This window comes from Lontra canadensis, unplaced genomic scaffold (assembly GCF_010015895.1).
Source record: "Lontra canadensis isolate GAN:19392208 unplaced genomic scaffold, GSC_riverotter_1.0 scaffold194, whole genome shotgun sequence".
Taxonomy (NCBI): Eukaryota; Metazoa; Chordata; class Mammalia; order Carnivora; family Mustelidae; genus Lontra; species Lontra canadensis.
Window position 1 is genome coordinate 468,389 of NW_022631188.1, and position 71,868 is coordinate 540,256.

Below are 71,868 nucleotides of genomic sequence, written 5' to 3' on the forward strand. Positions count from 1 at the left end.
AAGTCTTCCCCTGACTCATCATACTCTCTAGACACCCCGACATTGCCACCTCAGACCCTTACCTCCGGCTCGCAGAGCACCTGCGTCTGCTCAGAAAGTGTGGAGGACACTGACCCTCTGGGAATGTCGTCCTGTCAGAGACTGACTTCTCATCTAGGAAGGCCACATTCCTACTCAGAAGACAATATTTGTGGCTTTGGGGTCAGAGACAAGAGAGGACTGATGGGCTGGTCAGACCTCTGGCTCTTCCCCGGGACCAAGAACTGAGCTCGCTCGTTAGCTCGGGCTGGGAAATTCCTGGGAAGAGAAGACACAGGATCAGAAAGACAGCCCCTGCTCCGGGGCACGGGTCCTCAACCTCAACCTCCGTACCGAATGTCTTCTCTATCAGAAGACAGGTCAAAGGCATCGGGTTAAATTGGGATAGATCGGTGGGTGGCTTGAACACGGTCTCTTAGGAATAATCTAAGGATGTGGAATAATGAGTCATTACATGTTCAGTCCTCAGAACAGGTGCAACCCGACAGCAAGGGCTATCTAAGTGTTTCCTCTAGCTTGACCGTCATGGGACATAGTTTATGTTACAGGGTTCAATAAAAATAAAATAATACAGGGGGTCAAGAGCTGCCCCTGCAGCCACCAACATGGAGACACTGAACCGTGTCCTGTTCTCAGAGCTCGAGTGTCCCAACCTAAAGCTGAAGGACCCATCCTGGGTGCACCTGTGGCGGTGACTGTGTCTGCACTGCTGATGTCAAATCTCCTCCTCGTCACCAGAAGAGTCACTGACGATGTTACTATTGGCACCTCCGAGTGCGGGCTCTATGGCCGAAGAACATGGGCATCAGGGACAGGAGCTCGCTTGGACGCTATCTTATGGAAGGACTCGCACCCAGCGTCCTGTTTACAACTTAGGGCTCACAATCCCGGGTGGGTCGAAGGCACCAAACGTTCCAAAACTCAGTAGATTTCTTCTTCTGTTTGTTGGATTTGCCTGTGTCCTACTGAGTTTTGTCATGGCGAGAGTATTCAGGAGAGTGGAACGGCCAGGCTATCTGAGGACTTAAAATGCCTTTTGAGAAGAAATCAGTGGATATTGAATTTGCTCCTCTTCATGAAGTTTTAAAGGCTGTACCAATCCTCTGATGTAAAATATGGAAAAGAATGAAAAGCAGCAGAAGATGAGTACTTCATCTAGTGAAAACACAGGAAGGCATTAAAGCTTGAAGAAGAACGTCTTCTTGGTATCAGAGAGGCAGGCTCATCACAGTATTTTCCCTGCTGGCCTATACTGATGTGCCAACAATGGTAAGTGGGATTTACCATTAACTTCTTGGTTTTTCATTTCTCAAAGAAACTACACTCCAGGGACACCTGGGTGGCGCAGTCGGTTAAGCCACCACTCTGCGTGGCTCTGGTCTGTAATCTGGGGGAACTGGGATCGAGTCCCGTGTGGTGACACAGCAGGGAGTCTGCTTCTCTCCCTCTGCCCATGACTCCGTCACCTCCTCTCTCTCTCTCTCTCTCTAAAATAAAGGAACACATATTTTTTTTTTAAAAGGGAAGACATGAAGAAAGTTTGGGGCACACCAATGAAAAATTAAAACCTTAAAAAAAATATACTCCATTTCTACAACTATAATATTTAATAAAGTGATCATTTTCTACAGCCCCTTTAACAATTCTTGCACATGACATTTCTGACTTTCAGGTATTAATACAGAAGTCAGGAAGCAAGACCCCATAAGCTGTGGACTCTGGACAGACGGTCCGCTGCGCCCGTGGTGACTCGCCCTTACACACAGTGTGTGACCACACGTTATCTCAGATATGTGTGCGAGACTGTCTCCTGCACAATAAGACATATTAAAGAAGCAGAAATTAAAATTTTTTCTAATTAAAACTAATACATAAACGCACATGTGTTACATAGTGCGAGTGTGCACTTCAAAACTACTCCAGCGAAAACCTTCATCGAACCGAGTGTGAAATGACCCACAGCACAAGTAAACAGAAGATCTGAGCCCGAGACCTTAGAAAATGTTCAAGTAATTTTCACGTCGTTTCCTGCATTCCCTTGGCCCGTTTTGCAGCTCATATTTTCAAAACAGTGCTGCTTCCGAAGGCAATACCCGCCCTCGGAAGGCTTCAGGGCACTACTGGATTTTGCCATTCTGAGGCTAGAAGCCGGCCGTGAAGGGTCAGGCGGCAGGTGGCCCGCGGGGGAGGAAGGCCCGCGGGGACCCCGGCTGGGGACTCACTGCGCCCGGCAGGTGGCATCCCTCCCCCGGGTGGGACCCTCCTGCCAGGGCACCCACAGGCCCGGCCGTTCTCAAGGAGCCGTTTGGACCCGTGTGACCTTGCTTCCTCCCATTTCCAGTCTGAGGGAGGAGAGGCACGGGGGTCGGAGCGCACCCGCGACCCTGCGCCTCCAGCGGCCCCGGCGGCGGGGGAGAGCGCGCGGGAGCAGCGGACGCAGGGGCTCGTGGAAGGCTGGGTCTGCTGCACCGACCAGCCGGCGCGGTGTCTGCCCGGGATCACGCACGCCTCCGCTGCCCACAGCCGCGCGGCTCCAGTGGCGCAATCGGTTAGCGCGCGGTACTTATAGGACAGTAGCTGCTGGGCGATGCCGAGGTTGTGAGTTCGAGCCTCACCTGGAGCAGCTTTTACCAGCAACCCCCACCACCCCACCACCGCGCCGGCCGAGTCGACACCGGCTGCCCGACGACTGTTCACCACCCCGAGTTCAGCGCGGAAAAGACCCTCGGACAGAGACTCGGGCCCAGAGTCACTAAAAATCATAAAAATGGCCGAAAAATACTCCTCCGCCTGATTTGTTCACTCCACGAAATCTGGGCAGTCTTGGTTTTTAAGTCTTTCCGTGGAAGGTCTCCTGTCCCCCACCTGCCTTCCCTGCCTCGGTTTCTCCGCGCCTCCGGGCCGCGCCGGCACCGGCACCCGCACCGCCCGGCTCCGCGAGGCCTGCAGTGACGGCGGAGACGCGGGTGTCAGACGCGCAAAACCGCTGACCGTTACCACCTCCGACTGGAGCCGGGAGACTTGCGTCTGAACAGCCCCTTGCGGGAGGCCTCCCGCAGACACCGAGGGAGACAGGAATTCGTCCGCGGGCGTGGCTCCGCACCCTCAGGCCTGCTCTAGATGCGGCTCCCCGCCCGGAGCTGCCCACCAGGCCCTGCAGCTTCGAAACAAGGCGCACGGACCGGCCAGGGGAACGCTTGGTAAAGAAGTGACAGGGAACACTTTACTCACCCAGATGTACAGTGGACGTATGCGTAGAGGTTATTCACGGAGTGAATTATCTCACTTACAAAGGAGATAATAAATGATCAGTTAATTAACGGCCACAAATTCCTCCCATCTCTCCGCATGTCCCCTTGCAAGGGGATTTTGCAGGATCTTCCATCAAGAGCTGGGGTCTACTTCTCCGCCTCTTGGACGTGACAAGATCTTGTGATTGTCAAAGTACAATGCGGTGGAGGTGATTTTGCAGGAGATCCAAGATGGGGCCTGGAGAGCCCTTCCAACTGCCCCTCTTGCTCTCTTGGGCCGCTGAGACCCACCACATGAAGAAACCCCGTCCAACCTCCTAGAGAATGGAGGAACAGAGGGAGAAAGAGATGCCGCCATCCTGGCCCCACCAGGCTTGTGGGCTGACACCCCAGACATGTCAGACTGACAGGTGACTGCAATCACGTGAATGACCACAGGCAAAACCAGCGAAAGAACTGCCCCACTGAGTGCAGCCCAAATTGTTAACCTGCAGAATCATAAACAAAAGAAACAGTGTTGAGCAGCTCAGTTGGGGTGAGGTTTGTTACAAAGATACACATGACTGCTAAACACATTTAGCATGGAATAAGAGGAGACAAGTTAGTAGAGTACTACTTTGGGGATCTTCTCATGGTCCTACGCATTGGGTCCTCTCTGTTCTTGCCACAGCATACAGCCTCCAAATCAAGGGGACCTTGGGCTATTTAAATTTATTCCAGGAGTAAACTGTCTCCTTGGGTCCTTGCACCAAGCCCAGAGCTGAAAGGCCCAGAATTTGCAAATCTCTATACTGGTAGAGGTGTGAATGAGTAGGCAGTGTCTAGATTCCTTGCCCGCTTTTCCAAACAGACCAGGCTGTGGGATCCTTACACCCCTCTAGCTGTATCTTGCCACTGCTGGCTGTCCGATTATCGAATGTCCTGGTTTGCCTTGTCGCCCATGACAAGGAGACCGGGGCTGAATCCACATGGAGAAATATTTGCATATTGAAGTAATTTAGAGATACCACATACTAACATCTGGTAACTTGTCGCCTAATATTTTTTCAAGGAAATCCTATAATGGAAATTCGCACTTGCGGTCATGGTGGCTGGAAGTTACATGTACAGTTCTTTTTTCAACTAGGTCTCCGGGACCTTCCTGTGGGGTTACCCACAAGATACTACATGTAGGCCAGACTTGTTTGCTTATACAAAAAAGCAATTATAGAAAGGAATATATGCATAATATAATATATTTGCCAATAACAACACAGAGAAAACAGAAAGTAAAACAGCAGATATAAATACCACTGTATCAAAAATAACCTAAGTTGTGAATGAATCAAACTGGCAATCAAATGGCAGAGACTGTCATTCTGGATTCAAACAAAAAGATACAACTGTATGTGGTCTATAGGAGATACACTTTAGATTCAAAGATAGGATAGTTGAAAATAAAAGAATCATAAAAAGATACATCATATGCACAGCAACCACGAGAATGCCGAAATGTCTATGTCCAACATTACACAAAATAGACTAAAACAAATACAAAGGTTCTAGAGATAAAGAAAAACATTTCACAATGATGAAAGGATCAATCCATCAGAAATATATAACAATTGTAAATACATATGCACCCAATGAAAGAGCACCAAAATTCACGAAGCAAAAACTTTAAGAAGTAAAGACTATTCAACAATAATGGTTGGAGATTTCAGAATCTTACTTTTTTTTTTTAAGATTTGGTTTACTTATTTGACAGAGAAAGACACAGTGAGAGAGGAAACACAAGCATGAGCAGGAGGAGTGGGAGAGGAAGCAACAGACTCTGCACTGAGCAGGGAGCTGGACACTGGTCTCGATCCCCCGACCCCAGGACCCTGGGATAACCTAAGCAGAAGGCAGACACTTAACTGAACCACCCAGGCACCCCAGAATCTTACTTTCAATAATAGATGGAATTAGACAAAAGATCAACAAAAAAATTAAAAATTTGAACCCTATTATAAACCAGACCTAACAGACATCTATAGAACATTCCACCAACAACAAATAAACATTCATCTCGAGTGCACATGGTACATTCTCAAGGATAAACCATATACTCAGCCACAAAACAAACCTTGATACATCTAAAAGGATCAAAATAATACAAAATATATTCACCAATCACAATGTATGAAATTAGAAATTAATAACCAAGAACTTGATAGAACTTACAATTATGTGAAAATCAAGCAATGTACTCTTAAATAACAAATGGGTTAATGAAAAAAAAAACAAAAGAACAGGAAATACTTTAAGATAAATGAAAACGAAAGCTTAACATACGAAATCTTACATGATGCAGCTAACACAGGGCTTAGAAAAACACACACAGCTATAAATTCTTATGTTAAAAAAGAAAACAGATCTCCAATTAATAATGTAACCTTAAGGCACCAGAAAAAAACAGCAAACTAAATCTAAGCAAGCAGAAGTAAGGAAATAAATATTAGAGTGGAAGTTAGTGAAACAGAGAACAGAAAACAATAGAGAAAATCAACGAAACCGAGAGCTGGCTTTTTGAAAAGATCAACAAGACTGACAAACCTTCAGCTGATTGACTAAGGATAAAAGAGGGTGGACTGAAACTCCTAGAACTAGAAGTGAAGGAAGGAAGCATCACTACTGACCTTATAGATATAAAAAGACTTATCAAGGGATACTGTGAATAACAGTACACCAAAACATTAGATTACTCAGATGAAGTGGACACAGTTTCGGAAAAGTACAAACTACTGAAACAACTCAAGAAGATTAGACAATATAAACAGATCTATAATACACAAAGAGATTGAATTAGTAACCAAAAGACTACCCACAGAGAAAAGACCATTCCCAGGCATCTTGACTGCTGAATTCTACCAAATGTTCAAAGAAGAATCTATATCAATTCTTTACAAACTCTTATTTTTTAAAGATTTTATTTATTTTTTACAAGGTTTTATTTATTTGCTAGAGAGAGAGCATAAGGAGGGGGAGTGACAGGCAGAGAGAGCCCAACATGGGGCTCAATCCCAGGACCCTGGGATCATGACATGAGCCAAAGGCAGATGCTTAACTGACCGAGCCACCCAGGCGCTCTCACAAATTCTTTTATCAGCACCACACTCTAACCAGCTGAGCTAACTGGCCCATACAAATTCTTTTAAAAAATAGAAGAGAAGGAAAGACTTCCTAACTGATTTTATGAGGCCATTATTACCCTGATGCCAAAACCAGACAAAGATATCACAAGAGAACTACAGACCAATGTTTCTTATGAACATGGACACAAATCCTCAGCAAAATACTAAAAAACTCCAGCAACACATAAAAGGAATTATATACCATGACCAAGTGGGATTTATCCCAGGAAAGCAAAGTGAGTTTAACATGTAAAAATCAACTATTGTAGTATACCACATCAATAGAATAAAAACCAAAAACCACGTGATCACTTCAATAGATGCAGAAAAACACTTGACAAAATTCAACACTCTTTCCTGATGAAAAATCTCAACAAACTGAGAACAGAAAGATACCTCTCCAGCCCGACAAAGGTCATCTGTGGGAAAAAACCCACAGTCAAACTATAAATGCCATTTTTCTTTCATTATGGTGTCGGTGGGTGAACTAACTTAAAAAGTTTTAATGCTGTCAAGTTAGTCAATTTTTTTCCTTACTGCTGTCATGTTGTTCATGTTTATGAAATTCTTCCTTATCCCAAGCTTACAAATACATTCTTCTTTATAATTTTCTAAAATTTGTATATATTTGTCTTTTACATGTAAGTCTTTAACTCAAACAGTTTTTTTTTTTTCTCTATGATGAAGTACTGGTCAATACACTTATGCTCATTTTTTTCTAGAACTAATTACCTAAAAATTTGTTCCCCCCCATCTGTAGTGCATCCTCTCTTCTCTGTCAGGCGTCCACACTAGCATAAACTCTCTGTTATGTTTGACGTCTCTGTTTACCTATCCTGGCCAATGCCATGCTTATTTTAATTACTGTTGAGACTTTGAGTCTTTTTTTAAAAAATTTTAAAAGATTTTTATTTATTTATTTGACAGAGAGAGATCACAAGTAGGCAGAGAGGCAGGCAGAGAGAAAGGGGGGAACAGGCTCCCTGCTGAGCAGACAGCCTGGGACCCGGGGATCATGACCCAAGCTGAAGGCAGAGGCTTTAACCCACTGAGCCACCCAGGCACCTTGAGTCTTATTTTTTTTTCTAAAGATTTGTTTATTTAAGAGAGAGAGTAAGCACATGAGTGAGTGTGGGATGAGGGGCCGAGGGACAGGGAGAGAGAGAATCTTAAGCAGACTCCATACTGGGCTCAGAGCCCAAGGCTGCGCTTATTTGACCTCTCAACCCTGAGATCATGACCCGAGCCAAAATCAAGAGTCAGATGCTTAATGGCTGAGCCACCCAGGCACCCCTCTTTTTCCACTTTAAATACTATTTTTCGGAGGTGCCTGGCTGTCTCAGTTGGTAGAACATGTGACTCTTGACCTTGGGGTTGTCAGTTTGAACCCCATTGTTGGGCATAAAGATTATTTTAAAAATTTTTTAAAAATTGTGTGATGATGAAATGAGTTAATATTTTTAAAGAATAAGTATTATTTTTCCTTTTTGGAAAAGACAGAAGCAAATGGGCGTTAAATGGCATTGCTTTCTTCTGCCAAAGGTAATACTGCACCATTTTCCTGCTGTGGTGGCTTTATCTCTTCCTCATCCCTTTCTGCTATAAGCTTTTTAAAAGCATGTGGGGCACCTGGGGGCCTCAGACAGTTAAGTGGCTGCCTTTGGCTCTGGTTGTGATCTCGGTGTCCTGGGATCAGGCCCTTTGTCAGCTTCCCTACTCCCTCCCCATGCTCATGCTCTGTCTCTCACTCTCAAATAGATAAGTAAAACCTTAAAAGAAGAACACCTCTGCACACCAAATAGCATGGAGAGTGTGGGGGACAGTCAGGGAAATCGTAGCTGCAAGACAGGAGTTCTGTTTATTGACACGACTGAAATTAAGCGTCTCAAGGCAGAGACCATTGAAGTTGTTAATTTTTGTCCCAAGTAACAGGAGGTGTGTATGGACTTTAAAATACATCAACATTTGTTTAATTAATAAGTGATTTATTCCTAGAAGAGGCTGAGGTCTACATGAGATTAGCCTTCACTCAGCAGCCATTTCATCATGAATTCATGTCGTGATGGGTTCTGAACACCTCATGACTTCCCAGCGCTTTGCTCCTGAATTCCCTGCATTTCCTTTCTTCCTGCCTTTCTCCTGAAGGTCGCCTGTACGTTCTGCCCTCACTCATTACTCTCTTCATGTCTTCCATAAGTCTTTATCATTGAATAGTGAAAATAAATTGTGTTTTGGAGCTCTTGGGATTATTAGGAAAACAAAGAGCGTATTGTTCATTTTCTCTCTGTGTTGACCTCCGTATTGACATCACCGGCACACTAACAGCCACCTGCTCGTTAGTGAGAACTTGATGTGATGTGTGCGAAGATGGCTGTCACATGGTAGGCAGCTTGTGAACGTCAGTATTCTTTTCTTCTCTTCCTGCTTGCTTCTCTCTTACCTTCCTCCCCCTCCCCACCACCTTCCTTTTCCTCTTATTCCCCGGCTTCTTTGCCTTTTCTGCTTCTCATCTTCCAGTCCTAGACTCCCAAAACACCTTCGGTCCCCATTGGCTCTGTCTTGCCCAGGATGTGAGCCAGAGAACTATGCGATCTCACATGTCACTATCAGCCTTGATGTCTTCCAGTGGCAGCCTTCTGGCCCCCGGAAGGTAAGGACCCCAGGGGTAGCAAAGCTCTTCTGGCCTCTAGTTTTCACTTTTAGCCTGGTTGCAGGATGGATGTGTCAGGCTTTCAGGAGGGAGTTCTGAAATAAGCCTGCCATGTTTTCTTTTGGGTCTAGATCATTTGTTCTTCTCATGCTGGAGGGGTGCTCCAAAGCTACTCCAGAGTTTATCAGAACCTCTTGAAGCTCAGACATCTGGGAAAGCAGAGTCTTAGTCTAAGGCTACTTGGATCTGATCTGTGAGATGGGACCATAAAGAAAAAGTTTCCTTACCACACAAGAGCCCGTTACTACAGGTGAGCAAAGGTTAACAGTCACAGATAGTTAGGAATTAGTAACACCATGTGAGGGGTGGGATGACGTCACAGACTGAGCCCTAACTAGGTAGGAATAACGGAATTGGATTCCTTCCGTCTCTATTAACCACATGATATGGTATATCACTCCCCCTCCGCGAGCTACAAATATGTAATGTAAATGACAAATACAATTTATTGTGCGCAGGCCAAATGTCATGCCTCGTACGCAGTGCTTTTTGGGTGTATTTTAATCATATTTTTTATTTTCTGTATTTCCTGATGCTTTGACATCTTGGGGCCTTGCCAACCCTAGAAAAAGACTGTCCCTGTCCCCGAGGGCTAATCAATTCCCAGAGGCAGTAAACAACCCCCTGTGACTATGCCTTTTCCATGCAAACCAGCCAGTCCAGAGTTCCTGCTCCAGATGGTTTCCCTATCAAGTTCCTGTGCTCTAGGCCACTATTCTCCTGCCCTAGTCTTCCCAGGGCCAGGTACCAGATCACTCCGGACAGCCGTGAACCATTTAAACCTCCCAGTCCTAAGCCTGTTTGCCCTGCCTCACTCATTCCTCCCACAAAAACCACAGAGAAGGCTCTTGCCGCCCCCGTCTCCGCCTCCTGCCTGACCCTGGCACTTCCTCATATGCCACGGCTTTGGTTTCTGGGGAATCTCTGTGTACAAAAACTTCTTTCATGACAGTCAAATCCTGTGTGTTTTACCACATCCGATTAAAACAAACCAAGGGCATATTCCAAAACAATATGTTAACCTTTAACCTCATGAGGCGGGTACCCAGTAGTGTGGGACTGAATGCTGTCATGTCTACAGTGACGGCAGCAGAAGAGTTTTGCAAGACTGCCCTCAAGGGCTTTGGGGTTTTGAGGCAAAATTCAGTGTCCTTGTGCTACTATTCTCATTTAGAAGCCCCAAGAAGTGCTTAGAGGTCTAGAGAAAGAAATGATTTCTATCTTCAAAAAAAGCTTTCAAAGTCTCATAATCCACCAGCCCTGGCTCAGGCCAGAAACCAACTCTACCTGGAGTTCATTCAGTTCCAGAAAGGACCTGGAGGAGGCAGGGGGATGGAGGGGCCAGGGTCAGACAGACAGGCAGAACAGGAGAATTTCAGCCAAGTAGAGCCCCTTTTGGTCTGGATTGTATGATATGCTCTCAGAGCTCCTCAATGAAGACCACTGATGACCGATTAAAATAAGAAACGAAAACTGTGTAATAAATAAAGTTTTTCTATCAGATTCTTGGGCTTCTGTGGAGTAAAAACGAAAGGGGCTTCTTGGATGGAAGCTTAGCAGAGGTGTACTCCCCAGTCCTCTCATTTTCCTGCTGCTGTTAACACATCCTCCACGGCTCATATTTTCATTCACCCAGGCCGTTATGATACGTTACCATCTATTTGCTCTTACAAGCTATTATGTTGTAATACATCTATATAATCTAATAACTTACCTTTGTATGTAATATCATCTGAGAATAAGGACAGTCTTCTTTCTTCCTCTCTAGTCATGTGACCTTGTACTCCCTTTTTTGCTCATGACTGAGAAAGGCAAGGAAAGACTCTCACAGAAATCCATAATCTTGAATAGAAGTGATAAGAGTTAGTGTCCCTGATTTGTCACCAATCTCAAACAGAATGTTTTCATTATTCTGCATATATTCAATATTTCACATTAAAGATTGATGTTGGTGACAATTTTTCAAAGATGCCAGGTTAAAGAAATTACCTTCTACGGTTAGGTTGCTTGGAGTTTTGATGGTGAAGGAATGCGGAGTTTTAGCAAAACCTTTTTCTGTCTCTACTGAGGTGATCATGTGGTTTATTTCCTTCTTAATGTGCAAAGTGGAATGATTTATTTTCTAATGGTAAACCAGCCTTGCAATCCTGCTATAAACTCAAGACCCAAATGACTTACAATTCATTTTACATGTGACTGCGTTCATTTTCTTAACTTTCAGGATAATTCGCATCTGTGTTCCAGAGTGAGACTGACCTGCGATCTTCCTTTCTCATAATGTCCCTATCCGGTTAGGTATGCAGGTAATACCAGCCTCAGTTTGGTAGTTTCTTCTTAAAAATTGAATATAAACCCAACATATGGCCCAGCCATTCCACTGGTACATATTTATCCCAGAGAAATGAAAGAATATATCCCCACAGGACTATACACAAACATTCATGGCAGCTTTATTTATAACTGGAGGTAATATAAATATTCATCGATGGGCAAATGGGTAAACAAATTGTGGTATATCCATGCAACAGAATACTATCTAGCAATAAAAAGAAGTGAATTACTGATTCAAGCATCATGGGTGAATCTCAAAATAATAATGTGGGTGAGCGTATAAAGAGAGCCCATATTGTAGGATTTTATAAAAGGGCAAACATAATGACAAGAGGCAGTGGTTGCGGGAGGGGGGTGGTCTGTGTTCATTATTTCTATTGTAGTGACGGCTTGATGAGTTTATACCTGTGTCAAACTCATACATGTGTTTAAATATATGTAATTTACTCTAAGAAAACTGCCTCAACAAATCCATTTAAAAGGTACATTAACTGGTAAAAAAAAAAAAAAAAAAATCTCTCGATGGCACTCTGCAAAACCTGATTGTGTATCTTGTCTTTCTCCCTCTTACTTTCCTACACTGTGGAAGTGTGACCTCCCTGGGCCCAGGCTGGCCACCCTGGAAACGGACCGGAGGGCTGTGGGGCGATTCAGAAAAGCCTTCACCGGGGCTCCTGCCCCCTCACAACCGCGGCGCGGACGGGAGAGAACCCCGGGGGCTCCCCAGGGCAGGTCAGGGGGCGTTTTCTTCAGAGCTTAGGTGGGACTGGGCTCGGGCCGCCGGCGAGAGCACCCGCGCGCCGCATGGTCGCGCTGCTTCCGGGGCCGCACGTCCCCCACCCCGTTCCATCCCCAGCCGGGGGCGACCTTCCCTGTTCTTGAAGCGCGAGCCCGTGGGACCTCAGGCCGAGTCCGCCGGGTGCAGACTGGTTTGGTCCGGCGCGCGCCAGACGGGGCTCCCGCCCCCCGCATCCCTGCGCCGCGCTGCTCCGGGGGCGCAGCCTTCTGGTTGGTTCCGGCGGGGACAGCCACCGAGCGTGGGGTTCCGTGGCCGGGGTGGGGGACCCGCGGCGGTTCCCGCTCTGAGTTACCTCCGATCAGATCGATTGCTTTGGAAGTTTTAGGGAAGCCTCCGGGAAGCAACGGATTTTCGCCGTGGGAAGACCTTGAGAACGAACTGAAAATATGTCACAGTTTAAGACTCTTCGTAACGGATCCTCCTCCTTGAATCTCACTTGCCGCGCCGTCTTGCTCTGTCGTTTCGTCCACTTCGTCTCCATCTCCGCGGGCTCCGCCGCGTTCTCTTCTCTCGCCTGCCCTGGGGGCTGCAGGCTCGGGGCGGGTCTCAGGCCCGCGGGCAGGGGCCCGGCTGAGCAGAGGTGCGGGGTCGGCAGGTGGTCCCGCGGCCTTGGGGGAGGGGGCGTGAGCCCGAGTCAGCGGGAGTCACGCCTCTGCTCTGGCTGCCCGCGTGCGGGAGCGGACTCCCCTCGGGAGCGGCGGCGTCCACACCGGCTCAAAACAGCGGGTTTTCCGTGCGTCTGCTGTGAAATCCTCGCGCGCGGCCGCGGGGCGCCGGGAGCGGGAGGAGGTCATCGCTGGCCCAAGTGACCGAGAGGGACCTGCGCTGCAGGGGCCGAGAGGGCAGAGCCTTCGCGCCGCACGCGGCTGCCCCTGCCCCCGCCGCGCGTTTCCTGCAAAGGTTGGATGCGAGCGCCGCCGCCTCCTGCATGGGTCCCCGCGGCCTGCCGGGCCGCAGTGCCCCATTTCCTTTGGGAGACGGGGAATCGGGGTCCTGAGGGTCAAGACACACAGGCCTGGGGGAGAGCAGCGTGAAAAAGGGAGCTACAACCACGAAGGGATTCGAACCCTCAATCTTCTGATCCGAAGTCAGACGCCTTATCCATTAGGCCACGTGGTCTAACCACTTCAATCTTGCAAAAAATACGTCAAGTGTTGAGAATCCGGCCTCTCCGGATTATTTGCGGATTGCCCGTGGATTGCCCTTTGCAGCCCAACAAAGTCACGTTACTTCTCCGTTAATTCCCCTTCAGAGAACGTGGCTGCCACTCGCCAAAGCCAAATCACTTCACAGGGTGACAGGCGAAAGCACAGCGGGATTCTGACTTCCTCCACACACCCCCCTCCGACTCCACGTGTCCTTTGTGAACGGAAGTGCGTACTTGTACGGCGCCCCCGCTCTGTGAGCCTCCTTCACGTGTAAAGACAGGAGGAAAGGACCAGCCATCCTTCTGTGATCAGGGCCAGACTTCCAGGTCACCTTTAGGAGGACAAAGTCAGAACGGAGACCCCTGGGAGTAAAGGAAAATCACCACGAGGCGTACAGTAAGCTTGGTGCAATGCTGCTGGGACAGTGTCAGGTAGGGCGGGATCCAGGGCACCTCCGAGGCCTTGGCCCTCCTGGAAACCGCCCAGAATGGAGCCGCCAGTGCCTTCCAGGGAACTTTGTATGAAGGCGCAGAAGGTCCGAGAAAGGGCCATCCTCTTGGGCAGCCACACATACCGATAGCCCCAAATCATTCAATAAATTGAATAAATAGATAATTTTTTTCCCCACAGAGAGAATGCCAAGCCCCGATATTGTCATCTGGAAGATCCGCAAAATATTCCAAGGAGAAAAATTTCAAGTGGACAAAAACGCCTCCAAATATAGTGACAGAGGGAAGTCTTTCCATCTCATTTTATAAGCCTGACTTTGTCCTAAGGTCAAAGCCAGACAAAGACAATGTGAGAAAGGAAAATCACAGACAAGGAAATTTCTTTAACCAGATTTTTAAAATACAAAAACAATATGCAGAAAACAGTACTTAAAGGTAAAAAATTCAAAACATTCTGTTTGAGACTGGGGACACCTGGAGTAGACGAGGAATTGCCATTTCTATTCCCTACCAGACAAAAGGAAAAATTAAAAAAAAAAAAAAGGTATAATGACTAGAAAGGAAGAAACAGAGCTGTCTTTAAAAAACAAACAAACAAAAAACCAGACTGTATGCTTGTGTACAAAGATCAACTAAATAAACAAAAATAAACTATTATAATTAGTAGAAGAGTTTTAACACGTTTTCTTGACAGCTGTAACAATTTATAAAAGCAATTACATGCAATAAAGAAAAATCTAGAAACTACACAAAATAAGATAGTAACATGATATGTCAATAACAAGAAAATCTCTCAAAACAAAGATAGCATGGTTTCATTTATAGAAACTACAAACTAAGTATACTAAATAATCTATTTTTTATGGATAAATCATAATATTTAAAAGAAAGAGAATGATTACCGTAAGTATTGTTATACTGGTTATCTCAGAGTGAGAGAGACATGTAACAGGGAAATGTTCTCTTTCTTAATTGGTGGCTTTTTCTTTTTTTATCTGAAATGTAACAAACATCCAGGAAAGTATTGAAACATACATATATACAGATGACTATTTGCAAAGAGAACGTATCTGTGAACATTCACCCAGACCTTTTGTTCCACTTTATTGCCACTGTTTCCATCAAATGAGAACCAGAACTAAGTTTGTCAGTTGAGCTATGTCAGGAAATAGAATATCACTGGCTAGTCTCACAGCAGGAGGTGTCCTCACACACCTTGCAATCACATTTTCATAAGGTAACCACTCTCTTGACTTCTGACACCACTTACTGATTTTGCGCATTTAGTAACTTAGAGAAATAGAGTTAGACAAAATGTACTTCTATGCCCAGCTTCTCTCAAGTAGCAACAGGTGGGAGTCGCTGATGCTGCATTTAACAATGCTCTTTTTTGTTGAATTGTATGAATATGTCTCAACGTACTTATCCATTCTTTTCATGATGGACATTTGGGTTGTTTCCAGTTTGGGGAGATCAAGAATTTGGCTGTTAAGAATGCCCGTGCAGGGTGACTGGGTGGCTAATCAGTTAAGCACCTGATTCTTGATTTTGGCTCAGGTCATTATTTAGGGTTGTGAGATCAAAACCTGTGTCACCTGCTCAAGATTCTCTCTTCCCCTCTCCTCCTGCCCCTCCCCTGTGCTCTCTCTCTCCCCTCTCTAAAAACAAACAAACAAATAAAACCCACCACTCTTGTAAATCTCTTTTGTGTGTGTGGACTTGCGCACAAATTTTTGGGGTATAATGATTAAGAGGTTGACTACTACTGATGTTTGCTGATAGCATCCAAGACTCATCCCTCCACAGACGGCTCAGCCAGCTCCTGAGAAAGAGCACAAGCTCCCTCTCTTGGCACCAGTGGGAAGGTCGAACTGCACAATCCTGGTTCAGACTCAGGAACCTTCATCCAGCCGCACCCTCCAGCCACAGTAACAGCCAAAGCTACTCACCCATCCTTGCTCTCTCAAACCATTTTTGGACCTCTTTGGGAGCCTTGTCTGCTCTCCCCAGAAAGCCTCATTATATAAGAAACATTTTCATATCCTCCTGGTGCGCATGTAGCATTATCAGTCCTGTGATTTAAACCAAATGGGGGTGGGGCACTTACTTTCAGCCAATTGATTACAGGACAGATGTGTACTGAGGACTGGAATTGCTGAATCATGGCAAGAATGTGTAACTCTCCTACAAACACAGTTGCAAGCAGCCTATGTGATTTCCATACATCTGTAATTACATAGAAAAGAAATGGACAAGCTGAAAACACCCAAGAATGAAATATAACAAACTAGAGAGGCATCTTGGTAGCTCAGTCCTTAAGCATCTGCCTTTAGCTCAGGTCATGATTCTCTGGTGTGGTATCAAGCCCCGCATCTGGCTCCCTGCTGTGCGGGAAGCCTGCTTCTCCCTCTCCCACTCCCCCTGTTTGTGTTCCCTTTCCAGCTGTCTGTTTGTCTGTCTGTCTCTCTCTGTGTCAAATAAATAAATAAAATCTTTTTTTTTAAAAATACGACAAACTAGATAAAAGGTAGATGAGAAACAACTTCCCAACAAACTCCACTGTTAAACACAAGACCTTATTTCAAAGCCAGTGCCACAGAAGCCAGTGGATTCCTACTCACTTGCTCAAGGACTGATTTTCTTGTAATAGGATGATTGTTCCTTTCTAAGTCCAGTTCTTTCCACTGTGGTGTCTGAACAAAGGCAACACAGGTAACAAAGCTCACAGCAACAATCTGAAGCAGAAGCCAGGCCCATAATCAGTTGAGAAATCTCTTTCTGTGGTAGCTGATTTAGAAGGATGGGAAAGTGATCTTTCATAGGTAGGAATTGTGTGGACAGTCCAAATGCATATTCCAATTAATTGTCCCAGTTTGGAAGAACTGAAGCCTCTGGCCAGTGTCTATCCTAGAGAAGTGGGGGGGGGGGGGAGTATGGGCTGTCAACTCTGCATTCATACAAAATACATCCTTGCATCTTTTAAAAGGTAAAACTACTTGCATACATTTCTCCAACATGGTAGAAAGCCAAAAGACCCACATCTCTGAATTACACTCCAGTCTCTCTAAGGATGTCGGTTTCCATCCTACTGCTGCCAAGACTCTTGGACATTTTGTACAATTAAAGCAATTACTTTCTCAGATAAAAACTGGTCTTTCAAAAAGACAGAAGGGAATTCAATTTGAAGTAATTGGCTTGGTGATACAGTGTTCTTAAGTAATGTAGTTAAGTAGATGAGCATTTAAAAAATGATTTTACTTATTTATTTGTCAGAAGGAGGGAGAGAAAGCAAGCAAGCACACGAACAAGGGCAGCGAGCCACGGAGGGAGAGAGAGAAGCAGGTTTCCTGCTTAGCAAGAGCCCAGTGGGGGACTTAATCCCGGGACACTGAGATCATGACCTGAGCTGAAGTCAGATGCTTAACCAACTGAGCTACCCAGATGCCCCTCAAAATATATATCTGATAAAGAACCAATATCCAAAATATACAAAGAACTCTTAAAATTGAAAAACAAACCCTCAATTTAAAATATGTCAAAGATCTTAAAGACATGTCACTAAGGAGATATACAGATGGCAAACAAGCATATGAAAAGATGCTTCACATCATATGTCATTGGGTAAATGCCAAATGAAAGCAACAATGAGATACTACTGCATGGCAGTTAGCATGGCCAAAATCCAGAACACTGACAACACCAAATACTTGCAAGGATGTGGAGCAACAGAAACTCTCCTCCATTCTCGTGGGAGTGCGAAAGTGTGCAGCCACTTTTGAAGAGAAAACTAAGCATACTCTTACCATGTGATCTAGCAATCACATTCATTGTTATTTACCCTAAGGAGTTGAAAACTTATGTCCATCCAAAAGCTACACACGGGTATTGATGGCAGCTTTACTCATAATTTCCCAAACTTGGAAGCAATCAAGATGTCTTTCAGTAGGTGATGGGGTAAAAAATCTGTGCTACATCCAGACGGTGTTATCTAGAGATAAAAGGAAATGAGCAATCAAGCCAGGAAAAGATATTGAGGAACTTTAAATGCATATTAGCAAGCAAAAGAAGCCTGTCTTAAAGTCTTCACACTCTACAATTTCAACTACATGTCAGTCTGGAAAAGGCAAAACTATGGGGACAGTAAAGAGTTCAACTGCCGCCAGGCTTTCTCGGCAGAGTGGCGGGTGAACACGTGAGTCAGTGCCCCAGAGCACGCCTGTCCGAAGATGAAAGGATTACGCGGAGCCCAATAGCCTGGAGCAAAGAGAGGCCGGAGGGCCGAGCCCAGGCCCAGCAAGAGGAGCAGGCGCGGAGCCGGAGCCCCCAGTCTGGGTGGATTCTCAGTTTTGTTATCGTGGGAGGTAACGTATCCGGACGCAAGGAGCAACAAGGAACTCAAGAAGCCGACACATGAGGGGCAGCCGGAACCGTGTGGCTGTTAGCACAGATCCCAGTGAGGTGTTAACCGGGGCGGTGCAGGGGTGGGAGGACTGACCTCAGCAGGCCTCCCTCTCTTACCCACCATCATCACGGTTTTCTTCACCGAATGATAGGGAGTAAGGGGCTTTGTGTGGGTTCCTGAGGTCCTGTTCTCCCACAGAGCACCAGGAATTTTTAGGGCAGTGAAAGTACTCGGTATGATACCGTAATGATGAGTTCTTGTTACATTTGTCCAAACCCATAGAATGGACAGAAAGAGTGAATTGCAGTGTAATCTATGAACTTTGGGTAATAACGTGTGAATGTAGGTTAATTCAAACCTCGCTCAGGTTCAAGATGTTGACCACTGGGGAGCCTATGCATGGCTAGGGGCAGGAACTTTATGGGAAATCTCTACATCTTCCCCTCCATTTTCCTGTGAACCTAAAACTCTTCCCCCACCAAAAAAAATCTTAATTTTAAAAAGAGTACTTTTTCACATTTTTTTCTGATGCATTTTTTTCTATATGCAAGTCATTTGTTCTTCATGAAGTGTTTTCAGAGTGCTCTGAGAACTGACTGCCCAGGAATCACAGTGACTTGCAAAAGCAAAGATGCATTTCCAGCTCAAGCTATTTGTCTATGGTGATCCGGCCCAGGGCAGTGGGGCCCTCGCCATCCAGAACACAGATGGTCCCTTGACAGGGGACAGAAAAAGAGACAGCAAATCAAGGACTGCAACACGTCAATTCTGCTCACATTTCACTATCCAGGGTGAAGTGAATGAGGCAAATCTGACCCCAGGAAATAAAAATCTTACCCCTGGGAGTAATAATCTGGCCCCAGGAAGAGGCAGCAAATACTTGTGAATAATAATCATCTAGCATGGGCACCTGGGTGGCTCAGTGGGTTAAAGCCTCTACCTTTGGCTCAGGTCATGGTCTCAGGGTCCTGGGATCGAGGCCTGCATTGGGCTCTGTGCTCAGTGGGGAGCCTGTTTCCCCTTCTTTCTCTGCCTGCCTACTTGTGATCTCTTTCTGTCAAATAAATAATCTTTTTAAAAAAATGTTAAGAAAATTAATAATCATCTACCACAACCACCATACAGTATTGTCTCTCATTTGCAAAACCCTGGGTTGTTTTTTTTTTTTTTTAATTTTCTTCATTTGCGCATCTCCTCCCTGTGTTGAAAATGTTGTGTTTTTTTTTTTTAAGATTTTATTTATTTATTTGACCGACAGAGATCACAAGTAGGCAAAGAGGCAGGCAGAGAGAGAGAGGAAGGGAAGCTGGCTCCCTACTGAGCAGAGAGCCTAATGCGGGGCTCGATTCCAGGACCCTGAAATCATGACTTGAGCCAAATGCAGAGGCTTAACCCACTGAGCCACCCAGGCGCCCGAAAATGTTGTTTTGAGGCTTTTAAGCTTTATTTTCTTTTACTGAATAGTTATCTTTATATAAAAGAGAAGCTCTGAAGTTTTTTACAGGGGGCGCTTAAACCAACACCCAGGATGTGTTCTACTCCCCTTCAGTGAAGATCTGTGTAGGGTAATTATGTGACAAGTTGTGGCTGTTTAGCTGAAGGGGAGATCACTGGAGGCTTTTGGGAAAGACTTTTCCTTACTGATGAAAGAGAGTTTTGAGAAAAGTTTCTTTCCTACTTAGTTGCTGTTCTGTGAATGACACTGGGAAAGCCAGCTGTGACCTCTGATGTCATACCTCAGAACAAAGACCAACAGAGTAAAGGTTAGAACACGAAAAACCTGGGTACTTAACAACGTTTCTGGACTACTGTTTAAAAAAAAAGATTAATTTATTTTAGAGAGAGAAAGACAATGGCAGGGGAGGGGCAGAGAGAGAATCTCAAGCAGACTCCCCAAGGATCAGAGCCCAATGCGGCGCTTGATCTCATGACCCTGAGATCATGACCTCAAGATCACGACCTGAGCTAAAACCAAGAGTCAGTTGTGTAACTGACTGGCACTCAGGCAGCCATCTGGGCTGTTGAAATAATCTTGAGACCACTTTATCTTGCATTGTTAAAAAAAAAATGTGTTTATGATTTTAAAGACTTTTAGTTGAATATTCTGGGCTTTTTGTTTATGTTTTTTGCCTTTGCTGTCTTCCCTAAAGCTGAGATAGACTTTCCTAATCCACTGACACTGGGTTTAGCAACAGGGCTTGATCGGACCAGCAGAATGTGGGCAGGTGGGCTAGCGTGGGGCTGTGAGCTGAGCCGAAGTTCTCCAGCCCCCCTGTACCCGCCACCCGCCCGCCTGCATGGGCCAGGAGAGGAGCATGCCAGGTGGCTGCTGGTCAGGAATGAGAAGACATATGGAGACACATAGAGAACATAACAAAAGCCTGGACAGTCCCCGCTGAGCCCAGCAGAAGCTAGCTAGACAAGAGACCTGTGAGAAGTAAATGTCACCTGAGGCCCTAGAATCCTGGACCCATCTCTTTCCTTTTATGCCATTCAACACTTTTCTTATTTATTGGAAAGATCAGCATCCAACATACAAATATAACAGACCAAATGTATTCTAAACGCTTTCCCAGTTACTAATTTTATTTTTATATATACTAATAGCTTGTTTCAATATAGAATTGTAAGTTTTCAACGGGGTTAAATCCAATACTTGCTTCTTTATGGTAGCTTTCCTGGGAATCATTCTTTGATGACTTTCCCTCCCACTATTTATATAATTATCATCTAAATTTACCTTAACAGTTGAAAAATACATTTAAACAATAATATATCCAGGATTTATTTTGGTGAAAGTAGTGAAATAAAGACCTTAATTTGTTCCAAAGAGTTAGCTTCCTGTCCCAGAGGAAATTTCTACTCCCTCTTTTGAAATATCATTTTATGATACAATCTTCCCTTGACTTATGAAGGCAATTTGTGCATGAAAAATATATGGCAAATTATCATAAGTGGAATTAATATCACCATTGGTTACAATGAAAAATATTAATATAATTCTGAGTCTCCAAATTGACATGTTTGTCCATTTATTCTCCAAATATATATTGAACATTACCATATGCTAGGTGTTTTTCTAAAAGGTTACAGGGATACAGCAATAATAAACAAAACAGATTAAAAACCCATCATCTTATAAGAAGCCCCAGAAGGCCTTCCATATTCTAGGGGGAAAACAAAAATTTATAAGGTAGGTCAATGGGGAAAATAAAATAAGGTAGGGAAGAGGAATAAGAAACCAGGGCAGAGAGGGATGGATAGGATAAGGCCCCGAGCTACTCTAAGGTTTGCAATTTACTTGGAAAGAGAGGGGAAGCTGCTGGAGGCTTTTGAGCAGTAACATAGTTTATTCTACATTTTAGGAGCACCCTCCTGGCTGTTGAGAACAGACTGAAGGGGAGCGAGTGCACAGTCAGGGAGGTCGGTAGGAGTTTTTATAATGACACAGAAATCGTAGGAAGAAAAGATGAGGGGTATTTGGGGTCTTTTCCAGGACCATACACATTTTAGGATTATTTGTTCTAGCTCTGTGGAAAATGTCAATGGTATTTTGATAGGGATTGCACGAAAGTGTAGATTGCTCTGGGTAGCATAGACATTTTAATAATATTTGTTCTTCTAATCCATGAATATGGAATGTTTTTCCATTTCTTTTGTGTCTGCCTCAGTTTCTTGCGTAAATGTTCTATAGTTTTCTGAGTACAGACCCTTTGCCTCTTTGGTTAGCTTTATTCCTAGGTATCTTGTGGTTTTGGCTGAATAACTAAAGGAATGTTGAAAAAGAAAACCCAAACTGATAGCATCACAATTCCAGACTTCAAGCTGTATTACAAAGCTGTCATCATCAAGACAGTATGGTACTGGCACAAAAACAGACACACAGATCAATGGAACAGAATAGAGAGCCCAGAAATAGACCCTCAGCTCTATGGTCAACTAATCTTCGATAAAGCAGGAAAGAATGTCCAATGGAAAAGGGACAGGCTCTTCAGCAAATGGTGTGGGGAAAATTGGATAGCCACATGCAGAAGAATGAAACTGGACCATTTCCTTACCCCACACACAAAAAAAGACTCAAAATGGATGAAAGACCTCAATGTGAGACTAGAATCCATCAAAATCCTAAAGAACACAGGCAGCAACCTCTTCGACCTCAGCCACAACAACTTCTTGCTAGACATGTCTCCAAAGACAAGGGAAGCAAAGGCAAAATGAACTACTGGGACTTCATCAAGGTAAGAAGCTTTTGCACAGTGAAGGAGCAGTTGACAAAACCAAAAGACAACTGACAGAATGGGAGAAGATATTTGCAAATGACATGTCAGATAAAGGGCTAGTATCCAAAATCGTTAAAGAACTTCTCAAACTCAACACCGAAAGAACAAAGAATCCAATCAAGAAATGGGCAAAAGACATGAACAGACACTTCTCCAAAGCAGACAACCAAATGGCCAAGAGACAACATGAAAAAATGCTCAACATCACTTGGCATCAGGGAAATACAAATCAAAACCACAATGAGATCCCACCTCACACCAGTCAGAATGGCTCAAATTAACAAATTGCCACAGACGTTGGCGACGATGCGGAGAAAGGGGAACCCCCCTACGCTGTTGGTGGGAATGTAAGCTAGTACAGCCACTCTGGAAAACAGTATGTAGGTTCCTGAAGACGTTAAAAAATAGAGCTACCCTGCATCCCAGCAATTGCACTACTATGGATTTACCCCAAAGATACAAATGTAGTGATCTGAAGGGACACACGCACCCAAATGTTTAGAGTAGCAATGTCCACAATAGCCAAACTATGGAAAGAACCTAGATGTCCATTAACAGATGAATGGATAAAGCAGGTGTGGTATAAATATATATATACATTTATATGTATATATGTATATATATATATACATTTATATGTATATATGTATATATATATACATAAATATATATATACATGTATATATATATACACACACACATACATATATACACACATACATACACACAATGGAACACTATGCAATGACGTGGATGGAACTAGAGGGCATTACGCTAAGTGAAATAAGTCAATCAGAGAAAGACAATTACCATATGATCTCACTCATATGTGGAATTTAAGAAACAAAACAGAGGATCATAGGGGAAGGGAGGAAGAAATAAAACAAGATAAAACGAGAGAGGGAGATAAACCGTAAGAGACTCTTAATCATAGGAAACAAACTGAGGGTCAATGGCGGGGCAGGGGTGGGGGGAGTAGAGGGATGGAGTCACTGGGTGATGGACATAGGGAGAGTATGTGATGTAATGAGCACTGGGTATTGTAGAAGATTGATGAATCACAGACCTGTACCTCTGAAACCAATAATGCTTTATATGTTAATTAAATGAATTTAAATAAAAATGTTTAAGCAAAAGATGAGGGTTGACTCAGTGCTCTTGATCATAAGTCACTCTTCTTTGTTGTGAAGATTGGGATATATTAATGCGCCAATTACAACATAGGTATGAAAAGCTCTTACCAGATGGGTTAAAGCCGGATTAGGTTAGGTTAGATATATGCCTACTCTGCATCTTGTCATCATGACTTTGAATTTCTGTCTAGTTCCTTTGCTCAGATGAGCAAGAAGCTCTCCTATCAAATTCAAAGACATTCATAGTAATTGCCATTAGGACTTTCAATGAAATATCTTGTCACTAATGATTGCATTTGTTATATATAAGAAAATTGGGTTTGCTCCTTATAGTTTAAATTATCTTTTTAAAAAGTTCTTATCACCCTGCTCTGCCCAACTTACTTGTTGTTTAGTGTTTTAAGTTCCCTCCTGGTGTTTTAAGACCAATAATCACACAGTATTAGTAACATTATTTCACCATAAATATTTATCTAGATTTCCCAGGTGTTTATTATTTTCTTTGCCTGTCATTCCTGTTGAGCTTAGTTTTCCTTCATACTTTCATTCTTTCTTTTTTTTTTTTAAATATTTTATTTATTTGACAGACAGAGATCACAAGTAGTCAGAGGAGCAGGCCGAGAGAGAGGAAGGGAAGCAGGCTCCCTGCTGAGCAGAGAGCCCGATGTGGGGCTCGATGCAGGGCTCCATTCCAGGACCCTGGGATCATGACTGAAGGCAGAGGCCTTAACCCACTGAGCCACCCAGGCGCCCCTCTTTTATTCTTTCTTAATGATGTCCTTAGTAGTTTTAGTGAAAGTCTGTTGGTATCTGTCTCTTGTAAGATTTGTGAAGTATTTCTATTCCTCTGTCATTCTTGAACACCACAGTGAGCAGTAGGTTTCATCTATATTCGGTTGATAGTTATTTTTTCTAAGCTCTTTAAAAATGTTTTTCAACTTTTTCTGGTTGTTGTTATGGCTTTTGAAAAACCTACCATGAGTCACTTCTATTTGTTATTTTTAAATCTCTTTTAATCTATTTTCTCACTATGATGGGTCTGTGTATAAACCTAGTTTTATTTATCTTGCTCTGGGCTCATTGTGTAGCTTGATTTTGGGGGCATGGGCCTTTCTCAATTCCAGAATATTCTTATGCTTCATCTCTTCAAAGACTGCCCATTCTCTCCATTATCTTCTCATACAGATGTTGAAACTTCCCGGTCTTTCCTTCATAACATCAGTTCTTTCACAATTTTTCATTTTTAAAATCTTTTCATCCTGTCTTCAGCATCACTTTTTAAAAAAATTTTTTATTAACATATAATGTATTATTAGCCCCAGGGGTACAGGTCTGTGAATTGCCAGGTTTAAACACTTCACAGCACTCACCATAGCACAGACCTTCCCCAATGTCCATAACCCCTCCCCCCTCTCCATACCCCTCTACCCCCGGCAACCCTCAGTTTGTTTTGTGAGATTAAGAGTCTCTTATGGTTTGTCTCCCTCCTGATCCCATCTTGTTTCATTTATTCTTTTCTTACCCCCCAAGCCCCACATGTTTCCTCTCAACTTCCTCATATCAGGGAGATCATACGATAATTGTCTTTCTCTGATTGACTTATTTTGCTAAGCATAATACCCTCTAGTTCCATCCATGTCATCGCAAATGGCAAGATTTCATTTCTTTTGATGGCTGCATTGTATTCCATTGTGTATATATACCACATCTTCTTTATCTATTCATCTGTTGATGGACATCTAGGTTCTTTCCATAGTTTGGCTATTGTGGACATTGCTGCTATAAACATTGGGCTGCACGTGCCCCTTCGGATCCCTACATTTTTATCTTTAGGGTAAATACCCAGTAGTGTGATTGCTGGGTCGTAGGGTAGCTCTATTTTCAACTTTTTGAGGAACCTCCATGCTGTTTCCCAGAGTGGTTGCACCAGCTTGCATTCCCACCAACAGTGTAGGAGGGTTCCCCTTTCTCCGCATCCTCGCCAACATCTGTGATTTCCTGACTTGTTAATTGTACCATTCTGACTGGTGTGAGGTGGTGTCTCATCACGCTTTTGATTTGTATTTCCCTGATGCCGAGTGATGTGGAGCACTTTTTCATGTGTCTGTTGGCCATCTGGATGTCTTCTTTGGAGAAATGTCTGTTCATGTCTTCTGCCCATTTCTTGATTGGATTCTTTGTTCTTTGGGTGTTGAGTTTGAGAAGTTCTTTATAGATTTTAGATACTAGCCCTTTATCTGATATGTCGTTTGCAAATATCTTCTCCCATTCTGTCAGTTGTCTTTTGGTTTTGTTAACTATTTCCTTTGCTGTGCAGAAGCTTTTGATCTTGAGGAAGTCCCAATAGTTCACTTTTGCCCTTGCTTCTCTTGCCTTCGGCTATGTTTTTAGGAAGAAGTTGCTGCGGCTGAGGTCGAAGAGGTTGCTGCCTGTGTTCAGCATCACTTTTTTCAGATTTATATTCTATTAACTAATTGTTTTGTATCTTGACCTTTGAAAAGATATCAAAGAATATTTATAACACGCGTACAAGGCATTAAAACAAAAATCCCCCATAAGTTGAACAGTAGCGTCCTCACCACATGTGTTAAGAACCAACTATGACCAGAGTGCCCTCCCAAAGTCACACCCTCCATCCTTCCCTGACCTGACGCAGGGGACCTCTATCTGGAGTTCTGTTTTCACATTCTGTGGTGTTCTCCTTCTTCATACTTGTACCACATCGTATCTCTCACTTGTGCTGTTTAGGTTTTCAGACTTTCAAAACTCTTCATGAAGCTTCTTCTGATATGGATTGAGCAAGACTTCAGTATTGCCGGGCAACGTTGCTTTCTCCTTCGATACTGTACCCTTGAATTAAGCCCATGTTGATATAACTACAGGTCACCCATTGTTTTTTTTTAAGTTTTATTTATTTATTTGACAGAGAGAGATCACAAGTAGGCAGAGAGGCAGGCAGAGAGAGAGAAGGAAGCAGGCTCCCTGCTGAGCAGAGAGCCCAATGTGGGGCTCAATCCCAGGACCCTGGGATCATGACCTGAGCTGAAGGCAGAGGCTTAGCCCACTGAACCACCCAGGCACCCCAGGTCACCCATTTTTAAAGCAAATTTTATTGAGGTACAGTGTACATACAACGAAACACACCCATTTTATCACATAATTTGATGAGCTTTGACAAATACATATATATTCCATCAACCCCCCCCAATTCTCAGCGGTGACTCAACGTTGCTACTGTATCTTGTTGTTGAGTAGGTACGTTTTACTCTGTGAATGGACGTCTGGGCTCTCGTTAGCACTGGTGTCATGAGCGCTGGAGGCCCAACTCCTGCAGCTGCCGGACACATAGCCAACAGTGGACCATCTTCAACTTCACTGGGTCATAGCTTACAAAAAAGTTCTATAGCTTTGCATTTCACATTCACATCTTTAATATATTTAGAATTTAGGGATCCAATTTTATTTTCTCCCAAATGGATAATCAATTTTTTCTTTTCTCTGTTGAGCAGGAATAGCCTTGTTGTATCACGCTTCCATAGATCAATGGGATTGCTTGTGGGATCCCTCTTCTCCCCAGTGGTTTGTCATTCTCTGTTCTCACACCACCCTGTCTTACATTATGGCTTCATGATAAGTTTCAGTGTTTGAGGTGAGAATACGCAAGTTTCCTTATCTTTTTTTTTTAATGTTCCTGGCAAGTCTGACCCCCTGCATATATACACATATATATATGTGTATGTATAAGTGTGTATATATATATGTATAGATCATTGTTCTTAGGCATGAAACCTCTATTGGGAAATTCAGTAGGATTGGAAACTGGCACCCTTACAATACTGAGCCTCTCAAATATGTCCCTTTTCTTTCATCCTGACAGCCATGCCCCAACCACACCACAATCACCAATATAGCCCGTAACAGGACATGGCTTTCTTGCCTCTAGTATTCTGGGTCACCGGCCAGGCTGCAGGCAGAGAAATCCTGCTAACACATAACTCCAGTCACCTTCTATCTATCATCCGTTTAGTGCTTCCCCGGGTCTTCAGGATGAAGGCTACACTCCTTACCTGGGTCTGTCCTCGTGAACCATCTCCAGCCATGTTTCCCACCTACAGTGCCCTGCATTCCTTCATACTTCAGTCACTCTGAGTTCACTTCTGGTTCCTTACATTAACTATGAGAGAAGATTTTTCAGATTGGAAAATGGCAATTTGGAAAATTTGCCCTCCTAAAGATGCAAAAGAGATTTCAGTCAAAAATAGTGTTTACTAAGGTAAAGCACATTATAATTATAATCACACTCTTTAAAGTCATACAGTCCGGGGTGCTGGGTCGCTCAGAGGGTTGAGCCTCTGCCTTCGGCTTGGGTCATGATCTAGGGGTCCTGGGATTGAGCCCCGCATCAGGCTCTCTGCTCACTGGGGAGCCTGCTTCCCCGTCTCTCTCTACCTGCCACTCTGCTTACTTGTGATCTCTCTCTGTGTCAAATAAATAAATAAAATCTTAAAAAAAAAAAGTCATATAGTCCATAATGGCCTGAGGCTCTTTCCTTTTATATTTTTTAATGAACCCAAGGCTTAATTAACTAAAACCATAATTGTATCAACCAATAATAACCAACAATAATATAAACTGATAGTAAATTCAACTTAAGTATATGAGAATACAAAGTACATACTATGTTCTTTGAACCAGCAAATAGGTTTTTATTTCATCGTCATAATTTCTAATGTAGGGGCATCTGGGTGGCTCAGTCAGTTGAGCGTCTGACTCTTGGTTCTGACTCAGGTCGTGACCTCGGGGTCGTGAGGTTGAGCCCTGCATCTGGCTCTGCCCTTGGCTGACTCTGCTTACAACTCTCCCTCCCCACCCTGCCCGGCCCCGCTGCTGATCTCTCTTAAGCAAATAAACAAAAAACAAAACTCTTATTTGTAGTAAGGCCTATAATTAAAAATATGTATTACCTAGCTCCATAGTTTTTGAACGTTCAGAATACTCTTATCTTGGTAAACACCAGGAAAGACATCCTGCAAGCTATTACTCAGGAGAGACCTGCGGGCATGCAGTTGAGCTGTCACTGTACATCCCTCTTCTAACCTGCTTTCCCCAAACTCAGCCCTGCTCATGACAACAAGGTCCACGAAAAGGCCAGGGTTCGGCTGAAGGTGTCAGTGTGAACACACGCGTGCACACACAAAGTGTAAATTCCTAACATGATTAAACCCTGGAATTCTAGCTTTCTTATGGGGAACGTGTGAGACTTTCTCAGGACGTCTGTGGGGGCTTTGCCCACAAATGTGTGTCTAGAAGATAATTTACCTTCAGCTTCCCCTCCTTCATGTCCTTCACGTACCAGCGGCTATAAATGTCAGCAGCCTTTGCTGGCGGGCTCCCCTGGCCGGAGGACCGTCTTCCCGGCTGGAACACTACCTGAGGACTCAGACCTACATTCCTTGATGTCACCTGACCCATCTTTGTGCCAAACTGTGGGACCGTGGGCCAATCTCCTGCAGGTCGAAACACCTCTCTCCAGCTTCATCTTCCCGCTCGCATGGTCACAGAGCCGGTGAGCATATCCCCTGGCTAGACTAGCACCCAGTCTGGAAGTGAAATGCAAGTGCCCTCTTCCTGAAGGCGTCACTTACAAGTGGCTTCTGACACTGGGAGGTGTGTCTGTGTGCTCTGCTTGCGTGAGAGGCAGGAGGCTTCTGGGTCGAAGCATGCCAACCGTTCTTTGGAATAGGGGGTACTCGGTATCTCCTTGACCCATCTCTGGCCCCTCTCATTGCCATCCTTTGAGTAAGAGGAAAAGTAAACACATCCTGCTACACATCAATAACTATAAATACAATTTTAGAACAACACGCCTGTCCTGATAAATGGGACAAACACCGAAGTCACACGTGTGCATGGGAATACGCACACACGTGTCCACATACGGGAACTCACTGCCAAACCAGCAGACACCGGGCAGAAAAATGTCTCACATCTGACTTACAGCATCACCAGTTGTCAAATTCATGTTTTCATGTAAACTATAGCTCAGTGAAGACACTGAAGAAAAAAATGTAAAGTAAGACAATTAGACACGCGGAGGAAGAAACAGAGGAAAGACAAATATTCCTAAAAAAATGAAAGGTAGAGGGAAAGCAATTCCGCTTTCTGAGCGAGTGCAGGTGTGTGGCATATCCAGAACCGTCTCCATGCGGTAGAGGTTATTACATCAAAGCCAGAACCTGGCTTTGTCCCACAAAACCTTACAGCGATCAGCTCAAGCAAAGTCTAGAGAGCTGTACCCGACCTCAGCTCCTCACTATGGCCCACTCCCCAACTGTGACGAAATCTGAACTAACCAACGTTGAGTCCAAAGCCATGACACCACGACAAGGAAGTGCTTCCCCACCTCAGCCACACTGTCTAAGCGCACACCTACGGAGGAACCTTCCTGTCAGCTTCCCCCAGGACCAGCTGCACAAGCCCGCCCCCCGCCCCGACTCTGGCGTTCCGAGTCTGATTCCAGCCCCGAGTTCCCTTCCTGTCGGTAGGCTGAGACACCATCTCCAAGAAATCACTGCCAGCCTGAAGCTGTCCTACAATCTGAATACCCTGAGGAAACACAACAGTGACAAAGGCGTACGAAAGACAGGACCACATTTTTTAATAGAAGAAGCAAGAGATTTAAAGTTACATTTTAATAAATATAAGAAAGAATAAAAAAATTATAAAAACTATACATTTAACTGAAAGTGTACATATAGACAATTTATACAGAGAACTGTTATTTTAATCGTAGCCTTTCCTGTTCCGTGATGTGTAAGTGCGTGCTCTGCCTGGACAACTCAAGTTCTTAATGGGATAAGTGAGCTTGCTTCTTGCTTGTTAATTTGTCTAACCTCGGCTGGATTGATGACAACGCTACTCTCAGGGGATAATGAATGTTTAAACTGTTCCTGTGTTTTGTTTTAATAACGCTTAGAGTAGAGAACCCAGTCTCGCAGAGGGATGTTGAGGGGAACAGAAGGAGGGATTTTAAAGCAACCTCAGCTAGTTCAGGATACTCATTTTTAACTTTTATCCAAAATGAAGCAAGCGATGCTGTATTTTCAAAATTCGTTTTCAATCCTTCATCAGCAGCCAGCTTCAACAAGTTATCCTGCAGGGTTACAGTTAAATCTAAATTATCTTTTGGCGGAAGAAATGGATTTTGGATCCACGAGTTTCCCACACGCGGATCTTCTTTTGAAGGAAAATACAATTCCAAACAATCCAACAGATTCGTAAGATGTTCACTGATAACTTTCCGCAGATGGACAACATCAAGGTCATTACCTACTTCCTGGATTACTGTTGTTAAATTATGGAACATGTCATAACAATCTGCAGAAACTCTGTTTTTCCAGGCTTCTAACTTCTGTTTTTGCCCTTCAATCTTATCAGCCATTGAAAAGCAGGTTGCATTCTTCCCTTGCATGGAAACGTTAAGATCATTAAAAATACTGAATATATCAGATAAATAAGCAAGTCCGGCTGTCCAATTCACATCTCTGAAAAGCTGGGACCAAACTGGCTTCCTGCTTTGCAGAAACACTAGGAGTTCATTTCGTATTTCAAACATTCTCGACAGAACCTTTCCCCGAGACAACCAGCGCATCTCGGCGTGCAGCAACAGCTGCGTGTGGTCAGCTTCCATGTTGTCGCACAACAAAGAGAACAGTCTTGAATTGAACGCGTTAGACTTGACATAATTCACGATTTTTACCGTGTCAGTGAGCACACTGTTTAGCTCCGCGGACACCTTTCTCATGGCCAGACTTTCTCGATGAATGAAGCAATGTGTTATTTTGCACTCTGGGGCCAGCTCCTTGATCTGGGTCACCACTTCGGAACGCGTTCCTGTCATGGAGGCCGCGCCATCAGAACACACTCCCACACAAAACCTGAACTCCAGACCACACTTGTTGACAACGTAATTCTTCACAGCTTCATACAGCTCCGCGCTAGTCGTGTTTGTCGGTAAAGAGGCTGAAAAGAAGAATTCTTCCTTTATATCATCATCATGTTCGAACCGCACATACACCAGAAGAATGACCATGTTAGCAACGTCTCTGCATTCATCAAGCTGCAACGAAAAGTACTTTGCTGCTTTTATTTGCTCTACAAGTTGGTCCTCCATGTCGCTCGCCAGCTCCTGAATGCGCCGGGCTATGGTGTCATTGGAAAGCGGCACCTGGGCCACCTTCTTGGCTGCGGACTCACCCAGCATCTCCAGGCAGACTTCTCTGATGCAGTCTTTCACCAGCGTCTCCGCGATTGTGTACGGCGTCTTAGACTTGGCTACCGGGAGCGCCACCTTGTAGGACGCCCGCAGAGCACTGATGTTTATGTGAGAAACATTCAGCACCGGCTTTGGCTGGCTTTTTAATTCACTGCTCTTTCTCTCAAAGAATTCTCTCGGTTGCGAACTTACCTCTTTATGTTTTGAATACAAGTGCCGCTTCAGCTTCGATGGTTTCATGGCTTCATTGGCCAGGACGTCTCCACATATAATGCACTGCGGCTTCAGCACTGCGCCATCGATTACGGCTACAAACCCGAACTCGATATACGAGGGGTCATACTTCCGAGTAAAACTTGTGTGAACTCTTCTGGTTTTCCCCTGCTCTGGGCGACTTCCATTGTTACCATTTCTCTTACTACGGCTGCTATATTCAGAAGAGGTATGTTTTTTCTTGACAAAAAAGTCTAGTGAGGCTTGTTTCGCCATCTGCAAATTAGGATTAAAAATAAATAATACAAATTTTACTTTCCTCCTTTTTCTGGTAACAAACTACAGATTAAAAACTATGCTTGATTAAAAACTTAAAAATGGTTTTAAAATTAAGTTACGAAGGTAAATAAAGGTTTACATGTTTCCGAGTTACAGCAGACAGACTGGCCATCAGACATCACATGCTGTCACTGTGCCTGACCTTGTGTACCTCCCAGCATGAGGACTGGCCCCAAGAGGTCAGTGACCCCCAATCCCACCCGTGTTCTATTCAAAATCACGAGTTCGGGAATCACATGCCTGGGTGCTACAGCAACGTCAAATTGTTCTAACTCCTCCTTAATGTACTTACCACTCTGTGAACTAGTGGAAACCGTCTGCAGACCAGAGCTGGTCTGAAGATCACACTCCAGGCACCACTGACCCAAATCATGGGTAGCCTCCATATTTGGAAACTCTAAATTCCACACACAGTAACTCTACTTTATAAAACCTGCTGATTTCAAACACATCTCTTTGGCCTTATCTCATGCTCTCCATTTAAATCTGTAAACAGCTTTTCTCAACACAAACATCTCACAATCTCATGTCTCATATGAGATACCTCACTATCAAACTGATCATCCCTCCCCCTAAATACTTCTTCACTTGTCCTGAGAAGCCCTTTCCTAGCTTACCTCCCCACCCAAACTCACAAGCAATTACAACAAAGTAACATTAAGTCCGGCTTTTCCCACATTCATCCTCCTGGAGAAACGCACCCTTAGCTTTCCCACCCCGCCCCCCAGGAAATGCCTGACACCAGAAAGGAGTAGAAAGAGATACTGTCAATAACCCCAGACAACATACCAAGCAGGATTCAAGGTTATAACTTCCAACCTGCAAAAAGCTGTTGGGGGGGTGGCACATTAACAGTAATGGGGTTTTTCTCTCTGGAGAAAACAAAATCAAGTTGGCCACGTGTGCTTCAGCGTCTCCAGCATGCCCAAACACCCTCCCCTGCGAGCACGTGGGCAGTAACGAAGCTCTTGCCTGCCCTGATCTGCAGCAGATGCTCGGACTCTTACCCAATCTCCTACGTCGTCTGAGGGAAATGGTGTCTCTGACGGCTTCAGCATTTTGAAAGGCTGACCGGTCAAACTTCTTTGGGTCTCGTCATGCTTCCTTTTCATTGTTGTGGTCTTGTAGCAGAGGCTGCACGTCATTCTGTGATGACAGTCCTCGGGGTCCTGCTGGCGGGGCACTCCACACACCGCATGGACGTTTCCATCACATGATACGCAACTATGAGCACCCGAGCATTCCTTCTCACACACCACACAGGGTACGAATCTTAGTCTGTTTTCAGGAAGCTTCTTCACGGCCCCAGTGGGAGGAATAGAAAGATGGTCTTCAAGGTCACTGCTGTCCGTGCCAGTCTCCATGCTCTCTTCACACTGTGCTCCTGCTGCACTTTGTTCTGATCCGTTTTCTGGACTCAGGCTAGCAGGAGGGTCTTCGGGTAACTGGGAATGACACAGGCCTAGTTTAGCTTCGGAGCTCCAGGTGCCTTCACGTGGAGTCTGCTGCATGCCTCGGTGATAGGGCTGATTCTGGGTCATCTGAATGAACCACAAAAATTCAGCCCAGTGTGATGACTGGTGAGTTTGCATCCAGGAGATAATCCTAGTTTGGATATCCTCATTAGTTTGATTCACAGAACTTTGGCTTTGACAAGGTAGAGGCTTCCCATGGACAATTTTTAATTCTGGCCAAATATTACTGAGTTCACTGACAACCTGGCTTGAAAATTCCCTCCCATTGTCAGATTGTAGGACACTGGGTGCTCCAATAATAGTAAAAATATCTAAAAGGGCATGTGCAACTTCCTTAGGCTTTTTAGATTTTAGTGACCGCAAGAAACTCAACTTTGTACGAAGGTCTTGATAATGCATAATAAATTTATACTCCCCATCGGGATTCAACTGCATGTCTATAAGATCCACTTGGCATCTCGAATTCACTTCCTTCATTGGCTTTGATGTTAGAACTTTCTTGAGTTTCGCATTTTTCTGTTGGCATGCTCTGCAGAGTGTCAGGTATAGCATTATAACTTCCTTTGTGATGTTCCTATATTTTGCTTGTAACTCTTTCTCCATGCGGGTACGCCCGCCATGTCCAATGCTGAGATGGGTATCATGCAGAATGTCAAATAACTCCTCGCTATGTAAGTAATACCGCACTTTGTCTGTTTCCCCATTTGTAGCCTCAATCAGCTTCTCATTTCCTTGCACGAGGATCACATCAAATCTAGCTAAGCGACGATAGTCTACAGATTCCTTTCTTGCCTTCGCTTTTGCCTCTTTCACTTCCCTTATTAACTGACAGTACTTTGCTTTAGAAAATATCTTGGTATTATTACTTTTGTTTTCCAGTAACACTGCTAAGCTTCTGAAGAACTTCTCTCTCATGTTTTCTGGTTCAATTTCTGGTTCATTAGTGTCTAAACTACTGGGGTTATCATCACCCATGCTTTGAGACATCATGGAAAGCCACAAGAATGACCCTACAATATAAAGAAAAAACCAATTAGAATATTTGGGAATATAATTTGAAATATATATACTGCCCAAGTAGCCACTAGAGTTTGGGGTAGAAAGAGAGGCTACGAGCACAAAAGTTGGGGAAATTCGATTTTGGTTAGAGTCCAGCCTTGGAGGAACAGAAGGTAAACGAGGAACCCCTGCCAGGAACAAAAAGTTGTGACAGAGTAAAGAGCAGAAAGCCACGATGTGATTTTCTAGAGCAGTATCTGGCATTAGCCTTGAAGTAAAACACTGTTTTATGTAAAATAAGAAGTAAATTGATGTTATTTATTTACTAACAAAAAAAACCTTTTTTTTTTTCCTGGCTAGAAAAGGCTCAGCAATACAGCAATGGATTTTTTAAAGATTTATTTATTTATTTGAATGGGAGAAAAAGAGAGAGATAGAGAGAGAGAAAGAGCACGCGAGCCGGGGGAGGGGCAGAGAGAGAAGCAGACTCCCCGCTGAGGAGGGAGCCCCTCACCACTGTCCCGCAGTGACTGGTGTGGATCTGGAGAGTCACATTCCATTCCGTCTTCCACATGCTGGAGCTGGGCACCGAAGGACTCCTTCGCGGTCTCCACAGGAGTCATTTCCTCCACAGGAATTTCTGGCCCATCTGTGCGCTGTGGGACCTGAGGACAAACAGGTACATCTGGAAATTAATATATGTGATCATTGCACAAACCTCAGAACATTCTTCTACTGAATAGAACATAAGAAGAAAAAAGTCTTCACTGGATTCTTAAGAGGAATCCAAGAGGGAACAAGAAGAGAGAAAAATTCTGGGACTGACAAAGCCAAAGCTATACAACAGCAACTGTCCCCACTGGACAGAAGTTGCTGCTCATCCCTGTGGTTTCTGATGGGGGATAACAACAGAAACCCATGAAAGAAATCCTCCCTAAATCATGATAATTAAAAGAAAGCTGTAAATGGATTTCAGTGTGCGCAATTAAAAATAAATATTTGAGGTGAGGCTATGCAAGTTACCTAAGAGTTACTAATGAGCTATTCAACCCAAAAAGGAATCTGCCAGTTGTTTTAGAATAAATGTGGAAAACACTATGGGGAAAGAAGCCAATCATTTTGGATCACTGGGTTGGGTGAAAAAGAAAACATTATCTTCTCCTTACACTAATCATCTCATATATGGTTTGTAATTAAATTTCCCTAACTGTCCCCAAATATATTTTATGGTTTTTTTAACTCTGTGAAACGATATTTATATATTGTTTTTTGTTATTTTATCTTTTGGTTCTTTTAATCTAAAATAGTTTCCTGCCTTTTTATGACATTCAATTTTTGTAAAGTCAGAGCCAGTTATGTTACAGAATCTCCACATTAGGGATCTGTCTTACTCTTCCTTCGCACGTGGACTCTGGTGAGTGATTTCTGGAAGAATACTAGGTAAGTGCTGTGTGCTGCTGTGGCGTGTCATGGGCACACACTGTCGAGTTACTGCATTATGGATAATGCTCACCTTGGTCACTTAGCTCAGGTAGTGGCCTCCAGCTCTATCCATTCACGTTTCCCACTGTAATTAGTAAGTCAGCTGCGGGGTCATAGTGTAGAACTACGTTCGTAAATAGCTATTCCTCAATGGTTTTAGCATTCACTGATAATTCTGGTCCATTTTTATACTGGGGGTTGCAAAATGGTGACTGCCTGCCTTTACAATTCCTTCTACATTTACTAGCCAGCAATCTTCTATAAAGAGGTTTCTGTCTGTCTGTCTGTCTCTCTCTGTGTCAGGGAGGGAGAGCAGGCGTGCGCACTGCATGGGGCAGGGGAGAGGGAGGGAGAGAACCTTTGGCAGGCTCCATGCTCAGCGCAGAGCCTGTGGGGAATGGCGGGGGCTTCATCTCATGACCCTAAGGTCAGTCATGACCTGGGCCAAAAGCATGAGTCGGACGCTTACCCGATGGAACCGCCCAGGCACCCCGTCTCTCATCTTAAACATCTGTGCAGACTTGGTAGCCCACTGCATCCTCACTCACCTGGACCTTAAACTGCCTCCCACTCAGCTCCCCACGTCCCGATCATCAGGGTCCTGCATCCTTGGCACGGGACCCCACTCCTGTTTTCAGCATATCTGTGCTTTCCAGAACAACACACACCCAGACCACATGGCATTTCCCCGGTCCTGATCTAGTTTCAACGGTCTCCCCAAGGAGGCTCGATTCATTTCCGAGCGATGGTGCTGGTAACAGGCTGAGCTGCAGCGGGGCTCACTGTCCCGGTGCACCACCCCGTCCCGGCCCTGCCACGGACAGAGCTGGTAAGGGCATTTGTAGGTTATCGTGAATTCAATCCCATTTCAACACCGCACTTCAGCTATCCATACTCCATTTTAACATCTCCTTCCTGCACACCTCCTTCCTGAACACCACCCCGTTCAATCCAGTTTGCATCTACTGTTAGTTATTAATTTGATACACGGTTGAGTGTATCTGTTTCTGTGTTTGTTTAATCATTTTGAATGTAATATTGCTTTTTAAATATTTAAAACATTTACATGCTATGGAAAAAATCAAAATATATATTCAGAGAAGTCTTGCTCCTATTCTACTCCACCCCCACTCCCATAAGAAGCCATTTTTGGGGACACCTTGGGGGCTCAGTCAGTTAAGCATCTGCCTTCAGCTCAGGTCATGATCCCAGGGTCCTGGGATCGAGCCCCACATAGGCTCCCTGCTCAGCGGGGGGCCTGCTTCTCCCTCTGCCTGCTGTTCCCCTGCTTGTGCATGTGTGCACTCGCTCGCGCTCTCTCTCACAAATAAATAAAAGTCTTTAAAAAAAATAAAATAGAGCAAGAATGAAAGTTACTTAAAAAAAAAAAAAAGAAAGAAAAAAGAAAGTTGTCATCTCCCTAAGCAGAGAAACTCTCGTTTGTATCTACCTAATAGACCTCACAGTGACAAGAACACAAAACACGCCGCTCGGCCTTTCAGGGTGGGCTCCTTCCAGCGGGGGCGGCCTGGCCACCACACGTTCCTGCCAAGCCTGCTGTCTTGCACAACGGCCTTGCAGAAGCCCCAGTGCGATCAACACAAGCGTCCACAGGCTGCCTCGCCAAATGTTCTTGAGGCCAAAACAAAGACAACATCCGCTCTATCGGTACAGAACCCCGTGTGGGGACCTCACCAATCCGCGCTCTGCCATACACCCAGCGTGTTATTCACGCTCTGCATCTCACTGGCAAAACCCAAGGAAAAGCCAGCTCCTCCTTTGGGGCAGGGTATTTGCAAACTCGGTTAATTCTGAACGTTTCCCTCCCCAGGTCTTCCCTTTACAAAAAGAATTCCTCATTCACATGACCCATGAAACTAAAAATGTGCATTTAGTCAAATACCCTAGACCATCATACAGGAAACATCACGGTGGGATAAAAATCTTTTAATTAATACAATTTTTAAAGATTTATTTCAGAGAAAGAGCGCGTGCACATGTGATGGGGGGAGAGGCAGAGGGAGAGAGACTCTCCAGCAGCCTGCACGCTCCGAGCGGGGCCCACGTGGGGCTCGATCTCAGCACCCGGAGGTCAAGGGTCGGCTGCTCAGCCACCTCGTAATTAATACAGTTTTTAGTTGGAGTATTATATGCTTAGGAAAACACAGAGCTCGTAAGCGTAGAGCTCGATGATCTACCACGAAGTAAACCACCTAGAACACGATCAGCCTCTCAGAAGGCTCCCTGTGCCGCACCCTCTCCCCCCAAAGTAAGTCCCACTCTGACACGGATCCCCACAGAGGCATTTTGCTTTTTGCACTTTATAGAAACAAAATCATACAACGTGCATTTATTTTTGTTGGCTTCTTTGTTCAACATCATGTTTGTGAAATGCATCCACACTTTCGAACGTGGTCGTCCATTTATTTTCACTGTTGTACAGTATCCGACGGTACAAACACACCGTAACTACGTGCCCCTGTCCCATTTCTAGTAGTCATTTCAGTTGTTCAGAGTCTCTGGCAATTATAATAATGCTGCTACGAGCATTATTTTACATGTCTTCAGAAGTGTCTATTGTAGACACATACCTAGGACTAGGTTTGTTAGATCAGAGCATGGTTAGACATGGTAGGTATTTCCAAAGTGGCCAAAAAAACTTGTCCTACCAGGACATAAGCATTCGGAAAGTGGCTCAATGTCCTTACCAAAATTTGGTCATGTCAGCACTTTTAATCCAAGCTGGTTGGAATAAAGTGGTACCACACGTTGTTTTAATTTGCACTTTTCTGATTAGTAAGATTGAGTCATTGCTTTACAGTTTTACTGGCTAGTTATCTTTTTTTTGTACAGTGCATGGTTGAGTCTTTTGTTGATGTTTTTATTGGGGTTACATGTCCTCTTGCTTACTGATTTGCAGGACATCATATGCTCAGGTATGAGATTTCTACATGCAGTCTGGATCTGGCAGAGGGAAAACGTTAAGGCCGGGAGATCTTACTGTGTGGAATGGATGCTTTCACGGACGTCTGACCTTGTGCTGAGATTTTCAATGCTACGGTGTAAATATACATATAACATTTTTATATAACATTACATTCACTTTACTAGATATTAGTGGCATCTCATCATTTCCTATGCTAAATGCTATTACGATTTTTAAAAATAGAAAAGGAAAAAGAGTCCATTCCAACATTCAGACATCAGCTAGTGAGATGTTATGCTTTAAAATGTACAGATTACAACTTTATATTCATCAGCAATCTCCATGAATAGAAACACTTTTGTTTCTGATATTGTCATCCTAGTCTCTCAAAATTTATCAACTGAAAAAAGAAGTTTCTGAGATGGCTCCAGATGCCACATTTATGTTTAAAACAGAAGTGGGAAAATACAGAACTGAACATATCTGCCGCATTTTACAAGAAAAATAAAAGACTTCCCAGAAACTCCCAGAAAACATGCCTATTCCCCGCCCTCCCCGCCCCCCACCCGAGCTAAGCAGCACAGCCAACTCAAGTACAAGGAAACCCGGAAAAGCATTTAGGAAGGGACACCTGCTGCCATGGGCAGAATCACCGTGTCTTAAGGAGGGCAAAGGGGAGGACGGACGCAGGTGCCCCCCGTACGAGAGCAGAGCGGTCCTATGGAAAGTACGGTAAGCAAAATGGCACACAGCAGTCTCCCCACTTCGCCAGCTCACCCAGGGCCGCTTCGCCTGTGAAAGGACTGCATTCATTCCTGTTTTCTCACCAGAAGAAATCCAAAGAGGATTTTCATTTTTATGAAAAGGAGCCATTCCTGTTCTAATGCAGGTTTTGTAAAATCAAGTGGCGTCAAGTGGGGAAGAGAGAAACATTCTGAAGCAGGGACACCTGTGTCCAGTGGGCAGCCAAACATGCCTGCAACGATGACATTTCCCCCTTCCTCCAGAAATCACACAGGAACAAGAAAAATGAGAAACATGTATGCAAACGTAATATTCTGTAAGACTAGGGAGACACCTATAATCCTGAATCGTATGAAAATCTACCAAATGTGAACATTACCCAGAACTGACCGAGCACCAAGGCCTACCACGGCTACATTTTTCAACAAAGCGAAAAAAGGAGAATTCTACAGTAACAGGCCATCTTACAGGAAAAACCAATATTGCTTATTTGAAACAAAGGGAGAAGATATGTAGGATACAGGTAAGAGACTGCTTAGACAGGCATCTACCGCAGAATATGTGAACTCATGAGAAAACATGCATTCTGCAAAGCTTCACAGAAAATAACAAGGTTTATGGAAAAAATAAAGTTGCAGGACAGACCACTGAACATCTAGACAACTTTGTCACCAAAGCGCCCGTAAAACTATAGCAATTCTAGTAAAAATAAAAGCATTAAAAACATAGTCGAAAAGACATTGTAAAGAATGGCTACATTTCCTGCAGGACTTTACCCTATGAAGGGGAAGCTACGGTGTGGGAAAGAGGTGCGGGGACAGGGTGCAGCAGGGGCAGAGACACCGCCTTCAGAAGTCCAACCGCGGAAGCCTTTGCTCGTTTGCCAAGAAATGTGCTGATTTCAGAAGATACACAGAAGCTGTCCTGGCTCATCGCCTTGTTTTCATGTCTCGGGCACTGACTGATAAGCAGATACCCAGTCTGTGCTGCTTAAACATTTTCCGTCATTCATAAATCACAGCTCCTATGGCTCCAAATCGGAGCTTGCACACAAGTGCGAAGCCCGAAGCCCGTGTGATCCGCATTGTCCTTGGCCCGCTGCAACGCCCACTCCATCGCCGGAAGCAGAAAGCGATGGAGCCACAAACGACTTCTTCCACACCTCCCTTCTGTGCCCCAGTGACCAAGCGCAGCAGCCCCCACAGGACGAGGGCTTCTGCGCGGGACCACCGCAGCTCCCCGGACCTTCACCGCCCACTCATCAGATGAGCGGCCTCCAACAGAGCGACACAGCTGTGCTTTGCTTTGGGAGAGCTCTTGGAAAGCTCACAGCTCTTGAGAAGGCTCATGGCCTCTGGACTCAGGAACTGAATCAGGGAGAACATCATGTTACCTGGCAAATAAGCAGGTTTTTGTGATGTCATTCCAAACCTCTCCAATAATCTCAAGGGCAAGTTTAATGTTGAACTGATTCCAGAATGCAAAAACTGTGTATGCATTTCACCCCCTTGTAGGTGCAAGAAACATCTTGAATATTCTCCTTAAGCAATAAGCCTTAAAGGCTGAGCTCACACCCTGATCAAGGGGCTGGAGTACCAAAGTTGTATTAAGAAGGGAAAAGAGAATTTTAATATTTGAAGAAAGCTCAGGATTTGTTGGAAGATGGCTTGGATGGCTTATAATTCCCTGAATCGAAAGAATTTTGAAACATAATTTTTTTTCCTCCTGTAGTTACTTTATTTTATTTTTTTTAAAGATTTTATTTGTTTATTTGACAGACAGAAATCACAAATAGGCAGAGAGACAGTCAGAAAGAGAGGAGGAAGCAGGCCTCCGGCTGAACAGAAAGCCCGATGCGGGGCTCGATCCCAGGACCCGGGATCATGACCTGAGCCGAAGGCAGAGGCTTTAACCCACTGAGCCACCCAGTCGCCCCTGTAGTTATTTTTTTAAACCATCTACAAAAACATCACCTGGAAGACCAGTAAGTATCTACACTGTCAGGCAGCCTCTCTTGCTAAAGCTACAGTAGGCTCGTCTTTGAGACTCCTTTCAAAGCTCGTGCGTGGGCAGTGTGCTCACAACCAGCTTCAGCTTTATAGCCCCACCAGGATTTGAACCCAACATCACACCAGATGATCTCTGTGACCTTCAGCCCTCGAGAGTGCGTTTCTTCCTTCAGGATACAGGCTCTCGAGGGAATCCACTTCCAATAGAGACTGGTTTCATCAAAATTAAAAATCTGATCCCGGGTACAGCCTTCCTCATCAGTCAACTTTCTTAACACTGGGGAACTGTCTACACTTCTCTCACATGCACTCACAGCCTCACCGAGAGCTTAACATGGCGGAAGGCATGGCGGTTCTTGAAGTCACGGAACAAACACTGCTTCTTCCAGATGAAGGCACTTCTGCAGGAGTTCCAGTTTTTTTTAAGGTCTTTTCTTAAGGTCTTCATAAACTGCTAAGGCCTTCTCTTTGTTCTGAGAAAGGCTGCCTCCGACTGCTTCTGTGTCTGGTACTCAATCCACACACCTGACAGGTGCTCCTGTCTTCCATTTCCTCACGCTCATTCTAGCAAACTCTGTAGCACTGGCCCGGTTCCAGGGAGGTGACTCTCCTTATCTTCCCAGCACTGCCTCTGACTCCTTTATGCCACCGGCATGCACGGTCAATGTCACAGGTTTTTCCCTTTTTTTTCAGGGCGCTTTATAATTTTGAGCTTTCCTGAGGTTAAGCTTTTCTTCCGTTACGGTCACTAGCAGAAATTTTATCACCAGCATGCCCCTGAGGCACCCGTAAACCCCCGTGCTTGCTCATTTTCTGGAACACAAAAAAGTTTAACAAAAGATGCACGAAGACAGGAGGGAACCATGCAAATAAGCATTTCCAAAACCGAGAGTGCGGCTGTGAGAGCCCAGAGGAAGGGTGTGGAGGTGAGTGGGCCCTGGGCACGGTGCTGTTGGCCTTCACAATGGGCTGCATTCCACTATCGTCAGGTGCTCTTACCCGGCGGCCCAAAACATGTACTTGCTGGTAAAATTCGTGTGCAAGTCAGCACGTCTTCATGACATGGACTCACATTCCCATGGGTCGGTCTCGTATGAAAGCTTTCCATTTCTGAGAAGCGTGCTGTAGCGCTTCCGACTGTGTACATGAAATGCTCACCTTCCAAGGGCTCAGATCAGTGCATGGACCGTATCACTAGAGACACGTCCGAGGGTCTGGCAATACCCATAATGGTCAACGATTACGGTCCTAAAAGGAAGGCATACTCTCTTAGAAATAACCTCTAGTGTGATGGGTAAAGACCAAACGCTGGGTTCAACACACTTTGCATGCCAACTACTCCACGTACCAGGAAGTATCTAGAAAATAACGCCGTGAGTCTCTCTGTTGTACGGATGAACACAATGAAGCCCAGAGAAGGTGTGACAGGTCCAAGGTGACATGGCTTGTTAGTGACAGGGCCTACTATGGAACCCAAATCTCCTCATTCACCGTTTCTGGACAATTCTATCACATTTGGCTGCTTCTCTACTTGTCTCTCCTAGAGGGTATTCCTCCCGTTCTTTTACTGCTTTGTTTTCATATACAGCTAGGGTGTGGGCACCACAAGAGCTCACCATAAGAGATTAAAACTCACAGTCACTAAATAAAATACATTGCTTACTGGTAAGCAATAGATCAGGGATCCTGTGTGGTTACATCACCTGCGTATCTGGATCAGCTATCACTTACATCGACACGGTTATCCACGAGGGCCAGTGTATTCCTCGGCACCAGTGATCCACGGATAATGCACCCACCTGCGTGACGCCGACCACGCGACTTCCCCCTTGGACCCGCACACTCAAACTCTCCCTGAAAGCTGGGGCCCGGCCATCTCTCACCTGCTGTCGAGGCTCATCCAGCTCCCTCTCCAGGTCCTCCAGCACGGCCACCGCCTGCTCCCCGCTCTCCGGCTGCTGCTCCCGCACCCAGGCCTGCAGCTCCTCGGGCAGGATGGTCAGGAACTGCTCCAGCACCAGCAGCTCCACGATCTGCTCCTTGCTGTGCGTCTCGGGCCGCAGCCACTGGCGGCAGAGCTCCCGCAGCCGGCTCAGCGCCTCGCGGGGCCCCGGGGTCTCCTGGTAGCAGAACTGCCGGAAGCGCAGGCGGCAGAGCTCCCGGGTGAGAGACACATTCTTGTGCAGGCAGGACTCTTGATCCCAAACGTGGTCCTCCTCTTTAACCTTCACTCTGATAATCTCCCCACGCTCCCCCGCAGCCCGGCCAGCCAGGGCCGGGAGAACCCCGGAGGCCGTGGCCATCCCGAGACCCCGCAGCGCAGCGCGCAGCTCACCGCACCGGGGTCTCACCGCACCAGGGTCTCACCGGTGCGCACCCGGGTCTCACCGCACCCGGGGTCCCGGCAGGTGCGCGCCGCCCCCGCGCTCCGTCCGGCACGTTTCCGTGAACACAGGCCGACGGCGGCCGCGGAGCGCGAGGACTCGTGTCCGTGACAGCGCTGGGCAGTCACCGGAGCGAGTCCCTGCGGCGGGAGGCCCGGCCCCGCGCGGACCGGAAGCGGCGAGCACCCGACGGCGCGCTGCGGGCCCCGGGGGCGGACACGCCGAAACCCGACGGGCCCGCGGCCGCTGCTGGCCTCATGACGCCTGCGCCCCGGCAAGGCGCTCCGGAGCCGAACCCGGCGGCCGCTCGCACACCCGAGCTCTCCCCGCAGCCGCTGCTCCCGCCTCCGAGAAGCGCGGGCCCAGGGCCAGCCTCCCCGCCCGCGGGCTCCCGGACGCGCCCGCCGCCGCCCGCACGACCCTGCCGGCCGGCGCGCACTTCCGGTCCGCTCTAGGACTCCGGGCGGTGCGAGCTCTCGGTGGTCGTCGCCGCGGGCCGCCGCGCCCCGGAGCCGGCTGCCCCGCCCTCCGCCGCGCGACCCACGCGCTCCAGGCGGCTCTGGGTTTCCTGCGCAGCGTAAGCTGGGGCGAGGGCAGCGCTGCAGCGCACGCCACTGCCGCGAGTTTGCGGGTTGCGCCCCGCCTCCCTCCGCAGGCGCCGCCAGCCAGGCTGGAGAAGGAGCTAAAACATCTGGTGTCGTCGCTCCATCTCACCGGCGGGGAGGCAGCCGACCCGCAGCGGGGGCGCTTTCCCCGGCGACGGCGAGTCCCCTCCCGGGAGCGCGGAGACCTGCCGGCCGCCGCGTGTTCCCTGGGGCCGCGCGCTCCGCAGCCAGGGCGGCGGCAGGTGCGCGCCACGGCGGGGCTGGAGAGGCGGGGCGCAGCCGGGAAGGGCTGGGTGGGCGCCCGGCGCGGGAGGCCTGGGAGCCCCCGCAGCTCCGCGGTGCCCGCCCTGGTTCCTCTTCCCCTTCCCCATCCAGCCGGCCCCCGTCCGGGTTATCAGCCTCAGTGAACAATACAGCCCCGAGGAGGGTTTGCTGAATGGCTGGATGGCTCCCCCTCTCCATTCTTTCCTTCTGCTTGGTCCCCTCCGATGACTCACATGTTGGCATTTCTGATTCAAGAGGCTTTGAAGAATCAGGACATTTCTTTTGGAAATCTCTAAATTAAAAATTCTTGCCCTTAGCTTCTGTTAATGGTCTTGAGTGAGTCCCTAAACCCAGTGAAATTGTATATAAGATTTTTGCTTCTGTGCCCTGGAAGCATCATCGGATCTTCAAAGGAGCCTCCCCAGTTTCCTAGGCACTGTTAACGTGTTGCATTTGTCTTTCGTGGTTTCCCCCTAGCCAACTGCTCATCTTTGCAGTAATAGGTTCCATCTTCTATCCCTTTCATTTTCTGTATCCTTATGATCACACCCGCGCTGAGCGCAGTACGCGGTCAACATGGAGTAAACAAGACTTCTAAATCTTCTACCGAAGGGTGTTAATTTTTTGGTAGTTTTTCACTTTTAATATCTACAGTGATATACACCTGTAAACAAAATAAGAAAAAATATATCGAAAAGGTGAACATGGCAAAAAATGAAAAGCTCCTTTATCCCCCAATTCCGTTTCTGGGCTCCTGGGCGGCTCAGTCGTTAAGCGGCTGCCTTCGGCTCAGATCATCCCAGGGTAGTGGGATCCAGGCCTATGCCTGGCTCCCTGCTAGGTGGAAAGCCTGCTTCTCCCTTTCCTGCTCCCCCCTGCTTGTGTTCCCTCTCTGTGTGTGTCTCTGTCTGTCAAATAAATATAATAAAATCTTTTTTTTAATCTAAGGTGATACACACCTGTAAACAACAACAACAAAAAATATATTGAAAAGGTGAACACAGCAAAAAATGAAAAGCTCCTCTATCCTCCAATTCCATTTCTCAGAAAAATTCATACTGAGTTTGGTATATATTCCTCAAATCTATTTAAAAATGAATACATAAACTCACAAATTAAAACTTATAAAAATTACCTCATGCTATATATTACAATTGAGAAATTGCTGGGTTTTGATTTAAAGCAAATCCTCTCCCCAAACTGCCAAGCCAACATGTGGGTACCCACCTCTAGCCCAGGCTTTTTAGTATCTGGCTATTATTCCCATTAAGTGAATGAGCACATTTTCAGATTTCTGATATTGCCAAATACTACAATGAACATTCTTAAATATTTTTAATTTTTTTGTACTTAAAGAAAAATTGTTGAGGGAGATCACTCTGAATGATATTGCCAAACAGCCCCTCAGAGAAGTATTTATCATGACCCCTCACTTGCACAGGCCCTTTGCAAGACCCAGGAAGGGGTAGCCCTGGATGAAACGCTTTTATAGAAGGGCCAAAGTATATTATAATGGAAATTAGTTAAGACTGCCCCCTCTTTCTACTGCAGTGTATCCTCAGATATATTGTATAAGCCTTAGAGTGGCTGTATCTAATTGCATTGGTAACTGTATTCTTTTTCTTAAACAGGGGCCCTCTAAGGTGCCTGGGCTGCAGACCTCACAAAGTCGGGATAGCAGCAGAAGTGGGCTGGAGAGTGCCCCAAATGCCTTGAGTTCTGTTTCGCTCATTGCCTCTTCAGCGACAACACGGCATCAGATTTCATTATCAGCTTGTTCCCAGGGAAGCCCGACTCACCTCTGGGTTGGAGTTACTGCATTTATTCCGAGGAGATAATTAACCACGGCTGTGGATAGATGTGTTCACCTTTCCCGTCAGCCCGTGGAGTAGCCGCCAGCACCCTGGACTTGGAACCCTCAAGCTGGGTTGAGACTGGCTTGATGCCACCTCTCAGGAAGCACATCTTACACTTTATAGTACATGGGACATCTGAACATGCAGCAACATTCAACTTCCCAATGAGAATCAACAAAAGAACCCGGGAATTAAATTCCATTTTCAAAAGTTCACCTTCCTGGGGCAAGCAGCATCTTCAACATCTCCAGGTTCGAAGGTGTCCCCTGGAGCTCTCAGTCTGTGCCCTGCACAGAGGCAGAGGCGCCAAGCCCCATGCCCAGGGCATTTCTCACTCTTGCAACAAGAACCACTCATCTGTCCTCTCTCCTTCCTCCTCATTCCCACCACCCATCCCAAATTCCTGGAGGGCAGCCTGGAGGTGGCAGGATGCTCCCTGACCGGTGCCCCTGTCCAACACAGGCAGCCCAGGGTGGGGTGTCTTCACACCAACAACTGAACCACCCAAGCTGAGACTCAGGGACAAAAATGTGCTCGAGGGACATTATTCTCACTGTGTAGACAGGATAGAGTTGGATGTAAAGATCAAACCTAGGAAGTCCGTACACTCATTTACCTTTAGAATGATGAGAAACAGGCCACAGGAAGGAAAGATTTCCTTCCAACAGGACAGGAGCTAAATTAGGAAGAGATAGATATTTAAAAAAAAAAAAGGAAAAGACAGGTATCTGTGTTTTGTACACATGAATCTCTTCTATATTATAAGAGACAGCCTTTAAATCCAGTGATCTTTTTCAGATTCCTTTTACTTCAACATTTTAATGTTCTCATAACAGAAAGTCAAGTCCCACTCTCCCCAATTCCAGTAATTCATTAGACTACAAATATTTATTAGCTCCTATTATTAATTACCACTGATTACACAGAAATTATGTAACAAACTAAGGCTACTAAGTGTATGAAAACAGATTCTTCGGGTTCCCACTGGGGGAGCTTGATGGTACCTCCACTCACGTGGCCTGTGACGATGGCAATTGCAAAGGGAAGTAACCTCTTCTGATCGGGCTGTTGCCACAGCAGGTGCAGTCCTGCCTTCTTCCCACCTCCTTGATGCTAGTGCGATGAGGCCTCCCCCAAAGCGTCTGCTCTCTTCTGAAATGGCCTGAGGCCTTCCCCGTCTGGAAAGCCTGCACCTGCAGTCCTTCCTCCAACCAGCCGACCTCTGGCCCGTGATTCTCTCAGCCACGCAGCACTGAAGTCCGCACCAAACCCAACTCAGTACCACAAGCAGACTTCCAGCTGCCCTCCTGGAACTTTATGAAAGGACAGTAGCAGAAGGAAGAAATACGGCTTAAATATTGAAAGAGAATCTAATGACATAATCATTATGATCATATTCGCCATCAAGGACCCACTTGTCTTCTCTCAAATCCACGAATTCAGACTTTATTCCAATCCTCTAAATTAAGGTAATGGAAAAGGCCTGGGTGGAGGGGTGTCTGCACCCGAGGGACCCAAGCCTAGGGAGAAGGCCACGGACCAGGTGCCATAGGGAGGCAGAACCAGCCCGACACGAACAGGGCTGGGAGGGCACACGCATACTTCTGCTGGTTCCCTACATGTTCCGTGGCTCTCCTGTGCCTTTATGAAGCTGGGGGACTCTCTGAGGGTATTGACAAGGACTCCCTCCTCCACCAAACAAGTGAGGCTCTTCTGAGCCTTCTTCTGAGCAAGGCTCTGTCCTTGGCCTGTCAAGCCCAGTGTAATAAAGAACCCCATTGGGTCCAGTTTGGGCAAGAGTCTGCCACCAGTTTAGGTGGGAAACCCCTACCCTTGATACCAAATCAAGTCCCTTCTACTCCACTAAATATTTAATCGAGGTTTTTTGTGTGTGTTTTTGGTTTTGTTTTTTTAGCAATTTTCCATCCAGTGGCTCTCTTTCCCTGCCCATTGGCTGTACGTCCCTAGCTGCACCAGTTGTATTCCAAGTTGAGTTCAAGCTCTGTCTTGTATAGCAATACTCTTAACGTAAGCCTCTTTAACTCTATGTACTACAATTTTTCTTTGATGGTTCCTTCAAAGAACTTACAGACACATCCTGGGAAAACGTCTTTTCCAGAGAAGAGACCTAACTCAGAATTTGAGGAGGCAATTAGCTAGGTACAGAAGGTGTATCCAGAGTAGAGTGAAGGAATTAATGGTAGCCGATTATCTGAGGATATGAAAACAGCTTTTACAATCTGTACAAAATAGAAGAGATGTGGCTGGGAAGACTGAAGACAGGGGCAGCTTTCCCGGGCTGAACATTTACAGAAATAGAATTCTGGGTGGTTAGATGTAACATGTAGATACCTAAGCCAGGTGCAAGGCTTTAAGGTCAACAGAAGAAACACCTGAATGCTTTATTAAATCACAGATTCGAAAGCACAGTCCCTGAGGTCATAATTTAATAGCTCAAGAGTGAGGCCCAGAATTCTTCATTCAGAACAAGCACTTGAAGCTGCCCAGAGATCATACTTCCAATCTTCAAATATTGCTCTCAGCTCAAAAATAAAACAAAACAAAACACAAACAAGAAAACAAAGTTCAGATGAATTAAACACAATTCTATATATTTTTTATAAATGTAAGACGTATTCTGTTGTAATAAGGGAAATGGAAGTAAATTGTACTGTAATATCACTTCACCCACTAAATGAACAGAGAACTGAGCCAACATCAGAATTTCCAGGAAAAGCCTCCAGAGGTAAGATCCTGTCTGTCTGTCTGTCTGGTTGTGGAGCTCCAGGGGTATGGCCCACCAAGGAGAAACTGGACACAGTATTGCTCCCCAGGGCTGGAGTGGATGTGGGGATGCCCCATCCCTCCACTGGTGGATCGCCAGGGGGTTAGAGTCCCCCTAGGCGGTCACCGGGGGTTCGAGTCCCCCACTGTTTCAGGGGGTTCGAGTCCCCCTAAGCGGTCACCAGGGGGTTCATGGTCCCCCAAGGCAGCCAGGGGGTTCGAGTCCCCCTAAGCGGTCAGGCGCCTTGTTTTTGTTGTCAGTTGTGCTGTTTGTTAAATGTATGGGAATTTTGTCTGTTGTGCTGGTTGTTAAGTTTATGGGGATTTTTGGAAAAGGCATCCCTTACCCCCGCCTGGAGGACAAGGTCCTCATCTGTGAGGAGAGCCGGCTGCCATTGCAATCGGGTTCTCCCTTAACTTCCTTTCAGTTCTGTCTTCCTGGCCGGCCGTGCCGGATCGTTTGTCTTTGTGAGTGTGTTCTTGTTAATTGTCGTAAGTGTATTTGTCTTGTTGTGGACTGAGGACATGATGGGACAGACACAGAAGACCCCTCTGTCTCTGATGATTGACCACTTCTCGGATGTTAGGGAAAGAACTCATAACCTGAGCACGGACGTATCAAAGGGAAAGTTTCAGACTTTCTGCATGTCTGAATGGCCATCCTTTAATGTTGATGGCCCCGGGAGGGCCGCTGGGTCTGTGGTTGTCTTTGTCTTGTCTTTTTATTGTCTGTTGTGCTGTTTATTGTGTTTGAAGAAATGGGGCAAGCGGAGAGTAAAGGGACTCTGACTTTCATCTCTCTGTTCCTCATAATAGATGTGGGGCTTCTCCCCTACTCATTCTTGTGTTAATGGCTATAAATGGAGCCAACTGGGATTGGTCTAACTTGAGACAGAGACCATAAGGAATATTCCCAAGCAGCTACTGAAACTCCCTTTGTTTCAGGGAAGTTCCCTGTCTTCTCTGGCCTGACAGGGACTGCTTAACCCCTCCCCTCTTGCTGGCGGGAAAGCATGGCATCTGCTCCTCTGTTGGGGCTGATGAGCTCTAGAACCGGGAAGCCTTTCTCTGTCTCCTGGCGGCACCTTGTTTCCTCTGTCTCCCCTTCTCCTGTTTCTGCACCAACGTGCGTGGGGCCTGCATGACCGGCCTCTAGACCATCCTCGGTGCTTCCTGTACCACGGCTCCTTCTCTGTCAAGGAGCAAGAAGAGCACCCCTGGACCCAACACCCCCCACTCCGGACCTCCCCACCTGTATCTCAGGTAAACATTCAAAGTGGAGTGGGCCCAGGTGGAACGTAAATCAGTATTTAAACTAAGTTAAGTTTGTTGGTTTAATTAAGATAGACATGTCTTTGAAGTTACAGAAGTAAATGTAAAGCTTTTATTCTGTCAAGGTTTACGGAAGATCAGATAACCTCATGTTATTTGTTAAAATCTGTTAGCAAAAGATGACTGAACTGATGGTTAATTGTCTGTCTCAAAGTTTTAATGGGTAATTGTTAAAGTAGCTTTCAAAGTCTTTAGTAACCTGAAAGTTAAAAGTTTTGGATGACAAGTGGAATTAAATTATGGACATCTAGGTCTTAACCAAATGGGATAAAATGCTAAAGCACTGAGTACTTGATATAGGTTTGTGCCTTTGACTTCTAACTGCAAAGAAACTAAGAATAAACATGTTTTATGCTTAACTGTTTCATAATTTGCCTTCTAAAGAATTTTGTTGTAACAGTTCACAATTGGTTTATATTTAGTCTTCACTGGAGATTAAGATGTTTCTAAGAGCACAAAATTCTGCTAACTGTAAGGCTGATGGAAGTGAGAAAAGCAACCCTGTATGTAGGAAAGTAGGAGAAATGTAAGAAAGATTTAGGGAATGAGAATACATTTTTTGAAGGTAAAAGAAGATAATTTTGTCCTAAATGAGTTGGTTGTTTGGAAGAAATGTCTTGGGACAAAACCTGGATGCAAAAGCAAGTTGTGGAAGGTTCATGAGGGGAAATCTTCAGAAAGGAATTTTAGGTATGGTCAGGACGGACTAAGATTAACTGTACACACAAAAAAGAGGGCCTAAAAGAATGAGTAGTTTTGTCTTAAAATGAAAATATCTGGCTGTGCCAGAACATGAAAGAAGATAAACTTGAGGGTCTGAAGTAAGTCGTGGAAGCCTTGGGGGAAGTGACTTATATTTGCCTTGGTTTATAAGTTTGAAAGGATACAATGAAATATGTTGAAAATTTGACCATATTAGATCAGTTTTGGTGCATTTATTCACAAGAGGAGAGAAAAGACTAATGAATCTTTTCCTGTAAAATGTTTCTGTTCAAATGAGGCATAGTATTTAAGAAAGAAAGACTAAAGCCCTGTGTCATGGCAAATCTATATTGGTGATCCACTCAAGTACAAAGTTTTCCTGGATTAATTAATCTGCTGTTAAAAAGAAAATGTAAATAGTTTTCTCTTTGCCTGCCCAGAGAGAACCCAGTTTCTATGTTTTGTTTTATTCTCCTATAAAGTAAGTTTTGTCTTAAAGGAGATTCATATAAAGAACTTTCAGGACAAATACAGGTATTTAATAAGTTAAAAATCCTGGGACTGAAATGGGTAAAAATTTCCAGGAGTAAAACCTGCATTCAAACTAAACCAGAATTAGTAACATGAAACTAAATGAACTAAAAGATTATAATGTTGTGTCTCTTGATGTTTTGTCTCATTTTAAACAATTACTGGTTCTCTAATGTTTGCTCTTCCAGACTAGGAAAACTTTTTCTTAAGTTATCTGTAACTTAGAGGAATGGAAAAATATTCATTTGTAAACAAATCAAAACATTCAACTTTTCTCTCTGTCTGAACCCTCTGAAAATCAAAAGGTCTCAGTAAGTATTCTTTCCTCCATGGCAATCAGTCATTTGCATAAGTTCAATAAGAATCTGTTCTCCTTGTAACAGGACACTATTGAAACACTGGTTATTTTACCAAGGCTTTGACTGGAATGTCATATTTTAAAAAGACTCAGATATGACCAGACAGCTTCAAGGAGCTAAGGTTGACTTTATGAAACCTGGAACCATAAAGCCCCTTGGAACTGTTGGCCTGATACCTTGCTTACAGAGTTCCCAGCAGCCTCACCAGGTGAGTAAAGAATGTCACTTCCTGGAAGGATACTTTGGGAACCTCAGGAAGAAGAATTCGCCCAAGTCGACCGGTATTGCAGGCATGTCTGACGGCAAGTACGTGGCTTGGCTTCTGGCCTGGAGAGGCTACTAAAAGTTCAACCTAGAGATTCCTTATAAAAATTCCAGCAAAACAGATTCTAAAAAATCTATATGATCACTCATTGTTCTTGCTGAGCTTATGTAAATAATTAGGCCAAGTTTATTAAAACTGGAACTGTTTTTCAAATACATTGGTCCTGATTTGGCTATCTCTGAAAATGAGGATTATTTTACAGAAAAATTATGTTCAGTAACACACCTTTATGGATGTTAAATTCTAAATTTTATTGTCTTTAAATGTTTGTTTACCTAAGCTAGGCAACTTGAGATAAACTTCAGAGAAGTTGCACCACAACTTGTTTAGACGATCTTACTTTTGCCAGTCAGTCAGCCTCAGATATAAGGAGGAAACCTCAAAAAAATTGAAGGATTTAAAAGGAAGAATCTGACTGAGTTAGTGGGAATAATGGAAATAGCCGCTGAGGACGATGGGTCATGCTTGCGGGGACGAGAGCTCTCTTACAGACTCGCAGGAAAAAGGGTATCGGGTGTCAGCGAAGAAAGCACAGCTCTGTCAGAGCCACCCACTTATCTAGGCTTTGATCTCCACGAGGGAGTTTCTTGGGACGTTGGGCTACTGCAGGCTGTGGATACCACGGTTCACAGAGATTACCTGACCTCTCTGTGAACTGACGAAGGGAGGACTCACTATGGTAGAATGGACAGCTGAGGCAGAAGGAGCATTTCGGGAATTACAAACAGCCGTACTGAGTGCCCCAGCACTGGCCATCCCAGATGTTACCAAACCCTTCCACTTGTATGTGGATGAAAAGGCTGGGGTGACTGAAGGAGTTTTGACTCAGACTCTGGGGCCTTGGCAAAGGCCAGTAGCCTGTCTTAGCAAGAAACTAGATCCAGTAGCGGCTGGGTTCCCCCTTACCTCCGCATAATTGTTGCCACGGCCCTCCTGGTCGAAGATGCAAGTATATTTACAGAAATTGACTAAATTAGATTATAAAGGGGATTGGGCTAAGACTAAAACAGGAAAGTTAATTCTTCCTTGAAGACTAGAAGAAATTAGTAAGCCAAATAGATCAGGGCACTCATTTGGGGACACGCAAACTTGAAGAGCTTATGGGCAAACGGTTCCAGGTTTCTAAATTAGAGCGTATGGCTCAGGATGTAGTTGATAGATGTGCTCAATGTCAGGCAGTAAATGCAGAGGAACTAAAATGGAAAGAGGGAAAAGAAAAAGAGATAAGGAACCATGAATTTTTGGGGGGAATAAATTTTACAGAGATGAAACCGGGAAAATATGGACACAAGTATATGTTAGTTTTTGTGGATACCTTTTCAGGCTGGATAGAGGCTTTTTCCGCCAAACATAAAAAGACAGGAGTGGTAGCCAAAAGCTACAAAACATAATTCCTAGGTTTGGATTACCTCTCATGATCGGGTCAGACAATGGCCCTACATTTGTGAGTTGAGTCTCACAAACATTGGCCAAGGCCATGGGCACTAATTGAAAACTACACTGTGCCTACTGGCCCCAAAACTCCAGATAAGTAAAAAAATAAAAAACCAGACTCTTAAAGAGACCTTGACAAAGTTAATTATGGAGACTGGCAATGGATGGATAAATCTCCTTTTCAGGCTTCTCATTCTTATAGCCTTATTAATTTTAATATGTTTGCCTTGTTCAATGTTTCTCTACTTGGTGCTGAGACTCCGTTACTGCAATGACTTCATGACGACAGATGATTCTGACCACGCACAGAGACATTTCTTCACTGTCAGCTCTGGATTCAGCTGCCTCCGTCTTTTGTAACTCCCCTACACACTCCTCAACTGATCAATGTTGACCCGAATAGGTAGGGACAACTCTACGCCCCTATTCAGCAAGAAGAAATTACAGAAGATGAGACCTTCCACCTCCAACTACCTTAAAGATTTAAGGGTCAAAATTGTTCAGGGGAAAATAATAAGGGAACAAAAGACTGGCTGAAAAGTCAAAGATTTGACTAATCTCCAAAGAAAAAGGGGGAATGTAAGGACCTATTTAGCCAGAGCGACTCCATCTTGGTTAAAAGCCATTTTGTTGTTTGTGCAGTAAAACTTAAACTGCCCCTACCCCCTTCCCCCCAGAGGAACTTACTTAGAAGCAAGTCTGGGAAACCAGTAAAATATGGTCAGCTAGTTCCTAATAACAGAGCCCAGAATACAAGGACGAGTCGGGCCAGGTGGAGACATCCAGTCAGTAAGAAACACACATACTTTTCCCCTAACCACCAAAGAATGTAAACCCCGCTGTTTGGGCGCCAACCTTGAGCACCAATTCTGACCAGAGTAATAGGTTAGGTCAAACAGCTACGAAAGGGTAAATTGTAATTCAATTGGCCACCTGCGTGTGACCTAACATGACTACAATCTCATTGGCCAGCTATGTGTGGCCAGACTTTTGCTCTATGAAAGGTAGTTTGTAAGATGGGGAGGGGTCGCCCTCTTCGGAGACAGCCCTAGCCGGTCAGTCTGACTTCTAATGCTTGGCATAGAATAGAGCTTTGCATAACTTTCACGCTGTCTCAGTCTCATTCCCCTGACCAATCAGTCTAACTTCTAATACTTATCATAAAATAAAGCTTTAAATAACTTCCACTTTGTCTCAGTCTCGTTACCTTTAATAACGGACCTAACAAGAACCGAAAGTTGGCAACATACCATATTGGGGAGAGTGAGGGGAGGAGGACTTCAGTTACTATGGGTTGGGAGTGTAGACAAATAAAATTCCTCTGGTGGGAAATTTGGCACTATGTCTAAATATTTCAAACGCATATATCCTGGGACGCAGCAAACTCATTTCTAAAAACGTATGTTACAGTTTTACAGATGAACACGCTGAAAATTACATGCTGAGAGGAAGGAAACACTTTAAATTAGCAAACATGCGGAAAATCGCAGTACAGTTAAAATCCGGGTGAAAATATTGTGCAAACTACAATATAAACCATTTATTTACCTACATCTATGGATGATTTTATCATTTAAATTGGGCAATGTTTTTCTATATCCCTCAATAACTATTCAACTGCTTCTTCAAAAGACCTGAAGCCTGGGGGGGGGGGGGGGTGAGTATAAACAGGTTTCCTGCCCTCAAGAAGGTTCTCGTCTCGAAGGAGAACGACAGGCAAACGACCAGGGACGGGCACTTCTGCTGCTGGACTCCTGCTGCCAACAACTGAGGATGGGGAGGGGGAGCCGGATACCAAGGCAGGGGGTTCACCACAGAGCCATCCACCCTCGAGTCCGAGGAAAACCTCACGACGAGGGTGGGATTCGAACCCACGCGCGCAGAGCACAATGGATTAGCAGTCCATCGCCTTCACCACTCGGCCACCTCGTCGGCGCGGTGCTTGCGCGGTCAGACTCTCCCCCCGCGGTCGGTGCAGCGATGATCCGCGAGGTGTCTCCTCGGGCCTCACGCTGACTCGACCCTCACGCCCGCCCCCCAGGCAGGCGTTTTCGGGTCCCTGCAGGACGTCGCATCCTGGATGGGCGACGACACCCAGCAGTCTCGGGGTTGTCCTGCGCGCGCTCCTGTTGGCCGCCCCTGCGCCCCGAGCGCTCGGGACCCCCGCGCGCCCGCCGCTCCCGGGAAAGGCAGGGATCCCCTGGATTGGCCCCTGGAACGCGTCCGACTGCTGGGCCGCGCCCCCGTCCCTCCTGTTCCCTGCGGTGTGGCGCTTCCCGCGACACCGGAGAGCGTGGCCGGAACGAAAGCTGAACGCAAGCGCCCGGACAAGACCGAGTGGGCGCCGGAGGGACCGGGGATCTCAGCGAGGCTGCCTCCACGCCGGGGACGGCCGGGTGCGGAGCCCCGGGGCGCGGGGCCCAGCGGCCCGCGGCGGGCCGGGGGTCCATCCCGCTCACCGAGGCGCTTGGGGCCGGCCACCTCGCCAGCTCCGCCTCCAGCCCTCTCCGCCTCCGTGCTGTTAACTCCCAGGAAGCCGAATTTAACAACTTCGGTAAACCCAGGATCAAGAGCCCTTCACTGACAGGCTTCTGTGCTTTTCTATAGTTTAGTGCAGGATTTTGGAGACAAACGGAAAGACAAGAGATTCTTACTTGCCAAGATGCTTTTTCCTTCCTAGGAAACCTCTGCCCCTATTCCTAGCTTTGGCACGGCACACCCTCTTCTGTCCCTGTCATGTTCCTTTACTGAATTTTCAAAAACTCACCTCCAGCACAAACCACCCATCATGGGAAACTCCCCTCAATCCATGGGTTAGAGGACGAAGGATTTATTCATTTAGTGAAAATTTAGTCATTTAGTCAAAAATCCATATTACCGGTTATGATTTTCCTTAAGCCTTGAGTTAGGACGCCCGTTTTGTTCAAATTACGTACATTCACTTATGTGTCCCTCTCCACAGTTCCGAGGAAACCTAATTTCTACCGGTGACTTCAGAACTATTTCTCAATACAAATTCTGAGTCGGAAATTTCCCTGTTAGATTAACAACGATTTTTTTTTTTTTACTATTTTCCCTCCAATGCTCCCCGGAGAGCAGGGATATTTCATTATTCATCACATGACAGGCAACAGGGTGGTCAGTAATAGGCACACAAGTTACTCCTGAGTGAATGAATGAACAAATCTGTATTTTAATAGAACTACTAAACACCGAAAAGCAAGGTACACAGAGAAACTGCTTTCAATTATTTAAGTTTGTTGGGCTCATAAGCAACACGGCAGGGCTGTTGTGAGGACTGAATGAAAATGCAAAGTGCTTTAAAATGCCTGGCGCTTGGAATCACCATTGACTGACAAAGCTTTGCATTATCATTATTATCACTAAGAAAAGAGAACCAGCAGAGGAAAAAAATGAACCAGTAATATCTGCAGGCAACCCACAGAAGTAGGAAAAAAAAATCAGACAATAAACGTCTTAAAAGAAGCTCCACTTCATGTATATTTAAAGATATGCTAATTAAAATAGTAATACATTTTCCCTTCCATCAGATTGACAAATATTTCTAAAATTAATAATAACAAATCTGGGCTAGATGTTGGAAAGCCTGATTTGAAATACTGTGGTGGTGATGTAAATGGGCAGAAGCACATTAAAAGATAATTAAGTCCTATTAAAATTTAAAGACTTATATCCTTATTCCCTTCCTAAAACCCAACTATCCAGTGGGGGTGGGAGGGATGCAAGTTCAAGTGTAGTATGTACACTCTCATTATTATTATCATTTTAAACACCTATGAAGGTAGGTCCATAAAGAGTTTTAGGTAATATCAGTGAGGACCCTTCAGCCTCAGTTTCATGAAGGCTCAAATTCAGACTTTTCTCGATTCCTCCAAAATACATTATACATACAATTATTGTATATTTATTTGGTGTTAACAGAGTTCATCTTTCAGTATAATTATTTCAAATATATCCTAATGTTTAGAATCTTCATATTGTGTTTATTTTGTATTTATTTCAATGTGCTGTAAGACTAAAAAAAGTGGAAATTGCCCTGGGCCTTTTACAACCTTTGAAAAACCATGATGGGCACTGACATCAAAAATATCTGCAAGAAATGACATATCAGATAAAGGGCTAGCATCCAAGATCTATAAAGAACTTAATCAAACTCAACATCCAAAGAACAAATGATCCAGCCAAGACATGGGCGGAAGACATGAACAGACATTTCTGCAAAGAAGACATCTAAATGGCCAACAGACACATGAAAAAATGTTCAACATCACTTGCCATCAGGGTAATACAAATCAAAACCACAATGAGATCCCACCTCACACCAGTCAGAATGGCTAAAATTAACAAGTCAGGAAATCACAGATGTTGGCAAGGATGCAGAGAAAGGGGGACCCCCCTACACTGTTGGTGGGAATGCAAGTTGGTGCAGCCACTCTGGAAAAGAGCACGGAGGTTCCTCAAAAAGTTGAAAATAGAGCTACCCTACGACCCAGCAACTGCACTGCTGGGTATTTACCCTAAAGATACAAATGTAGGGATCCGAAGGGGCACATGCACCCCAATGTTCATAGCAGCAATGTCCACGACAGAGGAACTGTGGAAAGTTAAACTTGGCTTGATGTCTACTGACAGATGAACAGATAAAGATGTGGTATATAAAATGGAATATTACTCAGCCATCAGAAAAGATGAATACTTACCATTACATCCATGTGGATGGAACTGGAGGGGATTATGCTAAGCAAAATAAGTCAGTCAGAGAAAGACAATTATCATATGATCTCACTCATATGTGGAATTTAAGAAACAATATGAGGATCATAGGGGAAGGGAAAGAAAAATAAAATAAGATGAAAACAGAGGGAGACAAACCATACGAGACTCTTATTCTCAGGAAACAAACTGAAGGTTTGGGGGGTGGGGGGTAACCAGGTGACAGGCATTAAGGAGGGCACGTGATGCAATGATAATGAGCACTGGGTCTTATATATAACTGATGAATCACTGAACTCTATTTCTGAAACTAATAATACACTATAATTAATCGAATTTAAACAAAAAACAAAAATCTGCAAGAAGTACATCATTTAGAAGTCATTTTAGTAATTAACCTATCATTTACCTTGCCTTTGTAAAGATATCCAAAAAAAGATTAAGAAAAGTTACCATTTGTAGAATATTTACAGATAAAAATGCAAAAGAAGTGTTTGAAAAATCATCATTTTACAACTGTTAAGGCACAGTGAATGCAGGCAGTAGTAATCAGGGGTTGAGAAACTGCTGGGCGGAAGGCAAAGGGGCAGAGTAGCTGATACTTTCTGAACCCAGGGAACAATCTTAGCGTAATTAGAAGTGGAAAAACCCAAGTTATATGCCACCCGCCGTGATGCTACAGGAAATACATAGTGAAACTTTTTTTTTTTTAAAATTTTTTTTTTTTTTTTTTGAGAGAGAGAGGCGGTGGGGGGGGGGGGCGGGACAGACTCCCGGCTGAGCAGGAAGCAGGACACTGAGATCATGACCTGAGCCCAGGACTCCCGGATCATGACTCAAGCCAAGTTTAGCTGACTGAGCCACCCAGGCGCCCCTTACACAGTGAAACTTATAATACATTGTAGCCTGGAACAACTGAATGTGAATCCAACAAAATTTCCATGCCTAATGACCAGTTTACAAGAGATACGGAGAATAAGAAAACACATTAAGTGATACCACAAGGAAAACATCAACCAAACTTAGAACATAAGAAATTTCTACAGGACGGATCACTGAGTTACATAAACAAGCGAATGGTATTAAAAAAAAAAAAAAAGGGTACTGTTACACGGTGAGAATTTTAAGAGATTTTACCAAACAAAAGCAATGTGTGGACCTTGTTTGGATTATGAATCAAACAAATCAACTATAAAAAGGCATTTTTACAAAACTGAGAAAATTGAACTCGGACTGGATATTAGTATTAAGAATTTTAGTTAAGGGCGCCTGGTGGCTCAGTTGGTTAAGTGTCGGGCTCTTAATTTTGGCTCAGGTCATGATCTCAGGGTTGTGAGATCGAGCTCCACACTGGGCTCTGAGCTGTGTGTGGTGTCTGCCTGACATTCTCTCTCCCTCTGCCCCTCCCTGCACCTCTGTAAAAGAAACATTAGGGGATAAATTTAGTTAATTAGAATTGTAGTTAATTTTTTTAGATGTGATAAAGTTATTGAAATTATTTTTAATGTCTTTATCTATTAGAGGTATATACTGAGATATTTAAAGATCAAACTGCATGATGCTTGAAAATAGCTTGAAATACCTCAGAAAAAAAGGAGGGGAATGAATGAAATAAGAGCAGCATGTGTTCATCATTGCTGAACCAGGCTGAGGCGGATGTGGACATTCATTATACTATTCTAACTTTATGCAAGTTTCAATGTTTTAATAACCCAAGTTAAAAGATTTTATTTGATGCAGATCTCTTGGTTGTAAACTCCTAGTTTTTATTTGTAAACAGTAGTCAGGGCACCTGGTACCTCCGTTGCTTGAGCATAAACTCTTGATTTCAGCTCAGGTTGTGATCTCAGGATCAAGCCCCGCCCTGGCTCTGTTTGCTCAGAGTGCCGTCTGCTTGGAGTTCTCTCCCTCCCCCTGCTCCCTCTCTTAAATAAATAAATCTTTATATATAAACAGTGGTAAAAAGCTCCCATTCTTAAAAGCTTAGTTTGATGAGTACACAACTCTAGATTGACAATTATTTTATTTCAATACTTCTAAAATAGATTTCCCTTTTCCTGGATTGTATCATGGAATTAAGGTTGTTGTTAACATTCTAACTGTTCCTCCTTTGCAGGAGACCTGTCCGTGTTCTCTGATTTCAGAACTCCTCTTTCAGTAGGAGGCGTGAAGTTATAGTTGTTCACTTTACCTTGCTTGTGATACACTGTGCTTTCTGAATCTTTTATGCATGAAAATTCCTCTCCAGTTCTGGGAAATTCTCAGCTATTATATTTTCAAATATTACCTCACCTACATTTTTCTTTTATTCCTGGTTGTAATTATTATATACTTCAGAATGTATTACCTGAGACTACATCTCTACTGTGTTCTTTTATTTACCTTCTGTGGCTGTGTTATAAACTACCCCAAAACTCAGGGGTTTAAAACAACACCCACTTATTATTTTCTCACAGTTCTATGAGATGGCAATATAGGGAGAGCTCAAGTGGGCTGTATTGTCCCTTCTCTTTGTGGGGTCAGCTGGACTAATTTCTATGTGGCCGACGGGCAGGTCAGCCAGAGACTGTTCTTGGATGGCCTCAATAACATATCCGACAGGGACTATTTCTGGGAGTTGATAGATTTCCTTCATGTGATCTTTCTAGCAGGATGGTCCAGACTTTTTTTTTTACAATGATAGCCATCTTCCAGGAAAGTGAGGGTTGGCATGACAAGGTTTCTCTAGATCAGGCCTGGAAGTGGCACAACATCATCTCATTGTACTCCACTGGTAAGAGCAGCTCAGAGTCAAGGTTTAGAGGAATAAGTAGACTCCACCCCTTGATGGGAGGCAGTGCAAATGACCTGTGGTCAGGTTCATCTGTCACAGCTTGCTTCGCATGTTCCACGTTAACTACTTTTGTTGTATTCTGGATCAGCGTTTTGGCTTTATCTCTCAGTGTAGTAATTCTTTCTTTGGTTGCAGCTAATATGCTGTTTAATCTTACCTATTAGAAATTTTTCATTTCAATTATTATTATCTTTATTTCTAAGTTCTAAATTTTATATCATTCTATTCATTCTTCTTGCATACTCTGTATCCTTAATTTATTGATACATATCCCACATAGCTATTCTTTGTCTTGTATCTTAAAATTTCAACATCTGCAGTTGCTTAGGTCTACATATGTCACATTTTTTATCTTCTAAACCATAGGCATAATGGTTTATCTTCCTGTGTGTGTAGTCATCCTTACTGTTGAGCTGGTTGTATGATCTTAATACGAATGAGTCTTGCAGGTGCAACCTGGGGAAGCCTCTGTCAAAGGGGAAATGTTTCTACTTCTTCCTGAACTGGGGACAAAGCTGACCCTGAGCCACCTGTGTCCCACTACAGTGGGACAGAGTGGGACCGTAACAAGTGTCAGGCTCTGCTCTTCCACCTCCCCACTCTTATGATATAAAAACATTCATCCCTACAGTGGCGTCGGCACCTGGCTTCAGGATCCCCTGCTCCTTGACTGACGTAGGTGAGTTTCCTGTACTGCTTGCTCCCAGCCTCTCTGACTCCCAGGCCCTCTGGGCAGGGCTCCCACATCTCATGTTTGGATCACTAATTGTCCTGACCTGGGCTCAAGGTGCCCCTGAATTACTGTAGAGCCAGGTAATATTTACTGGTTTTGAGTGACCCCCTAGAGAATTCCCCAACTCTTTGTGAGACTAGAAAAGTCACAAAGCGGGTATATTCAAGGACTAATGGTTGGGAAGTAGGACCTTCTAATAAGTCGTAACTGGTGAAGATTAAAAAAAAACAAAACAAAAACAAGAACCAAAAGGCACAAATCACTGAAAATGGACAGTCCTGTCATAAAAAGTGATGGTTTTCAATCCATAAAGAATGCCACAGATGAAATTCATGGACATGTAATAGACTGGAAGGAGATTTTTGCAACAACTAAGACTGACCAGAAATCAATATATACTAAATAAAAAGACCCCTTTTTAAAAAACAAAAATTTAAAAATACCACCAGAGGGGCATCTGTCTGGCTCAGTTGGTAGAGCACCTGACTCTTGATCTCAGGGTTGTAAGTTCAAGGACCACGTTGGCTGCAGAGATTGCTTAAAAAAAAAAAAAAAAATCTTATGAAAAAAATGAAATACCATCAGAAAAAGAGGCAACACAAAAGAAAAATGGGACAAGGAAATAAATAATTCAGAAAAGTAATACCTAAATGACCTCCAATATTAAGAGATGTTGAACCTCACTAGAAATCAGAGGAAGGCAAATCACGAAGAATCCCGCCTATGGAGGAATGGCGCTGATCATGAAGGTGAACAGCAGGTGTTGTTAAAGATGCTGGGGATGGAAACTTCTGTGTGCTTCTGGCAGGAGAGAAGTCAGCACAGCTGTCCTCCAACGCCACCCTGCACAACGCACTGCAATCAAGTATCACATGTCTGCTCTAACAGACCCAGGGCCCCAAACTCGGGTGGCTGACAGCAACACGCATTCTCTTCCGCTGTTAGAGGTGTTTTCGGGGCCGCGCTCCTTGCAGAGGCTGCAGGGGAGACTCTGTTTCCTTCAATTTTCTGGCTGTTGGAGCTGCACTGTTTTCATCTCTCCTTTGCCTTCCCCTCATGGCAGGGCAGGGGTGACTACCTTCAGGGCCCATCCAGACAGCCCAGGATGACTTTCCCAGAGCAGAACCCCTACTGCCATCACATCCGCACTCTCTCCGCCTGAGGTAACAGTCCCAGCTGAGACCTGAAGGCCTTGGAGGGCCACGTGGTCAAGTTTACCACCGGCATGTGTATTTTTGGACCCTGGGTGGCATATCCCAGCGAAATTCTGCTGCAAATCCTCAGGGAAAACTTAACGAAGATGCTTTCGGCAAACAGGCACAACATCAAATTTTAAAGCCTTAACTGTGGTCCTTACCCCTCTTCTTCGTCTCTGCTCTTTTCATTGTAAAGACTGAACGAGAGAGTTCTCCCGCTAAACACCAGAGTATTGGGACGTGGTGTTGTCACTCATCCGTGGGAGGCAGTCTCCAGATGCGATCATTACAACACCAGCTACCTTGTATGCAGTGGGAAAGGCATGGCCTGAAACTACCACTGAAAACTACAGGCAGACCCAAACGGAAAACGTTCTACTAGGGCAGGGCGGGGAGGGAAGGCTGTGGGAATGTTCCAGATTAAAGAAAACAAAAAAGACAGGCCAACTAAATGCAATGCCTGACCCCAGACTAGACGCTGTACCAGAGGGGAAATCGGGTCAGATGGTCAAACTGGCGGGCGGACTTGTAGTGGAAACAGGGCTACTGCGTCAGGGTCAAACTAGCCAAGTGTGTGAGCGATGGGGTGGGCTGCAACTTAGTCTCAAAGGAGAGATAGAGGAAGCAAACGTTGAAGCAAAGGTAATAATATTAACAATAGCTAAAAGTGGGTAAAAGGCAGACTGGTATTTTTATGCTATTTTTTTTTTTCAACTTTCTAATAAGTTTGAAGGTGTTTCAGAGGCAGAGAGGGAATGCACAGGAGGCTCCAGAGAAATCAACGGCTGGGAATTTGGGCTGGACCGAGCCAACTCTCTAAAATAGAAGCTTTACCCCCAAACCATCCAATGAACCAACGATTCTTCGTGGCTCCTGGGGTCCCCACGGGCTGGTCGTGAGCAGGAGCCTGGGCTCCCCGGCCCGCTCACCTGACACGAAGCAACATTGCCACGCAACCCTCAAGAGCCCCGCAGAGCGGGTGCCAGGGCTTTGCGGACGGGGACACCTGTCCCAGCTTGTCCTTGTGATCAGTGCAGGACATCGCGAGCCCGCGGGACGCCCCCTGCCACCAGCACAGTGTGTTCAGGGGCAGTTTCCGGCTGCCGGAAACCGAGATGGTGGGAGGGTCCGGGGGAGGGGCGCGGGGGGCGCGGACCCCGCCCCCGGCCTCCCCCTCACCGCCCCCTGCTGCGCGCCCCCCCTCGCCTCTGCGGCGCCGCACCGCCCCCTGCTGCGGCCTCCCGCGGCTTCTCAGCTGCAGGCAGAACACGTGGCTGCAGAGGGCGAGACCGCGCGGGCTCCGCCGCCTCCTCCCGCGAACCCCGCCGGGGCGTTTCGGACGCCGCGCGCAGCCGGCCCGCACGTGAGAAGTCTGCGCCCCCGTTTTCTCCGCGTCTTCCTAAGGCTTTCGGAGGCGAAGAACAATTATAAATCACGAAAGGAATCCGCAGCACCGCGCCCGTAATCGGGGGTGTAGCTCAGTGGTAGAGCGCGTGCTTAGCATGTACGAGGTCCCGGGTTCAATCCCCGGCACCTCCACCAGTTTTGGGGGGATGCGCCTGGGATCGGGGCGCGTCTCCCCGCTAACCCGCCGCCTGCTCTCGTTCCGTTTTCTACCCGCCCGGACTGCGGCAGTGACACCCGACTTACTACTGAGAACGAATGTCCTGGGCCCTGCGCCCCAGGAAAGCGCAGAGCCTCGGTCTCATCCGCTTTCTTTTGAATTCTGGGAAGTTCTTGGGGCAAAGAACACATTGGAGGTGGAACAGCATAAAAAGATGGTATTGATCTTTTTTTCCCTTCTGAACTTGCGAACTACTTTACCCCTTTTTGTGTCACCAGACACGGACCCAGGGGGCCCCAGTTCCAGCTGTGGGCTTTCCAAGGCACGTGAGGGGCCATGAAGAGCTGTCGGTCCGAGCCTAGACTGGGGGTGACGGAGACTGAATGAAGACTGGTTGGTGGCAGAGGCCCAGGATGCCTGCCTCTCTGCGGACACGGGGTGGGGACCCAGCAGCTAAATATTTCTTAAGTCAAAATAAATGACACGTCAGGCTCATTTTAGAAATGACTAGAGAGGACCCTTTCCACTGCCCCCAAACCAACGAGCATCCCACAAGTAACACCTGCGTGTCCTAGCCCATGCATAATCAAAGCCGATTTGCTAGTCTGAAGTATGAATACACACTATGGGAGAGCGAGCCCTCACTTTTAAATTTGTTAACTTCTAGGGATTATTTGGTATTCTGGAAGATAATTCTATGTAATATATATTATGAGGAGACTTTTATATTCTGTACTACGTATTTAACTTTATTTTGTGTCAAACATTAAAAATTTTTTATGACAAGACAAGGATGTCTATTATCTTCACTACTATTTAATGCTGTGATGGAGGTATTTCTTTATTTCTTTTTCTCCTTCCCTTTTTTTTTTTTTTTTTTTTTTTTTTTTTGAGAGAGAGAGAGAGGTGAGGAGGAGAGGGGCCAAGGGACAGGGAGAGAGAAACTTTTTTTTTTTTTAATTTATTTGACATAGAGATCACAAGTAGGCAGAGAGAGAGAGAGGAGGAAGCAGGCTCCCCTCGAGCAGAGAGCCCGATGTGGGGCTGGATCCCAGGACCCTGGGATCATGACCTGAGCCCAAGGCAGAGACTCTAACCCACTGAGCCATCCAGGCGCCCCGAGAGAGAGATTCTTAAGCACGCTCCACACCCAGTGCTGAGCCAAATGTGGGGTCCATGCCTGTCTCAATCTCATGACCCCGAGATCATGATCTGAACTGAAAACAACAGTCTGGCTCTTAACCAAATGAGCCACCCAGGTAGGTGCCGCTCTGATGGAGGTATTAACCAAGGCATTCAGATATGAAGAAACAGAGGGTTAAGTATTGGATAGTAAGTGATAAAGCTATCTCTATATATTTTGGTAGGATTATACGTCTGGAAATTGCCCTTCAAAGTGGAAAAGCTACTAGAGCACCTACTTGTAAAACCAACACAGACTCACACATAATAGTCTATATCTAAACTTTGGAGGCTTTTGGATAGCATCTCATTATTTTGAAAGTTGACCAGTGAAGGAAACGAATCAAGTATTTATCCTATATAAGTAATATGGAATTTTTAAAAAAGATTTTAATGATTTATTTGACAGGGAGAGATGGGGTGGGGGACAGAGGGAGAAGGAGAAGCAGATCCCTCCTGAGCAGGAAGCTGGACGGGGTGCTTGATCTCAGAACTCTGGGATCACAACCCGAGCTGAAAGCTGACGCCTAACTGACTGGGCCACCCAGGCGCCCCTGGGATGTTTTTTAAGATAAACATGCTCTTAATAAGGGAAAGATTTTCTCCATAGAAGAATCACAGCTGATAAATGCAGGAGGAATGATTAAAATTAGAATCAACATTTTACAACAGATCTAATGCATCCAGGTCACAATCATCAATGGCTGCGACAGCCCTGAGGAGAAATCAGACAGAACCCTAGAATGGACGGAATGGCTGACATCCCCTAAAACCAACAATTGATTCCATGGCACTAAAAGTGAAAGGACTACACATTCTGTGTGTCTGGGCAGAGTGAAACAGAACATTCCCAACCCCACCAACAAAATACTTGAGTTAAGAAATTAATGGTTTATCCACTCAAACCGATGGAGCCATCTGTTTACAGTAAGTATTGGGAGTACAAGAATCTGTTTATGGGGCGCCTGGGTGGCTCGGTGTGGTTAAAGCCTCTGCCTTCGGCTCTGGTCATGGTCCCAGGGTCCTGGGATCGAGCTTCTGCCTTCGGCTCAGGTCACAGTCCCAGGGTCCTGGGATCGAGCCCTGCATTGGACTCTCTGCTCAGCGGGGAGCCTGCTTCCCTCTCTCTCTCTGCCTGCCTCTCTGCCTACTTGTGACCTCTCTCTCTCTCTCTGTCAAATAAATAAATAAATAAATAAATAAATAAATAAATAAAACGTCTGATCTCTGCCTTCGGCTCAGGTCATGATCCCAGGGTTCTGGGATCGAGCCCCACATTGGGCTCTCTGCTCAGCAGGGAGCCTGCTTCCTCCCCTCTCTATCTCTATCTCTCTCCCTCTCTCTGTGATCTCTGTCTGTCAAATAAATAAATTTAAAAAAAAATGTCTGAAACAGAGTAGCCTCACTGGCTCAGTTGGTGGAGAATGGGACTTGTGGTCTTGGGATTGTGAGTTCAAGCCCTCACACTAGGCATAGAGATTATTTAAAAAAAAAATCGTAAAAATAAAATAAAATGTCCAAAACAGAAGGTTAAAAATGTTTACATTCAATATTTATCTTACTGACTTTATATTACATATTTAAATATATTTTTAATTTAATTTTCATTTTTCTCCAAGAAATGGGTAGAAGACATAAACAGACATTTCTGCAAAGAAGACATCCAAATGGCCAACAGACACATGAAAAAGTGCTCCACATCACTCGGCATCGGGGAAATACAAAGCAAAAGCACGATGAGATCCCACCTCATACCAGTAAGAATGGCTAAAATTAACAAGTCAGGAAACGAGAGGTGTTGGCCAGGATATGAAGAAAGGGGAACCCTCCTATACTACTGGTGGGAATGTAAGCTGGTGCGGCCACTCTGGAAACAATACAAAGGTTCCTTAAGAAATTGAAAATAGAGCTACCCTACAAGCCAGTAATTGCACTACTGGGTATTTACCCCAAAGATAGAAACGTAGTGAAAAGAAGGGGCACCTGCACCCCATTGTTCATAGCAGCAATGTCCACAATAGCCAAATGTGGAAGGAGCGATGATGTCCCTTGACAGAGGAATAGATAAAGAAGATGTGGTCCATATATACAATGCAATATTCCTCAGCCATCGGAAAGGGTGAATACCTACTGTCTGTACTGATATGGATGGAACTAGATGATATTATGCTGGGTGAAATAAGTCAATCAGAGAAGGACAATTATCATACAGTTTCACTCATATGTGGAATATAAGAAATATCATAGAGAACCATAAGGGAAGAGAGGGAAAAATGAAACAAGACAAAACCAGAGAGTGGGAAAAACTATAAGACTCTTTTTTTTTTTTAAGATTTTATTTATTTTTCAGCGACAGAGGGAGAGCGAGCGAGCACAGGCAGACAGAGGCAGAGGGAGAAGCAGGCTCCCCGCCGAGCAAGGAGCCCGATGTGGGACTCGATCCCAGGGTGCTGGGATCATGACCTGAGCTGAAGGCAGCCGCTTAACCAACTGAGCCACCCAGGCGTCCCAACTATAAGACTCTTAATCATAGGAAAGAAACTGAGGGTTGCTAGAGGGGAGAGTGTAGGGGATGGGGCAACAGGGTGATGGGCATTAAGGAGCGCATGTGATGGGTGAGCGCTGGCTGTTGTATAAGACTTATGAATCACAGACCTGTAACAAATAATACATTATATGTTAATTAAAATTTTTTTAAAAAGTAAAAAAATGAAATGTCCAAAACAGAAAGTTTAAAATGTTTACATTTAATATTTGTTATTTATATTATATATTTAAATGTATTTTAAATTTAACTTTCATTTTTCTCAAAGAATGGCTTCTGTTTCTTGAAAATCATTGCAGTGGATAGTTTTTTAATTAGGCATAATGGACAAATAAAATTTTAATATATTTAAAATGGGGGAACCTGGGTGGCTCGGTCAGTTGAGGAGCTCACTCTTGATTTTGACTCAGCTCATGACCTCAGGGTCGTGAGTTCAGGTTCCAGGCTCTGTAGGGAATCTGCTTGAGAGTCTCTCCTTCTCCCTCTGCCCTTCCCCCACTCTCTCTCAAAGAAGTAAATAAATCATAAAAAAAATAAAACGTACAACGTGGTGATATATGTATAATGTAAATTGAAAGTACAATGAGCTATCACGTCACACCTGTTAGGATGGCTATTATTTAAAAAAAAAAAGATAACAAGTGTTGGTGAGGGTGTAGAGAGATTAGAACCCTCGTGTACTGTTAGCGAGAATGTAAAATGGTGCAGCAGCTACACAAAACAGTATGGATGCTTCTCAGAAAAAATAAAAATAAAACTCCGAAATGATCCAGCAATCCCACTTCTGGCTGTATATATATCCAAAAGAACTGAAAACAGGATTTTGAAAAGACATCTGATGGTCAAGATACAGAAACAACCGAAGCATCCATCGACCGATGAACGGATAAAGAAACTCTGGCATATACACAAAAACATTTTCCAGCCTTTAAAAATGTTGCCAGTTGTGACAACAGTGATGGACCCGGAAGACGCTGTGCTAAATGAAATAAGCCAGCCAGAAGGACAATCACTGCATAATCCCACTCCGGCCAACAGTCAGACTCGTGGAAGCAGAGAATGTGATGGGGATCGCCAGCAACCGCGGCGGGCAAGAATCAGAGAGCTGGGCTGGCTGAGGATAAAGTTTCAGTTATGTGAGACGAACAGACAGAAATCTGCCTCCAGTTAGCAAGAAGGTATTGCGCACTTCCGAGTTTAAGGGGGTAGGTCTTTCTCTGTCACACACACACAGACATACACTCAAAAAGCAAAAGGACACAAGGAAACTTCGGGAGGTAGTGCGTATGTTGTAACCTTGTTTGTGGTGACGGTATAATGGTGACGGTATTTGCTCATGTCCAAACTCATCAAACCATACCCACTGGGTATGTGTAGTTCTTTGTATATCAAGTACACCTCAGTACAGGGTCCAGTCTGAGTGATGCCAAGCGTTCACAGGCTTATTATTGTTTGCAGCTGTTCTCTGAATATTCTAGAAATTCTCATTTTTAATGAAATCTTAATTATCGAAGTAACTTCTCCTCATCTGTGTGGTGTAGTTTGATGGTCGGAGGGATGAAGGACAGACATTCCAGTTCCAGACTGAACACCCGAGACCAGGAGCCCTGAAGGCAGGACATCAATGTCCCAGCTCCGACATTCAATGTTGAAGGCAGGAGACCAGTGTCCCAGCTCCCACAGACAGGCAGAGAGGAGATGAGCCCAACCTTCTGGCTTTTTGTTCTATTCTGGCCTTCAACAGATTGGATGACACCCACGCCTATCAGGGAGGGCTCTCTGCTTTACTCAGTCTCCCAAGTCAAACAGTAGTCTCCTCTGGAAACAGCCGCAGACATACCCAAAGATAATGTTTAATCAGACACGTGGACACCGATGGCCAGTGAAGCTGTCGGAAAGGTTAATCATCACATCACAGTCATTGATGTGTTAATTTTCCTAAGATATCCTTTGTTTCTAAGGTACCCTAAATCTTCAACAATCCTTAGTTTCCTTATAACTAAAGAATACAATTACAATAAATATTCTGTTCTGATGTATTATAATTTATCTATCACTGCTTTTAACCTCCTGAACTCTGCTTGTTGAGTCTTGTGTGCGGACACGATATGATCATGAAATGATGGTGGTGATGCACGTGATGACGGCGGCAGCTAATTTACTGTGTACTTAACAGGGAAGAAAGAGGTTTTGGACTGTTGTTATTAAAACTGGGTCATGTTCGCAATTATTCTGATAAATAAATAAATAAATACATACATACATACATACATACCAGCCATTAAAACATACAATAAGTCCTGTGCCTACTGGACGGGCAACCAGAGAGGAGCAAACATGATGCAA

The 71,868-nt window shown here is 44.9% G+C and overlaps 1 protein-coding gene, 4 non-coding genes and 1 pseudogene across 6 annotated transcripts; 3 read left to right on the forward strand and 3 right to left on the reverse strand.

Moving 5' to 3' along the window:
* Positions 1-638: 638 nt before the first annotated feature.
* Positions 639-1,067, forward strand: LOC116861285 (annotated as a pseudogene).
* Positions 1,068-2,569: 1,502 nt separating this feature from the next.
* On the forward strand, positions 2,570-2,662 carry TRNAI-UAU. Its single transcript is given in 2 exon segments — positions 2,570-2,607; positions 2,627-2,662. It is a non-coding gene; the product is annotated as a tRNA-Ile (tRNA).
* Positions 2,663-13,331: 10,669 nt separating this feature from the next.
* On the reverse strand, positions 13,332-13,404 carry TRNAR-UCG. Its single transcript has one exon. It is a non-coding gene; the product is annotated as a tRNA-Arg (tRNA).
* Positions 13,405-30,399: 16,995 nt separating this feature from the next.
* Positions 30,400-44,534, reverse strand: ZBED9 (zinc finger BED-type containing 9). Of its 2 annotated transcripts, none has more exons than XM_032847811.1 (4): positions 44,043-44,534; positions 35,516-35,663; positions 33,532-35,009; positions 30,400-32,461 (listed from the first exon to the last, which is right to left on the reverse strand). In XM_032847811.1, exons 1-4 carry the CDS (start codon positions 44,460-44,462, stop codon positions 30,545-30,547), a joined length of 3,963 nt encoding a protein of 1,320 aa, XP_032703702.1. In that variant the 5' UTR covers positions 44,463-44,534; the 3' UTR covers positions 30,400-30,544. The 2 variants fall into 2 exon arrangements, with proteins under 2 accessions (XP_032703702.1, XP_032703701.1); XM_032847810.1 differs by having other exon boundaries at positions 35,513-35,663.
* A 12,051-nt stretch (positions 44,535-56,585) lies between these two features.
* On the reverse strand, positions 56,586-56,667 carry TRNAS-GCU. The gene has a single exon. It is a non-coding gene; the product is annotated as a tRNA-Ser (tRNA).
* Positions 56,668-65,698: 9,031 nt separating this feature from the next.
* On the forward strand, positions 65,699-65,770 carry TRNAA-AGC. The gene has a single exon. It is a non-coding gene; the product is annotated as a tRNA-Ala (tRNA).
* The last annotated feature ends 6,098 nt before the right edge of the window (positions 65,771-71,868 follow it).

What these genes read in the sequence shown, in the direction of transcription:
- ZBED9 (XM_032847810.1), bottom strand. Translation starts at nt 44,462, where the DNA reads ATGGCCACGGCCTCCGGGGTTCTCCCGGCCCTGGCTGGCCGGGCTGCG. An exon ending in TGGATGAGCCTCGACAGCAG is followed by an intron (nt 35,664 to 44,042) that starts GTGAGAGATGGC and finishes GTTTGTCCTCAG; the next exon opens with GTCCCACAGCGCACAGATGG. An exon ending in CCAGTCACTGCGGGACAGTG is followed by an intron (nt 35,010 to 35,512) that starts GTGAGGGGCTCC and finishes TTTATATTGTAG; the next exon opens with GGTCATTCTTGTGGCTTTCC.